At 41.9% G+C, this 72089-nt stretch overlaps 1 protein-coding gene, 3 long non-coding RNA genes and 1 other non-coding gene across 7 annotated transcripts in view; 4 read left to right on the forward strand and 1 right to left on the reverse strand.

The window, feature by feature from the left end:
* The first annotated feature begins 3291 nt into the window (after nt 1-3291).
* On the forward strand, nt 3292-7360 carry LOC147754331 (uncharacterized). Its single transcript, XR_015317031.1, has 3 exons — nt 3292-3411; nt 3612-4953; nt 5606-7360. It is a non-coding gene; the product is annotated as an uncharacterized LOC147754331 (long non-coding RNA).
* A 10528-nt stretch (nt 7361-17888) lies between these two features.
* Nucleotides 17889-20071, forward strand: LOC147754332 (uncharacterized). Its single transcript, XR_015317851.1, has 3 exons — nt 17889-18027; nt 18116-18195; nt 19220-20071. It is a non-coding gene; the product is annotated as an uncharacterized LOC147754332 (long non-coding RNA).
* A 7878-nt stretch (nt 20072-27949) lies between these two features.
* LOC111254738 (uncharacterized) lies at nt 27950-33708 on the reverse strand. Of its 3 annotated transcripts, none has more exons than XR_002675159.2 (3): nt 33214-33704; nt 31557-32617; nt 27950-30321 (listed from the first exon to the last, which is right to left on the reverse strand). It is a non-coding gene; the product is annotated as an uncharacterized LOC111254738 (long non-coding RNA). The 3 variants fall into 3 exon arrangements; XR_015317222.1 differs by having other exon boundaries at nt 31557-32451; nt 33214-33703; XR_015317221.1 differs by having other exon boundaries at nt 31557-33708.
* Nucleotides 33709-50264: 16556 nt separating this feature from the next.
* On the forward strand, nt 50265-50426 carry LOC147754333 (U1 spliceosomal RNA). Its single transcript, XR_015318105.1, has one exon. It is a non-coding gene; the product is annotated as a U1 spliceosomal RNA (small nuclear RNA).
* Nucleotides 50427-68807: 18381 nt separating this feature from the next.
* sli (slit guidance ligand) overlaps nt 68808-72089 on the forward strand; it is a 71420-nt gene continuing 68138 nt past the window's right edge. Inside the window, exon 1 of the mRNA XM_022814299.2 lies at nt 68808-69385. The gene's annotated coding sequence lies outside the window, so the exon portion shown is untranslated. The remainder of the gene's footprint in view (nt 69386-72089) is intronic.

Consider the following 72089-nt stretch of genomic DNA (forward strand, 5'->3'; position numbering starts at 1 on the left):
CATTTTTTCTTTCGTCAGTGCCTATCGTTCTACAACGTTCGCCTTCTTAAAGAGTTGCAGAACAAGCAAGAAAAGCGAAGAAAGGCGCTTCCATCTGAAAGGCACGAGCGACGAACTGGCGGAACGAATCAAACATAGGGCTCAATACAACAGCTGCAGTGGGGCCACTTGGTCTTGGCCTGCGTGCTGCCTGCTCAGGCTGGAAGTAAAAACTTGCCGTCTTTGGCCCAAGGCACATTTATCTGTAAAAATCGAATAGTAACAGTAATTATGGCCTCGAGGTCCATAAAGATTCGGATCTCGGATCGGACGCGGAGAAGGTGGCGCAGAAAGAGGCAAGACAGGTTGAACGACGACGACGACATAGAGATATAAGGGTCCTTGAAGTCTACTTCTACGCCGCCTATTTTCCATACATTGACAAGTCAAAGACAGCGGCACCAGAAAAACACACATACCTGCAGCAGCAGCAGCTACTGCCGCAAAGCAGAAAACTCGTTCCGAAACAATACCTGTTTTCATTCGCGAGCTATGAGAGAAGATAACCGCGAAAGAAAGAAAGAATAATTGAAACGGCACTGATCATCAACGTTACCACCTCATGGTCAGCTCGAAGTTACCATAGTCGACCCCAACATGGTCACGCGGAGAAACACTGATTAAAGGGCAATCTGCGCCCAAGAACTCGATCCTGGAATTACGCTTGTCGTAACAATGTCATATGTACCCTAGCAGGTTCACGTTTTTGGTACAATTAGACCTGAATGAAATTAATTTCTGTTGCGATTATTCATTGTAGTTGCTGATTTGTCAATCCCTGAAGACTTGCGACATGAAGATATTTGACAGTGAAACTCTTCAAATCTTATGATAATCATAGTTATGTAATGAATGAACGTTATTGAGGTTGAAGGTAACATAATGTTATATGTATTGTGCTTCAATCAACCAGCGTAGAAGCAGTGATTCATTTAAATTTGCTGAGCACTCGATGTGGCTATCGTTTTGTGCTTCTTTCACATGCAGGTGGCACAGCGAAAATTCAGTGAAAAATTTCATGTTGCTATCATATATTATGTCTACATCCTTCCAGAGAGATCTAGGTCTGACAGCGTTGCATGTTTTCCCGATAATTTTTTCCATGGCTGCTTGTTTGGTGGCAGGCCCCCGGTACTGGTAAGTAGCATCGTTCAGACAACCCGTCGATGTACAGTTTACGTTTTGGGCCCGATGGGTGTTTTGTGTGAAATACGGTGCGTTTGCAGCTTTTTAGAATTACGAGTTCAAAGTTCAAATAAAACCAGCCCGTTGCCTGCAGCTTAGCCTTAGAAAGCAGTCGAAATTCTTCTTATTCTACTGCTTATCGTTACGAGCCCTACGGCCGTAGGAAACTTTCTGTATTGACACATATTCATGCGTGTTAAACATTACGAAAAAATTAAGCGTTGAACTAGATTTGTGCGCTGTGATGGTACTGACTGATCTATGTACCCTTTTTTCCCCTGTCATTATAATAACGTGGTTAGTTGGTAGTAAGCAAAAATTGGGGCAGCTCCTGCCAAAGAGACCGGACTGATCTGGATATAATAACTCAATGATCAGTATAGATCTGCGTCTTGCTACTCAATGGTAAGGTCGACATCTATCAAAGTTCAGTCTTGATTGATGCCTGATACATCGGTGTCGAGAGCTAGAGTAAGCGTTACTAAAGAATTAAACTTGGCATTCCACCAGCTGGACGTCAAAAAAGAAGGTAAGGTGACGCTTCGCGATTTTCTAGAGCTTAGAAACGAGTCATAGGCAGATATGGGCGTAAATGTATTCATTCAGTCGCTGATTTCAAAGCAGATGTTTCAAGATAGTTTGCATTCGGTAGGGGGATCAAGTTTGTCTACTAACGTAGGCCCGAGTTAATAGCGACGTGAGATGCGAAGAGGCGTCAGAGACAGTCGAAGTTCTTCAAAAAGGATTATCATTAGAACGGATTCTATTTGGTAGTTTACGCTGCAAAAGTGTTGCTGGATGCTAAAAAATAGATATAGGAGACCCTTGTCTCTACATTCGTGTTACTTACCCAATATATGGCATAAATTGCAGGAAATGTAACACAATTATCTAATATTGAAACGTCGGTATGGATGAGAACGAGAGATTAGCACTACCGTACACTTTATATACACATTTTAATTATAGTGCCTTATTTTCCGTGTTAACAAAAGGATAATTAGAGCAAAGCTCTTGCTTTGATGTAGCTAGAACAAATATAGTCTACGTTCGAATTTGAACCGCAGATAGAAAGCTTGACAACGATGCTAGAACAAATGTGTGGGGCAATGAAGCATCCGCTACTGCATATTTGCTTGGAAAATTATTCCTCTTCTTTTTCAGCCGTTAGCTTATCGAAATCATCTTATCGAAAGTTAGACTATGTCTTTCTACAGAAAAGTGCGAAGCAGTCTTTATATAGATATACTCTATAACAGAGCCGTAATGGTAACCCATCAATCGTGGCTAGCCTTTAAATTGATCTACAGCTGTCCTAGCTAGATCGGTGCACCCAGCTATTCAACTGCGTTTATATCCAACAACTTTCGACACCGCGTCCTATAGTTTCGGTATCCTATTTTCCGCTATATTAATAGGCGACTCGGATACGCTACACAAATCATGTGTTCGATATAGAAGTGACAGCCATCTTGTCCTTTGTGGCCGCCCTCTTTTGGCTTCGTTACCTATGATGATAGCCATGATCATGATTGAGAACACGGTTATTATTCAGCTGCTATATTTGACAGGCGGTGATCTGCTCTGTCTTTAGATTTTTTGTTTGGAGGCGTGCTCTTGTTAAAGGCAGCAGGACAGCACATCCTATTAGCGCGGTCCCATCAATTCGTACAGACACATAGCTATGGCGTGTAGATATATACGTGTCTTATAGCTTGGCCCCCGTTTTCAAAGCAACAAACGTTAACAGACTGAAAGGTTCTTATGTAGCTCTTCGATTTCGAGCATTTACTCCGATAGTATACCGATTCTGTGCCCATTTTGAGGACGCCTCTCCTGCGTCATCTCGTCACACGTGTCGAATCTCATCGAAAGAAGAACAGTACGCATTTGACTGTGGAACGGTGTATCCAGCGTCGTTCGTCTGGCTGTCTCGAGCTAGTGGGTCTAAGACATGTTTCCAGAGAACGCTGCTAGCAACAGCCAACGATACCGCTACAGTCGACAGAAGCTGACCTGGTGTTTTCCCTAGGTCAGTAGATAGCTGGAAGCCTATCAGTGTGTAAGTAATCTCCGGGAAGGCTGCATTTCTAGAAAGTGCCTACGCCTGGTCGGACCTGTCTGCCTATATATGCTATCTGTCATGAATATATTGGCTCGTAACAGAGTCAATGCTAAGTAAGGAAGGTAAATATTTAAAAAATAAAAATTCGACTTGTGATAATATCATATGTGTCACATCCGGCTCCCGCCAACATGATAAATACTATTGTTGTTTTTGCGGCTGCGACAACTGTGACTTGTGACTTTGCCACAAATGCTTGCGAACAAGTTATTTTTACCTGGAAGTAGTCTCATCTACAAAACCGATGTCCTCATCATTTCAGATGCATCGACTGATGGCGGAAACAGATCGCTACTTCCAAGAAAATGCTCCTACTAGAGCGAAACAAGATCACTGCCTTGACTATAGTAAATCAATGAAGTGCAGCTAAAGTCACGCCGCCAAAAATATCCATAGAGTGTAAACAGCGAGCTGGAAAAAGGCGCCATTACCAAGCGTTGAGCTCTGATCGAAACACTCGAAAAGGTCGATGAAATCTGGTTACTGATGAGGGGAGGTCTCTGACAGGGAAGCTTCTTCACAGAAATTTTCCAGTTGATCTTCTCGTGTAGATGAAATAACAGTTAGTTATCCATATTATCTTTATAGAATACTTTGAAGTGTACCAATGGAATGGACGTAGTACGTGGACTATGGACCTCTAGCAGTCTTATTAATTCGTTATCTAAGGCGATCTAAATAGAACATTTTAAACTACATGAGCATCGGGATTAGAAAGTGCTCCCTAAGATCCTTAAAGGTTTTAATACACTTATTTATTGTATCCAATTGCTAAAGGCTGATGATCGGCTATACATAGTCTTTAGCATGAGTAACATACCAGGATTTCAGGACACCAATGAACTCATCAAGTTCTCACGCTCGATAACTACTCTTCCTAACTATTAGCAAGAGCAGCTATAGAATAACTGGGTATACAATCGTCTACGCAAACGGGCAGGTAAGGATCTAATCCTTATTTGGACTGCTAGCGAGTATTGCATAATAACCTAAACTAGTTTTAACCAGTTAGCTATATTACGTGGGAAATTTTTTTGTGAGGGACATTTTTCTTCGAATAGCCGTAAAAGCAAAACGAGCTGCACGGACAGTCACAAAACGTTCCTGTCAATCAGTCAATCAATCAGTCGACAACAAGATTATAATTTTTTCTCCTTATCGGCTGGAAACTTTTGAAAATATAGGTCACACGTTTCTATACGTGTCTCTCCGACGTGTCGTCGTGTCAACGTTTTTCCCGTTATGCATTTTTTATCTTAACACCGCGGCCGCCATTGCTCCGAACGGTTGCTGGCAGTCCAGGACCGAAAAACGACACAAGTCACGACAGATTCACAGATTCATGCAGAGACGAGCAGATGACAGCGACGCATTAAAGTTCGCATTAGCATTTGCAAATTGTGCAAGTCCCGGATGTCGACGGTAACGGTAATGACGACTTAAAAACACCATCATCTGTTTCAAAATGGTCCCTCTACCAGCCACAGCAGCGGCAAGCAGCCTCGACGTTTTTGTACATCGACTTTTTACTTAGTTTTCATAATGCAGCAGCCTTGCCGGTAATACGCAACGTTAAGAGATACATGCATCCGAAAGCCTTTTTGGTAAGTTCACTTAGCTTTTGCATATAATTTCCCGGAAATAACTTTCTTTACTTACACAGCTTTTGTACGTAGCATGTACTGCTAATAGGACTTCAGCAAGCGACCCCTGTATTCTGTCGATCTTTCTTTGGCAATATATATATATATATATAGTCAAAGATCGCGTATGCAAAAAGGCGTGTGCCTGATAGGCAAAGGTTATTTGTATTGCGTTGGTGTGACCATTTTAGAGGTGGGTAAAAAAAACATAAAGCTGCCAATTTGCAATACGATAGAGCGACCGCACGTAAATTAGTTAACTAATATATTTCTCTGTCTGCGCTTTCTGAATTTTGTTATGTTGACTGTTTGTATTGGGAACACAAATACGTTGGGGAATAATTTCATAAACAGATAGGAATTATTCTAGTTTTCTTCACTTTCTCTTCCTCTGATTCATGTTATATTGAAATCTGTGTATCCGGTTGCCGTTCTTATTGAAACGCATTCTCAGGGGTAGAACAGGACATTGTACCTGACAATAAATAAAATATGCCGTTTCCCTCTCTATTATTCAAAAAGTACCGCTTCTCATTCGAGAAGAAGATCGTGAAGGTTATCCCGAATCTCTTTTCACCTGCGGAAAAGCCTTTTCTTTCACCGCTCTTAACAGGACTCCGACTCATTGCGCGCTGATTTAGGCCGATTGACTGCGCAATTGGCCTCAATAATTTGGCCTCGTCACACAGCTACAGATGGTAAGGGCGCGCACGAGGAGCGCCATTGACTCCATCGCATTGCTTTGTGTTTGTAGATGATAGCGCTTCGAAGAAGTCGACTGCGCAGTAGTGGATAGAAAGGCAAGCGAGTCACGAGGTACAATGCCGCGTTTGCTGTGCTCTACCCGTTTCGACTTTGATACCGTCGACGTCATCGTCAGCGCTACGACCCACTGCAAGAACGCATTCGACGCTAGCTGAACAGAATGAAGTCACATTGCCGCCGTTGGACAAGTGGCACCAAGAAACTGCCTGAGTGAACTCACATCTTTCTGACCGGAAACTCATCGTGTGGCCATTGTAGGCAGTACACCGGAAGAGGGGTTTAGGGTATTGGTTGGCCAGTCTCGTAGGCACAAGCTACTACTGAAGGGTTACCACTACTTCGGAGGCTTCTACTTACCACTGTCATTTCATGTCCAGCCGTTCCTTGACACGTTATGTGACTCTATCGAAAACATCGACCCAATGTCTAGAACAGATGTGTTAAATTCGCTTGGTTTTTTAGCGTCAGACATGGTTTGGAATCTAGCAGCCTGTACTTGTATGATCATTGCACGCTGCGGTCCAGCAGTACTGAAAGAGCAGCGTAAAAACTTTTTATTTTCAATACTTGCCCACTGTTATTTAACCTTCCAACAGGAAGTTACTGTTCTTGGGTACTTCAGTGTTGTCCCGGCATAACGACTATCTATGTTCTTCTTTCCAAAGCGCTGCCATGGCGATGCGAGGGGTTTCATTTCTATTCAAACCAACACCCATTTCTTAATTATTTTTTTAAGATATATTTTTTTTTTACGAAGAATGTATTTATATCGAGATACGCTCCATGTACGGTACATGTACAACAGTTGTACATCGTTCACGTGTTGTGTCTACGATCTGGTGTGATGGTGGTACATTTAGTACCACATCGTTCATCATTGCTCTCGGCGGACTGCAAGTCAGTCAGGAATGCACTCGCCTATAAAAACGACTCCATATGCACCATATACAGATCTATATGTAGTAAATATGATGCACTATTTTTGAAAAAGAGAAACTATTTTTCACAGAGCTTATTGATGTCGAGCGCTATTCCAATTGAACGACACTTTCTATGGTGTCAAGGAAACAATAGGTGTGGATTGTTGCTGGTAGATGATTAAATGAAAAGGCCAAACATTTTTTGTGTGATTATTGCTATCGGCTAGGAAAAATACTTTTTACTTTAAAACGCTTTGATTCTAGTGTTCTATTTTTATAATTCATGAAATTATAGCATAATCAAAATAATTTATTGACCGTTATACTGTACAGATGTCTACATATATATATATTTGGCTACGCATATATATATATATATTTGGTGCGATGGCCTGGACGGTTAAACCTCTGACTCAAAAAAATGCTACAGATCGCTGGTTCAAGCCCGATTAGCGCCATATAAATGTACGAAAAGTGTGATTAAATAAAAAAAAAAACAGAATTTTTCCATACTCAATACGCTCTTCGCGTCTAAGTCACTAATCAGGCCTATGTTTGTAAGCCTAATAAAACTTATTCAATGTGGTCGTTGCCACAATCTCTAAAAATTCGAATTTAATTGACCTCGCCGTAAAAGTAACAAAAATTATCGAAGCTGTCTACAAGGCACAATTAAATGCATTATGAATAGGTTTGTATAAGGTAAATTGTATATAACAAACTTGCAATAAATAGTATTGGAAGTACCATTCTGATGCCTTTTCTGTATCTCCCACAACCTCGAGTGAGAAGTAACTCAATTGAATGATTCACAATGTTGTCTTTTTGTTTTTAACTGGGACTAACGGCAGTCGTAAACACGTTTAACCATGACAGGAAAAAAAAATTGAGAAAAATACCCTGATCCTCTATGAAGCACGAGGTTCATATTAATATCACTCTAATATGATATGATTGGTCTCGGAGGTTTATTTTTTTTTTTTTTTTTTTTTTTTTTAGGTCAATAAAAAAGAAATGCATCGTAGTGAATCGGTACCGCATTCTAATTGTTAAGGGGTCACACAATAGATTTAAGACTTGGAACAACTATTACCGTTTTCGTGTGGTTTATTACAACTATTACCGGTTTCGCTTGGTTGAATTTATTGAAGATCGATCTTTGCTGAAGACATAAAATTAGAACTGACATAAGATTGCGGAACTGCTTAACATGACGCCCGCGACGATTTTTAATTATCAACTGGGTTTCGCTCAGCCTCAAAAGGCTTTCATATCATAAACCTGCACGTTTCTAACTAGAATTTTATCTGAGTTGCCTACCCTCCCTCACCCCCCGCCCCAAACGGGGTATCCGACGGCATCGACTTTTCCGTTCAGATGTGCGATCTGTATTGGTTAAAAGCAAATCTTACTGGACAGTATGCGGAGAATCGGATTAACTTAGCAGATTGCCCAGTTGTTTGGGTTAGATACAAGTAAATTCAAATAAGATAGGCCATCTTGGAATGGCGATCACTTCCAAAGCGTTCTGCTCATGGACGGAAAGGTAATGGCTCTCTTGTCTGTGTCACAGTACTTCCGACACGTATATCGCATATGGATTATTTAGTTAGAAGAAATGGGTTGCTTCATCGTATTTGAATTAGTTCGATACTCCAGCAGTCGAAATTACGCAAACAAAATTAAAAAAAAAAAACAAATCGCACACTTTGTATTGTGACCGCTATCTCCTAATAGGACTCTTTTTATTTAATCACCGCCGCGTCATATGTATGACAAATATCTCGTATCTATACAGTTAAGAGGATCGTCGGCGAAATGGGAGCCAATTGCCGTCGTCTCGGTGACGATCATTCAATAACATCAGAATCAATCAAGCTAAACTTCGCGAGCTATCCATCTATCTCTCGCTTGCTGAGTTCAAGACTAAGCTTACAATCATGAGCTCAGTCAGTTGTTGACTCAAACTTATGTTTGTCACTATTGGCTAGTTATGCTGGCCATGTATATGTATAGGATTTACGGAATCAAAGTAACTGCTAACAAACAAGGCACTGAATGTTTTTTGGTGTTCGTATTTTAAGGCGCAGACAATTCCGGGACGCCTCAGAGGAACAAATAGGGGCTACCTGGGCAGTAGTTTAACGTGCGCTAAAGAGGCCCCGCCCCCTGCCCCTTTTTTATGAATCTCCTGTTTGACTCCCCAAACCTGGTAGCTTTGAAGCTGCTAAGAGGCGCTAAGACGACAAACGAGGCATGTCACAGCGTGACATAATCTGATCGAATGAAGGAAAGCGCTGGTGTCGTGACACAGTTGTGCTTTATCACGCGATCGATGGCACCCGCGAAAAGATCTCCGAAGTCGAAGTCAATGGATGGACCTCTCACTGTGTCGACTCACACGTCATAAAAAATGGCGCTTAAGTTGAGCGGCAAGTGAACATGGCTCAATGAGAGCGACATTTAAATGTGTAATTTTTTCGTCCGCTATCAGGGAGATCGTTATGAGGTAATGAAATTTCGTTGAAAAAACAAAAGTACAAAATCATGCCTAACCTGACTTCTTTCATATATTCAAAAAAAAATCCAGTCACTTGAGCTTGACATAAATAATAACAGTGATGCTAGGTATCTGCTCGGCAATTCCTAGTCGAATACGATACGTGTTACCAAATTCATGGAAAAAATGTTCTAATTTTTCAGCTTAGAATACATTCCAAGGTTTTGCTATTTAGCAGTAGATTACTTGTGAAATATACCTAATTTGAGGCCAAATCTCTTGCTTCTCTGTAAAGTTTTTTTTTGATCGTAAATAACGTTCCTTTTTGGTAATCGCTTTATGTGCGAGTAGCCCTTGTTGTATAATCACATTTAGAATTTTATCTAAATCGAAGTGCTACAGACGATACAGTTGTTAACCCGGCAAGCTTCATTTGCAAGCTTCAGCGATGCCTGAGCAAAACGCTACCGGCAGATAGCGTATGTCAATATTGAATTTCCTTTACTATCTGTAAAATCAAATTTCAGAGAGGGCTCATAAAACCACATCTGAGTAACGCTATGTCCATTTAGCTTTCCCTAACTTAGCCCCTATGTCAATGCCACAGGTGGGCCGCAATAAGGCTAGCGACCGACATCTGTCTCATGAGATCCCTGTTGCGAGCTCAGTCTCTAGCGATATTATATCGCTGTTTGTTTCATTCTTAAGGCAAATGTAAGGGGGCGGGGGTGGCTTGTTCCACATGAACGCCCTTCCGCCCCACGCCCCGCTGCTCCGCCCCCTGGCAATCGTGCTTCATCTTTTCCTCCCTTTGGATTCCAATATCCACAACCTGCATAAAGGCACAGGTCAGAGCTACGGCATCACCCTTAGATGTTGCTCGCACTGCAGGCCCCTTACTCACTTTACCAATACGCACACACACACGCGTCCCTTACCTTCCCTCATAGGAGAATAGTTGGAGGGGGCAACATTCTCCCTTCTGAAGACAACGGCTCCTTGCACTCATTTGATTTACCCAACTTGTGCTCGCTGTAGCCACTTCTCTATGCTAGAAGTCCACTTTCACTGTGCACTCTACCTGCTTCTAGCGAAGCCCCAACCCACATCACGCGCTGCTGGCTAGCGCCACAGTCTCAGTCCTTTACCGATTGACTGATTCTCTGCAAGATTCTTTTTCTTCGCTGGCGTTCGCCCCACTGTTGCACAGGATGTCCCCACTTCTCACCATTCGGCGACAAGGATATATGCTACAATATACGACGAATACTAGTCGAGCGCCAAGCATCGCATCTAGGGAGATGACTCACGCACCACCTGACTTTGTGCTTCCCTACACCTAGTCGTTGTTCTTCTTAAGGCTTTTCGTAGCACATATACTATACCTCGTTGGTGCTTCGTATCTCAAACACATTTTAGCCCCCGTTTCCGGCCCCACCTCCCGTAACCTCAACAAGGACTTCAGCTTGTATTTAGTGGAAATACAGCAGCCTAGTGGATCTAGGGGCCAAACTAATGCTTAGTTCAAACCTAAAGCTGTTGAGTCGTTGCCTAAACTACGCTCGAGTCTGTTGCGCTCTACGATAGATTCTCTGCTCAGCTCAGCTTTGCTCCGGCGTCCTTGTGCGCCCTTCTAGTGTACTCCCTAGGCAAAGTTACTATGGTGGTCGCCCCCACTCGTTTGGCACGCGACCCTTAATCTTCGAGTTTCCTCTGAAGCGGTGCCAACTGTTCGACCACTGCGGCATCCTCCTACGGCATTTTATGGTCGTCGACAATCCTCCATCGCTCCTGGTCGTATCCCTTGAAGATGGTACGACTCTCCTTAGCCCTCACAGCCAACGGTTAAAAGATACTGTAACGTTTGTGAGCTATGCACGCTGACCTAGGTTGTGGCTCATTACTTCAGACAGTAGCTTCACTCATACTAGATATAGCATGTTCAAGCGAACCATCCCAAGCCAGACCTAGGCGGGCAATGCAATCTGTAATAGTCATATAGATAAACGTCACACTTATACTGTATTTTGAAGCACAGGAAAACTCCAAACAGGATTGAAATATAGAATAAGCCTATCTTTTGTCTAGACCAGTAAGCTTACAAAATAGCTTGCTAGATGTGACGGGGTAATGAAGATTTCATAGGTTTGCCCAAGACGTGAAAATAAAGATCAAATAATGTCCAGAATGCCGTGTTACTGTTTGCATTGCCTTGAAGTAGAGAAAAAGTCAGGAAACACAGATTCAGCGCATTGCAACGCTTTGAGTTAGGACGTACCATTGTACTCGAATTGCTTCGTAGTTAAGATACAAAAAGCGCGCGCGTATCCGATCCAGATAGCGATCTGTCTCGGCAACTTCAAGCAAAACCGCGGCATTATTAATCCCAGCGTGTGTCCTTAATCTATGAAGGTTTGCGGGCCGACTTGTAATAGTTAAACTTATTGGACTGATCAACACTTGGAGTAGCCGCAGTACAAGAGTCCAACGAGAAACCATTCTTGTCACTTGAAAGCCCATCGGTAATCTTAGCTATTCGTATATTAGTATACCTCTCCGTTGTGCTCGAGATTTATTTGCATCTTGCAGGTAGATGCAAGTCCAAATAAAAAAAAAAGGGTCTAATGGGTCTTTCTTCGAAAGTAAGTATGGATAACGGTAAGTTGTGACTCATCGAATGTCTAGCGCTATGGTAATCAACGAGGAGGATGTACCTTAACCCGCTGTTGAACATAAAAAGCTAGCTTAAATGTTTGACTTAACTAAGATTTGTTTGTTATACATTCTCAAATGCCTTATGAACGTTGAAGGTTATATAGATCCATTTTAACTTCAATACTACTCCAACTCTTCGTATTTTGTTAGCCATAGGAAGATAATAGGCTGCTACAAGCCAATTCGGCGGGCTGTGGAGTTCAACAGCTTTTGAACTACGCGTCGCTAGTAAATGAAATTGGTAAATAAATATTAATCTTCTAAAAACCTTTGAACGGAACCGGTTGCCTTTACTTTACGTGAAATGAACGCAGACGGAAAAACATTTTTTGATCTCGAAAACTGACGCTTGCTGGTCAAGCTTGTGTTGGTCAAAAATCACAACGCTGCGAAAATCCATCCACGATCATTAAAGTGGTTAGGTGATAGGACATCGGAGATTTTTTCATGCAAGTAACGCTTAGAGTTTAAGGGCTCTGTCGGCCAACAATGGTCTGTTACTTGTAATGTGTTACGGAATTATAGACCAAATACTAAACATGTAAAAACTAAGTGAACAATGAGTCCTCCCGTGAATTGACTTCAAGCTAGTTAGGAATGCGTGTGGTGTACTCCATGTGTGATTTCTGAAACTTGAATGAATAAAAAACCCATCTGGGAAATATTTCGCTATCAACGAGACCCGGTTCAACCTTTATCGCCAGCCGGAGAAGAAACAAACAAAAGAATGGTGTCGCCTTGGAAGAAATGGGTTCGGTGGTCGAATAGCTTTGGACGTCGAATAGCAATGGATCTCAAAGACATCTGGTACTATGAAATATTCGCAAAAAATTAAACAATAAATCCCGAGTCCTATCTCGAGTTCTTTAAGAAACTAAAGAACCGTTGACAGGGCAATCAAAAGCAAATCTAATTACTTGAATGACAACTTGAACTACTCCTAGATTGAGCAAGGAACTATCCAATGTTGACTTCAACCTGCTCATTTTCCCGATCCTGGACCGGGTGACTATGGGGTTCTCAAAAGGGCAACTGGCGAACAAGCGTATTCCTCTATTGATTTTCCTCGAGAAACCATAGATAGAGAAACTATATACGAGAACGCGAATAGTAGGTATACGACTGCCAAAGCGTTAAGACCGTTAGGACAACCCGTACAAAATCAGGGAAAGTACCGTTAAGACATATTAAAAATCATCTTTCTAGCCTAACTGCTTCAAAAGTTCGCTGGATTTGTTCGTAGCAAAAGTAATTTTAATAACTAACCAATAAAGCACAGTTTTCAGTTACCACTAGACAACCCTAGTAAGCTCGCCATTCTACGCAGTTATTTACGACTCCGTCAGTGTATATGCCCAACGGCTTTTAGGTTAACGACACAAGCTCCCGCCGGCAAAAACAGCCATCGTGTAGCTTGACCTTTCGGTTGAGCGATTCGATCCGCGCAAGATGGAGCCGCTGTCTCTCTTGAAAGGAAAAACAAAAGCCAAGTAACTGTTTGCGGTATCATAGTCAAAGATTCAATACAGGTTTGGAGAACTACTTGTAAATTGAACGGCGGATGACAGGATATCCGTATATTGAAGGTGCTGGACACAGTGGCGCTGGAATGAGTTTATGTGGACTATAATGCCATCTGTAACAATAAGCTGTATGGCTAAACTAGATAGAGCAAGGATACCTATATATATATATATATATATATATATTGTTATACGGAATATAAAGCCGTAGAGAAGAGGGAGTTCTGCAAATAAATTTCCACCCGGGGTATCTGGGGGGTATGTGCTTGAATGTAACACGGCTGTAAGTGATGCTGTCTTGTAAATTCAGGTCTGTAACAATGAAAGAGCTTAAATAGTCAAGAGAATATGGCACGTTTCAATTTTTAGCCGAATCATAACAAATTCGATTTAGATCTTTTTAAAAACAGTATCCTTTCGTATGTTTCTGCTGCGACAGTTCTGCCTTACGTGAACTCGTCGTTATCACAAAGACTGTCCTGCCTCGTTGCTTCTTTGTAATAACGTAGTTACTTTGCTAAAATACAATAGCTTTATACTCAAGATGTCTAAGTCTGGTTGTTGACACATAAAACACTACCAGCATGGCGAAGTATAGGAAAAACAAATCGAAACGTGCAACCGTCAGATGCTCGTCAGTGATATCTTTAGCTTGGCTCCTTTGGGCTTTGTATTCTCCCTCCTTATTTTATGGCTATATTTAAATACAACTGCAGGCGTCAGAAGACGAGAAAAGACGAAGAGCTAAGAACCCGGATCTCTCCTAAAACAAAGAGATGTTTATTTCCTCCGAAAGCATCTCGCACCTTTTCATGTGGTCTGATGCCATGAAAAAAATGTTACCGAGATATTCTGAAGGTGAGCAGAATAAAGTACTAAACCGAAACACTGTCTCACATTTCTTCAGGCATTTCATTAAAAAACATATTGGTCATTGATGTTTAGCTAAGTGGTTATAGTTGCATCTCTTAATACAAGATTTCGTATTTTTCATTGTTGATGGAACAATTAATTGGCCAACGAAACATTTACAATTCCAGAAAAAGAAAAAACCCTAGCCAACTTAGTTGAACCGACAAGCACAATCTTCCGTCTAGGACGGATTTATATCTTCATGCTGGTAATATGCGTATATGATTTAGGAGTATTCCTTTTTTAATCCACCATTGAACCACAGGTTTTCTGGAGTGATATAATTTTTTGTAGGAACGTTTTCCAGACGCTTGAAAAGGAGGCGCATAGTAACCTATCATCCTCGATAAGCCGTATAGAGTCCCACGTACTCTACGATTCGCTGCATCACCATAGTTGATTAAACCGCGGTTATGTGTCCGGTCATATTGCAGCAGATACTTGTTCGACGATTGCCGTGCTATTGACACGAAGCGCGACGTTGTTTTTACGGTTATATATTTTTTCGATTCTTTCCTTCATTTTATGCTTGACAAAATGTTCGCGTGCTAGGCCTTCATTTACATATCCACTCAAGCCAGGATAAAGGCTCTCTGGTAGAGACTTAAAGACGGAGAAGTATTGAAGGAGATTTTTCAAGTGGATACATTTTTTTTGGTACTTGTACGAAATTTACCCATTGCCGAACTGCACTTCGCGTCATTTCGCTACTGCCATTCTCCGCTCTCAGAGGATTCGTTCTGCCGGTGGCAAGCTGAAAGGATCGACGGTGTTACAAGACGCCACCGCGTGCTTGTCGTCGTAACGGTGGAAAGATACGGGAAAGAATATGGAGGTAACCAACCATAACTGACATAGACAAGACCTACATAAACGAACAGGAGTGGCAATCCCAAAAATTCCCAACCGGAAACGCAGCAGCAGCAACAGATCCGGCATACGCCAACTACAGTTCGACGCCATGTATACACCCGCACAAACATTCACACGTACACACACGAGGATACACTTATTCATGGACGCAGATATACAAGCTCGGTATCGACGACTAGAACTATGCAAGTGAACAGGAGTCCGCGAGGAATGGGACGGCGGCTTTGGGCATGTCCTAGCTGGGTTCGTGGCTGTTGTCGCTTTTGGAAAGAGGCCAACGTAAACGTGAGCAGCAGCAAGGCGTAAAATAATGCACCCCCAGGAGCCATTCAGTATTCAAACACAATCCCAACGCTGTATGTTCGGCCTCTAGTTTTCTTTGGATAATTTCGTGTCTTATTGCTAGGGGTCGAAAGGGGGGGGGGGGGTCGAATAGGAAATGGATTGACACTATCGCGGTTTCAAGATCTAGGATTTATACCGGCGGAAAAAAGAGTAGTCAGAGTCTGCAAAACTGAAATGGCCATTTGTCATAGAGAGAAGAACAACGGAAGAAAGGACCGTGGGGTACCAGCGTACTACAGGCTAGTAGTAGAAATAATTTAAAAACAGTGGGGAGCTCAAATTGTAGTCGTGTGCTGATCTTCTTATGGCGACAAACTCGTAAAAGTCTTGGAATCACTATTTGCGAATATCGTAAACGGTTTTACTATTATTCTTTTAATAATTTTTATTTGAATATTATCAACTTTTCTTCATAAATTTTTAATATATTGCTGACCGATAAACTATACATCAGACATCATAGAATTACTTAGTAAGGACTTTCAAGTTTTGTTAAGTAAACGGTGAGATAAGAATAGCATATGGTGATCCTATATACATCACCTAACGTCATCAACAATATGAATGAAGTCAATGCCCGAATGTTCTAGGACAGGCGTTAAATAGCAAATTGTAAAGGACAAGGCATAAGAACATCTACTTTAACTAGGAGACACTCAGCACTGAGTCTGCTATACTTTCAAGGTAAACAAATAAGATTCACATTGAATAGTCGATAAACATGGCAACACTAAAATACAAATATCCACTTTTTACTTTGGTGTTGAATCGGTTCCAGAATCAGCTAGATGATAAATAAAAATCAGTTAAAAAAAAAAAACTAGCGAATAGAAAGTGATAGTGTTTACTTTCTCAGTATATTTATTAAAGTCGCTTACATTTAGTCGTACGTCCGCTTGAACGGTGCGGTGTTTTATGTATGCTAACGCAAACCTATTAACAGGCCGTGTTCACGTATAGAAACCATATGAACAGTGGACACGACTAGATGGCTTACTTCTTTTGTTACGGTCAAAAATAGTAAAATAAAATATATACATGCAGCAACCCTTCGTTTTCAGCGTCTTCGTATTAAACATGTAGTACTAGTACTACCGAAAGTGACTATCAGTCTGTTAATACTTGTATATATAGGACTATATGATCGGCATATGGGTCTGATGACGCTCCGAAACTTTCCAAGCGATATGTAGCACTGAGAGTTTGAAAGGCTTTTAACTATTCAGCTGGGAGCCTGAACAAATTTCGCCGTACCGCCGAATCCTTTTTTCGGGTTAGCCACTGCCAAGTAGGGTTCGGAAAAACACACTAAACGGTCAGACCAATCTCGAAGCATAGCTTATGAACCCCATTATTATTGTACCGTATCATAAACGTAATACAAGGTATGCTTGACAAGGTCTGCAGACCAGCTTCTACTGGAGGCCAGAGCAGAGGTACGAACAACAGTTTCGGTACGGCCTGCAAAACACTTTTTAACCTGTTGCGTCATTTTCACGTCTAATCCTAGAAGCAAACCAACGCGCCAGTGTGTCTAACATCTGGAAAATGTCATTTGTTCCCAAGTGAAGCAACGAAATGCCACTGTACCTTCCAGGATCACCAGATGTTGTATCGCATTGCCAAAAACCGTCCAGTATATTAATTGAAGCTACGTCGGGTCGAAGTGTCGTTGCTTACTTCTATCTGAACATGGAGCGAATCGAAAAATTATCGATCGCTTCTATTATTTTATATATATATATATATATATATATATATATATATATATATATATATATATTAAAATTGGTACATAGCAATGATGGTTCAGGCAAACCTCGAAGTTGAGTTTCGTCTATCTTTCGATGAAAATTGAAATCGGTCCATTTTTATTAACCGTAGGGTAAGGGTACAACTGACTCGGTCTAATAACTAGAAACACTAGGTACATAGACCTAATTCAAATTCGGGTCATCTGTATGTCACAAAACCATATTGGTCACAATCAAAAAGCATGTTCATGTTCTGTAGAGACAAAGTTTACAAAAACGAACGGAACCTGTAATTGTTTAAAAAATCCACTGACGTTACGAGTTTTGTGTCTACGATCAGCTTATCTAGGCTTAATTCCTACGATTAACCTTAATAACGTTATAATAAGCACGTCGATATTGTACGCAACAATTATAAGCCCCTACAAATACAAATATACCACTAGATTTCACATCATCTTGCCAAAGATGAAATCAATTGATAAGAGAGATACAAGCTCTAACGATAACGCCCCAGAACTGTGCCGTCCTGTACAAAATGGTCAGCGATAGCGTTTTACGTCCGCTGTCGCTTGCGCGCTCACGGAAACAACACACAGACTACCTGCGGATTCTCAAGCGACGCTCATAGACGAATTCTATTATACCACCCAGCGCACTGTCGCTAAAATAAAAGAGGCTAGCCACCAACATATAATGGCGACAATATTAACAATACGGACATCAAGGTACGTCTTTAGCGCCTCAGGCTTGCCATAGGGGTATCGTCCACCGATTTAGATGACAAGATATAACAAATCGATGTTTCATTAGCAGCTGCTCAATGTGGCCACTTGGAAAGACGGTGGGTCAAGACGACATAAGCGACGACCCAAAACGACTCGTCAAGAAGAAGCGTAAGTGATCAGACCATCTGAGCTAAGCGGTAGACGAGAGCACTGGTCGTGAAACGCAAGCAAAGCCGACAAAACAGCCGGAACAAAGTAATAACACGTAATGATAAGTGTGTGGCAGTAATAATGGTACTTCAAGGGACCACCGAACCAGATAATGCTGAAGCTTATGGCCCGATATTTAATTGACGAAAAACAAATATAACACATACATGGTATCTTTTGGTATTGGTAAATTTTCTGTCGCTTTAAATTATGATATGGTGTAACGCGTACGTTCCGACGAAACATAGACAGAGAGCAAACATTATTTGAAGTTCAATTTCGTATTGGCCAATTCGCGAAAAAACGAAAAGTTAGACTATCATTTGGCCAAGTATGGTATATCGTTTTAGCTGAAAACCAGTCCTACTTTTGGCCTTCCTCACGCATCAAGTACTACAGGCCTGGAAAAATTGACCTCACTCACACGATTCAATGTGCGCTTGTATAATTCAGCCAGTCACTCATCAACGTAGTACAATTAGATAATGACCAGCGTTTTTTTCCTGCGCTGTTTCTAATTAGTTGTCGAATATTTGGCAATAATCTTTGCCTACTAGAGGCGAACTGCAGGTTCAGTTACTTCGAAACAGATAATATATTATTCTCCGAATTATTTCTGTTCGTCAATACCAGAGAGATCGAACTTTGAGCGAGCAGTGTAATTAGCGTTAGATCTGGAGCATGAAACCACAATACAAAAAATATCTTTTTTCATATGACCCTCGAAACAAAAATTGAATACTGTTACAGTCTGAACAGGGTTTATATATATGCCCTCTTTGGTAATGTCCGAGTACGGACTAAGTACAACGAATCTGTGCCCTCGAGGCAATTGCTACCCTGACAAGGTTCGGGGTGTTGAATAAACTATGAAATGAAAATAATCCTCAAAAAATCTATTATTTTAGTTGCACGTGAGAGCTATTTGCTTTCAAATCGCTTTCTGTAAACTAATGATGTCTTCCCTACCCGCACTGCACAGGCACAGACGACAACAAGATGGCCTGAAAAAATCACCGGTCGGAGAGCTACCATAATTGTTTTTATTGTCGACATGACATGCGCATTATATAATGACGACTCGAGATGATATGCCTGATAAGATAAGACATCTTCACGCCATTCAGAGTCAATTAGTCTTTTATCTGCCATCTTCGACGGAAATCGGCGTACGTGATAACGTCAGCGACATTTGTTCCAACTTACGATCTGGATGATCCAACCTGACTCTGTAGTTATTAACAATTAATCAGCTTTGCTCCTACAAAGGCATGTGACCTAATATGTCTATGAATTCGCTGATATGTCAGATTGCGCCATGGCGTTTGTACCCGGATCGAAGCTTGCCATAGCTTGACGGATCTTGAGATCCTAAGCCATTTTGTAAACAACGTACAATTCAATACAATATATCAAGCAGCAAAATATGCACCACAAGCTGATCAATCTTTAATACATTTTCGGACCCCAATGTGTGCCCCCAACGTCTTTTATTATATTGAAGATAGCCATGCGGTCGGCATTCGACGTGTCCTTGGCATGGTCCATAGGCGGGCGCCTGACATCTGATGACGAATTCCTCAAGTTTGTGGGACTATTGTAGCAAAAAGTCTCGTACTCGAACGTAAACTTATTGCCAAGGATGTGTGTCGATTTTAATGAAAATATCCTTATTCTAGACCATAATGTTGAGTGTCACTAACATTGTTTATCATTGCTTTGTTTTGCCACGTTTACTAATGTTAAAACCCTTCGGAGCGATAAGCAACAAAAAAAGGCTCGCCTGGAATGGTACTAACCATTATTAATAAGCGTATAGAGGGGCCTTTTTAGTCGCCGATATATATATCACGATGGGATACGAAGGAACCCGAATTTCAAGTTTTTTAAAAGTGCTGTAAAATTATTTGACAGCTGTTAAATAAAGCTTAACATCTGAGTGTCGCTTTTACGTAATCGAAAATAAAATCTAAAGTTTTCTATAAAAATCCTATAAAAAACGATCAGTTATGTACTAAAGAGGTTTTTGTGATCCGTTTGTTCCTCGATAAAAGAAGAAGGTGTGTTTGAAAGTCCAATCCAAAAACGATCACAGCTTTCCTAAGCAAATACCACGCTTTTGTATTAAATCGATCTTAAATGCTGGTGTTTCTTGTTACCTCTTCTACATTTACCAGAATCCACCACCCCTGGGATTAATGCTGAGGTACTGTAATCCAACCAAAGTTAATTACCTCTTAGATAACGTCAAACTAGTATCTATTGGGCTCAATCAATTATCCTTTTAATATCCTACGAGAGCATAGGGAAACCTTACAACAGTCCAGAGCTATATTCACGAGCATTAGGACTAAATGTGCTGCTTTTTAAAACTTACTATGTAGTACCAATTTTCAAAAATGGTGACGCACAACGATTGCCGGCCAATCTTTATTTCCTACTCGTTCAGTAAGCTTTTCAAATAAATGCTTTTCAGCTTATTCGAAGAAAGACACGGCTTTCCAAAAGGTCATAGAACCTTTCCACTTACACGAGAATCATTTGATGAACGTAAACGGGAAATGAATCAGTGCTTGACAATTCCACATGCCCTTTTAGAGGCGTTCGACTCTAGGTCCCTGCAGGCAAAAGAAAAAGTGGGTCGCATATAGCTTTGATGATATCACCTGCACGCCAGGACGAACTCGATGTTTTGGCATTATAGACGATACATATATGCACATGCATGTTGGAGTCTAACAGGAGTCTAACTAGCCGGGCCTCTGACCTTCACTATTCATCAGGGACGCGAGATGATCCATGGATCTATCCGTTGTAATTCCTTAAAGCTAACTAACTGTACACGCCACCAATAGATCCGCTTTCATAAGGGGGTCGAACCTCGCGGATATCTGTTAACAGAGCAAACAATAACCCTCTAAGGCTTGGGAGGTGACTTAAGCCAACTGGCCAGCAATAAATAATATCCCCAGATCTGCATTCATGCGCTCTCATTCGTTAAACGCAGATTTGCTTATTAGCGGTCTAGCGTAAATGGCTAGCGTGTTTAATGTCCACTTAGATATTTGAAGAAGATAAATAAAATGTTTCCTTTTTGCCCTTTTGCCGGATAAATCTTTCAGGCTCCTCAAGCCCCACTTTTCTAGCTTTAATCATTCCACCCATTTCTTCCTACATCGTTTTCATTGTTAACATATCTTCGAGATCTTGCATAGCGTCGTTCCTGATGTTTGCGATTTCAGAGTACCAACAAATAATAGTGATAAGGCGGACGCATGGTTCATGCAGGGTCAACTACCGGTCTCTCTGTATTCAGAATTCCCAGGGACTTTTTACCAAGGTAAACCTGGGCCTGCAGCGAACGATATTTAGGCTCCTCGTAATAACAACCTATGTCATGGTAATGGTACTGTTCTTTTTTTAGTATGGTATCAATCAGTACTATGACCCCGGCCAGATGAATGTACAAACAAGAAAAGTATGTGTATAAACTTATTTATTCCTTTTGGCCCATTCAACTCTTGAATGAAAGAGAACTTCACCTTCAATCTATGTTCATCTTTGATCCTCCCAATCGTAACTGCCGTGATACTTTACATATAACTAAATATAGTCATATAGTAAGTGACATATTGTTATTATGCCTAAATTTTTCAAGAAATTCGCAGCTTTTCCTACTGCATGCCTAAAGCATGATTACGTTTCGTCATTGGTGTTGCGTAGACTACGTGAGCGTTTTAAAGAGTTATTTAGGCGGCAATGTTATCGTACAGATAGCTGCCTTTGTCTTTTGGTGTCTGAATGAAATTTCTGATCACCGTGTGAATGTGACCTTGATGCGCTTTCCCGCTGCACCCAATGACAACAATTGACATTTGTTTGGTCAGAACATTGGCAAGCGATGACTGCAGTTTGGAGATAAATTTTGCGTGCGTCTTTTTATACCTGAATATCCGATCTTGCACACCGTCATTCCAGAGCGAAGCGACTGCTTATCAATGTGAAGCTTTGTATTCATACATCTCGTTAATAAAGCGTGATAAAATTTAATGACTCAAAGATTACCTAACTAACGTACAGCATCTGCATAACTGATCACAGCAAACTGTTAAGAAGATCTAGCTGAAAACGGATCTTTTTCTATCTATATGCATAGACCCGCAGAACTTCATCTCTGGTTTACAGCGCGGTACATTGCGTGCGGTTAAATTTGTGTGTTTGGCATATCATTTTGGTGAGTTTGATTTTTTAATATTGGTCTTCACCTCACCTGATAGAGACAGACCCCTTCGGTTACCTCGACACTTCAAATTTTCCTCGACTTCTTTTTATCAGACCGGCCCCGTTTGGTACGATTCGTTTACAACTACTGAGATTACGAGATAAGGATGACACGGACCGCAAACCTCCCGCTGTTCCGAAGGGACCAAACACCCATCGGAGAGAAAGGCGGCGGTAAAGGGAAGTCAACTAACAACATTGGTCTCGATCACATTTCCGTGAAATTACCCCAGCCTTAGTCGATGTATATTATTACAGTCTTTTTCCTACTAAAAACTCACCATTAGCGACGTTCGATCTTGTCTATGAAGCGTTCGGTCACATTAATCTTTCACAAATCCGATTGTAATTGTTTGCTAGCAATCCCCCCAATGGCAGCATAAATGATTCACTTGATCATTTACCACTGTGACTTTTTTTTAGATGGATAGAATAGAATATGGCACGGTATTTCGGAGCAGTCGTTCTTTGTGGGTAAAAGTAATCTTGAAATAATATCATCGCGAGCTGAATAAGTTGTCCTTAGATTTGGTCTGTTCTATCTGGATCAATCCGACTGACTGATGTGTTGTCATATATCGATCGTTTGACGTAATACGGTATTACGATTTAAGCAATGACCGACAGGTGCACGCCTCATTCAAAATGCAAAAAGGTTCACCTGTGAGTCTTGTCGATAACACCTGTCGCAAAACATTGTGACATTCGACATTTTTATGTAACGAGGACCCGACGAACTAGACGGTGCCATAACGTAGCGATCAAGCTCACCTGCAGGTTTCTCCTCAGCTGTGTACACTAAGCGGACTTGAAAATAACATCGGCGGCAGATATGCCTGGCCCGTCGCTCGGACCTGACCGCTGAACGAAATCTGTAGATGGCAGAGCTGGAGATAGTTCATTCGGGCTCGCCTTCTAGGCATACTTTTGTCCAACGACCCGAGTCGCCGGTTGCTCATGGCTTTCTGTGTCTGCGGCTTTGCGAAAGGCTCCAAAACAAATTAAAGATCAACCAGGACCGATTATCGCGGATCCGCCAAGACGCGCAACTCTAAGCCGTCGTTTTATGGCTCGCTAAGCTGCGCAGAACAGGTCTATTTCAAGCAGTTGCATTATTAAAGCTTTCCGTGAAATCGGAGTTTGCAAGAAATAATCTATTTCTAGAATTCAGTTACTGCGTGTAGCGTTATGCCTTGAATTACCTACAAAGGCTGCGTGTCATACTTAGATAAAACCATTCTATCCAGGTCTCCGAGGAATTATTTTAACACAAACTTCGCTTTTTTTCTTCAGTTCTAGCAATGACATGTTAGTTTCTGTAGCGAAGAATAAAGCTCTATTTGCTCACACTACTACCCTCTTCGGTACGTGCAGGGACAGATCGAAGCTTCGTAGAAATAAATTCTTATTTAGACCTACACTGAAAATGGTAGTTCTAAATAATAAAAAAGTAGCGTGTCAGCGCACGTTCTATCGTTCGGAAGATGTTTGTTTACCGAAACAAACAACTATGACGCCCTGTATCGCGCCGGCGCGTCGCGCACACTCGACCACAAATTAGTCAATGTCTGCTTACGATGCCGCGAAAGATTACTACGCACATCAGTTGCAATAAAAACAGGTCCCCATCATGTCACGAGGCACCGCTCGTTTAATCCAGGTAAAAACGACAAAGAGCACAAAAGCGCTTGCTGTGGGAGCGAGACACCTTGCCGAATGACGGTGTTATCGGTCGCAGTTACCCATTTTCGAGCGGGCATTTTTGTCGCAGAAAATTAGCGAGGTTTTGACAAATACTGAAGTATCTCCGCTAGGGATGCGCAATTGATTTATCAGATTCTTCAAGAGCATTTAGAAGATGGAGGCTAAGGATGAACATCGAAACCGTTATTTCAGGACATACCATTGTGCCGTAACAAATTATGTAGGATTCAATATTGCTACTAGCACGGAAAAGAAAGAAGCTGTGATTTGAAAATGCTTAGTTATATAGTGTACCTACATAATGAAATACCGGCAAAACTTCGCGCCGCTGCGAATGCTAATACATCCCTCACCAGCGTCGTTTGATTCAGCGTGCTCTGTAACGTAATTCATATTTGTCAAACTCATCTAACCATCTCTGGCCAACTTTTCACTGTTCACTCCAGTCACCCGCTCTGCGGCTCGAGCTCCGACAGAGATAATCTGGGGAATATTCAGGTTTAGTGCCGGTGCTATTCCCACGACATTGGACTCGTGATGAGCGACCGCGTTTTGCGGTGTCGGTAGAACCTCAAATGCAGCGGCATCCAGCCCGCTATTGTAGACTGTTTCCGCAGCGATCTTCCTGTGTGCACAAAGCGTTGCCCAAATCGGAAAGTATAACACAGTGCTGCATGCAAGGTCAACGAAAAGTAAACAGAGGTACATGGACGAGAGGAGGACTAAGTAACTGTCACACAGGCCAAGCCTATTTTAAGTAATGATCCTCGTTCGTAGATCTGCTTGCGCAATCGTCACTCTAAGGCCTGCGTTACTCTAATATCCTGGCTGGCCGGCCATAGCTAACGCCTGCGAAGTACGTACCCGACATAACTGTACAGTATGAATCAACAAATTGATAGCGGCATGTTCGCACGTATGTCTTGCTTATTTATTGTCAAGAAATACTTACCGACTAAGTAGAAACGTCGATTTCGATTGGTTCGATTTCAGATCGATAATGTCCAATAACACGTTCTAAATGTGACGGCAAACCGTAACATGCGAAAGAGCCACTTCAGAAGCTTTTGACCGACGTTTTCAGATATACCTGCCTGACATTGGGCAATGTCGCCCTTTATATAACTAAATTATCATATCCCTCATGATTTCGCTCTGTGCATTATCAAGTTCAACCCTAACAATTTAAATAGTACTACTGCTTCTTCTTCATCAACGTCTGCATGAGTGACACGTAATATTATTGTTGTTTATGCTCACAAGCTGCATCATTCTGAAATGGGCACGCAGTAAAACTTCGTCCATTAAACATCGGTCCATACTAAGAGCTCTGTTTACGATTTTATGGCGATTTTATCGTAAAGAGCAGATTTACAGAGTCCATAGAGAAGGCTGGAGCATGGTAAAGGACTGTCTGGCACAGTACAATATAATATGCCCGTGTATTCAATATATACTAGTCAAATATTCTTTTATTTATGTTTTATGTCTTCTATTTAAACTGCTGGGCATTACTACAGATGGCTGACCCCTAGCACAAGACGAGGTGTGTCTATTAGTGGATTCGAACCCGGACTACTACGTGTTTTTTTACTCGTTGAGATTAGAAAGGTCATAAAAAGTTATAGGTTACCCACGGGAGCAATGTATGTTAATCGAGATCATGTTTGTGGCTTTTATTGATAACAAACGAGGGAGAGAGAGAGAGAGAGAGAGAGAGAAAGAGCGAAAAGATCTTTATACCAGAGAGATTTACCCCTATTTATTCGCCCCTATTGTCTATTAGGCCGTTTGAAGCAAGAGCTAAAAAATCAATACTAAATTTGTTCATCATTTCACCGAACTGGTCCAGGCAAACTACCTGAAGCATTATCCATATACAATGGCGATTGTATAACAGAATTTCCATAAAAAAAAATTTCCTATTTCCCTGAAAAATACTGTAAGCGTGAAACCTTGAACTCAAAAACCGGAAAGGTTTCCGGAGATAGCATTCTGCCGGAAAAGGAGTGACACCACAGATGTCTCTACCACTCACCTACCAAAAACACAAATCAGTCTTCCTTTTCAAGCCGCAATCAGGGTAATGCAAGCAGCGTGTGTCGATTTCCCTTAAAATTAAATAATTCCAGTGGCGAATAAACGTAGATGTATGGAAAAACGGCATTCTGTATAAAAACCCTGCGTAACTGTCGAACTTTCCAAGCCTACACAGGATTTCGCACATAGTTTCTATAAGCCAAACACGGGAGTTTCAGCGTACAAGACACAGAGATACATCTGTGGTTACACTAAAACAATCGTAAAGGTGAATAGTTTTTTTTCCGCTAGACAATGAAAACTGCTAGACAAATCGACTATTATTTGTCTTTATTCAGACCTACTCGAGCTAGCACCACGGACGAGATTGGCCGATCGATATATCGTATGGTATACAGCACATTGACGAGTGACGGAAAAACGTCTCAACGCTATGTTTTTATTTTTTCTATCCAGTCACCAACCTGCTCATTGAGAACCGCCGCCGCATCCATTATAATCAGAGTAATGTCTTAACGCGCTCAATTCCAAAGCAAGTGAAGTTTTAAAATACGGATTTCGATGTATTTGTCTTTGTTGTTTCTCGTACGTATATCGTCACAAGAAAAAAATGCGGGAAATAATCATCAATCGTATTTGTTGTTTGTTCGAATGGGCACGGTAAAGCCTTGTAAACGTCACCAGATACAATCGTTTTTGATGGATAGACATTTTTACTAGTGGGACGTTGTATCGTCCTTAAGGCCTACTGGATAGCTAGGACGTGGCATTCCTGACACGTTTCATCTGCCGATATGACTAATTGTGGCAAGTCGGCTGCCTCGAAGGCCGCTTTATCAATGAACTATGAAGCTCTGCGGTCGCTCCTACGCAAACGACACCTACACATAGTAATTGTCCCGTTACCGGTTCAAATAATCATAGACCAAATAATATGTCGGCAAAGGTAACTGTGTGCAAAGATCGGAAATCTTGTGCCGTATGCTGAAGCTAGTCATATGCCTTCGCTCGTGGCAGAAAGCATCGATGATTTTTTGTAACGAACGAAAATCACTGGACCATTGGCTGTTGGATATTTTTGATTTTGTGTTATATAATAGAACGTCTCCATTGGAAGGTTCCTATCTTAAGAACACAGTTCTTCTACCTGAACAGAGTTTTTCCAAGAGTCATAGTTCTATACCAGCTAATATATTAATCGTATTGGATGTTTTTCATCGAAAGATCAATGCTATTTTATAATTATTACGAGTTTTATAAGCTTAGAAGATCGATGTTTAACCAGCTACTGCTTATTAGGGGCCGCAGGGTAAACGTTTCATATTCTAAGCAAAAGGCAAAACATCCATAGAATAATCAGTTATTACGTACTATCTTCGTTAGCTAGAAGAAAGGGATCTTCTATCAAAGTGACTGAAAATCTTCTTAATTCTTTTAGAATACATTATCCATCGTCCAGTTTCGGTCCTGTATAAGGCGTATTCGACTCATTTGAGCTATTTCATTTATTTACTATTTAAGTGAATAATGTGATAAACGCAAAATGTCTAATAGAATCGGCTGAACTAGGTAAGAATCGGAGTGTCCATTATAAAATCAAATAGTTCAAAACTCTGCCGATCTACTAATCATTACTTGGACACCAGGATTACTAGGACTAAACAGAGGAGTCATTAATTACACTTACTCGATTTCTAATGTTTTATATTTGGTAATTGTTTACAATAAGCCAATAAGACCGCGTTAGACAATGCTGTCTAATCACCTTAATTAATGTTTGATAAACATTCGCCAAAACGTTCGTTTTGGTAGCGAAACAATGTAGCTACGGTTTTGTTGATCGCCTGATGGGGTTAGAACCTCGTGATTTCATACAGACCCTATATATCCAGTTAAAATTTTAATCTTTTCATTTGTGCCACCTATATTCTAAATTGTGTGGGCCAAGAATTCCCAACGTTCCTGGCTAGAAATTACAATATGTATAAAATTTGACGCCATTACGTTGCCCTGTAATTTCCTAGCTTAAATCGTCTACTTCATCGCTGTTGATACCTTTACGGCTACGCAACTTGCATGCCCGTCTCACCTGCCTTCTTTAATAGATCAACCAGACGCAGATACCTCATGCTCGCTTCTCCCAAGCAGAAAATCGTGTTACCGAGAAAATGCAATGCCCGCCTGAAACGAATTCTCGAAGAAGAAATATATCTATTCAAACAAAAAATATAGATAAGAAGTACGTAAGTAATACAATAAATTGACCACTTCCTGCAGTAAGCTCACTGTCCCGCAAAACATATACAGTGTAGAGACCCTCACAGCGAAGAGCAACTTGTTGCAGGATCACTGCTGATCGGTCGCGCCAATTTGAAATTTAGGACATTTTTTTGTTGAAGAATATCTCGCCCTTAGACAGACGGAGAATGCAGCCTATAAGTAGGAGCCAAAGCCACTCACTACGTGGAAATAATAATGAGAACAATCGGCTTAACTTTTCAGCCATACTGACGATGTCGCAAGTTGCATAACAGCTGCATTCGGAACAGGCCATTGATGGAAAAACAGGCTTTCTCCGAACATATCGACCCTTGCGGTCCGAAAAGAAGGCTCAGTGACTGCCGAATTTGCGGCGTTATCCTGAACTCATCGAGTATCGGGCGTTACGGAAACTTCAAGCGAGCTAACGAACGAGCCGTCGTCAGGGCCAAGACCGATGCTTACGTTAATACAGTGACGAAGATCGCACTAATGAGAAGTCGCTACTTGCGTTATTTGCCTGCGGACGACGACGACGGCGATGATGACGTTTTCGGCTTTGCGCTTCCGGTTATGTACAGTCGAATTTGGCACTGCAATCGGCAGAGAGCGAGCGAAGTAGATTTATATCGTGTGGATTAGATCGTGTGGATCTAGTCCAAGGTATCATGCAGCTGCGACCGTGCACGAAGAACGCTTTGAATAAAAACGTACTCCACGCGTGCGCTAGAGTTACCTTTTGTGGCTTGCTCGACTTTCCGTTGACTTGCAAATCTATAACCCACATATATATATAGATACGTGGATAATAGGTATATATATCTATAACCCACATATATATACATGTTGGTATTCCAAAAACATAAACAATCTTACCTACACGGACATTCACATATGGACAGCTGCATTTATTTAAAGCTAGTCGCTGGTCAAGAGATGGTCAACTGCTCGATGGATAGAAATTTCTTCATTTAGTTCGCATTAATATTTCAGTTAGTTTATGGTAATATGTAAGCAAAAGTAATTAATCTATATACGATATATACATTTCAGTTCTACACCAAACTACTTTGTACAGAAGGATTTTTTGACAGTTCCTGAGCATTATCGAGTTTGGCTTCATTTTGACTTTGCCTCTCGTTAGTTGCCCTATGCATTGGCGCCAATTACTATTATTAAATTATAAAGCTTTTTCAGAACAAGTTCGATACCCATTCTTTGTTCGAAGTTTCGGACTATGACAGCTGCCCGACTATCTGCTGATACATACGAAGATTTCGGCATGGCAGTACGAGCGTAATGGGTGACGGACGATAGTTGTTGTGAAATCTGCGCATATATAGCACTCGTCTTTACCTTTGCAACATGTACATATGCTACATGGGGTAGTAGTACGTATGAAGCCTTTGGTCCATAGCTGTTTTTATCAGGTGGCTTTCGATTACCTTAGAAGTGGTTACCTATCGTTACTGTATTTACAACTCCATTACAAGTCCATTCTCCTGCCTGCCTATATTGTTATATGTTGATGTTGCTTTTTCCTCCTTCCTTCCCCATTAACGAACGAAACGTATAACGCTACTTTTGACAAGTGTGTTCCTGCCACGGCTGAATAGACTCGTAGATACGTAAGGATTTACGGTGCGATGCAGCGGGTGGGGAGTGTAACAGGCAAGCCGGCTCATCTACAGGGGGTCAGAGTCGTGAACCTCAAACAATCGCAGTGTACCGCTGCTATGGTTGATCTGTGGCGTAATTTCTCCGTAAAACATCGATACACGAGCTCGACGGCCATCAAATCTGGAAGTCGTAGAGAGAAAGCTTTAGTCTGAGTATGCGTTTATTTCGGTCCTTTGGCTTTATCACGAAGGATCGATCCAGTATGCCGTGTTACCTAGGGCCCAGCACGTTCCCTAGTGGTAGGAAGGGGCAACCGAATTTTTTCGGTCTTCTTCTAGATTTGAAATATGTTGAAAAAGGTCACCTGCTATTAGTACTGTGCTATTTAGCTAATTCTTTATGGAAGAAGGTACCGGCAAAATGACGAAAATCGCTCATTTAGCAGATGATGCGTGAGACTGTGTTATCCAGTTCATTTCTGTATCCCGCAAGTTTCGATTATTAAGTATGTGCACATTGTCATGTATACCCAATATGAAGTTTGGCGGCTTTAGGATTTCGAAAACCTACCCTAAATCCAATCATCGAGTTGTTCAGATAACAACTCTTCTCCAGGCACGATATTTCGTTAATGACGAAAAATTAGGTCCTTTAAACTCGTCGAGGACGCACGTAACAAAACTACTTACAACGTGAGCTGCCAATGAGACTGGATGTTGATCAGGGTGAACTTCCTAATCCTACCGCGTAAACTAATAATACGCTATTTCTGCTTTCATTCGTCCCGACAAGCCTGAGCTTTAAATTGACGCCCCCTAAAAAGCGCCGTCAATATGAAGTTAGGAAAGCTAGCTAATGTATCGTAATATCACAATTATCCGTTTAACTCGTTTAAATCGAGTGTGTATCGATATGTACAAATAATAAAAAGGTATGTAAGTACTTATAAATATAAGTCACCATTAATGTGTAGCGGTGTTTTACCAATCATTGATCTATTGGCATTTGTTGTCAGGAATAAATCACACTTGATGCAAATACACTTCTTAAAAACTGCGGTATCGTATTTTCTGTGTTCTGCTTCGCACTAAAGAATTATCTCCCCTCTTCATTTCAAAGAGTAAAACGACGCCAAACGTAATACACACAGACAAATTTAAATGATTCTGACTGTTCTAGACATTGTGGGCAGTGTATGCTCAAACGGTACACTTAGCTCTTCTATAGGACGACAGAAGACATCTTAATTCGCTAACACTTCCTACTGCAAGAAGTTGCCAACGTAAACTCTGAATATAGACATCCTGTGAATAGAGCAAGCCCATTGGCCTTTTCTAACAATTTTTCTGGTCTGCAAAGATGGCTCCTGTCGTTCTTGGTTTTATTATTAATATTGGTGCTGCTTTTAGTTTTACCTGTTGAAATCGCTCCTGTCGTTCAGGTCAGGCACCTCTACCTTCTCCTACGGCTAACTGGTCTACACCAAATCCGTGTTTACGCGTACGTTTATACAGAGACAAATCCTAACGGAGGTAGAGACGGGAGGTGAATCGCCCTAAATATGTGTACACGTTTTATACGTTCAACACCCATCGACGCACGTTCACTGCTCGTCTGTTTTGTTGTATCTTCGAAGTCGCTGTCTCCACTGTTTTGGCATTGCTGTGATTGTTACGGTTTTGTGCTTGTGTACGATGTCCATTGGGAGCGCCAAGTAGAATCATCAGCCAGTGACGGATTATCGTTTTCCCGTCTTACGTTGCTTGGTTGTTTTATCAGTCATTGTTGGCTGCCGTTCCCGTTTGCTTTCTTGCCTACGACTGCGTCCATCCCGCCAACTCGTACTCTCAGCCGCAACATTACTACGGTTCACTTCTCATCTACGTCTTCACTTGATGAGAGCAGTCAGAGAATTAGCTGTCTGGGAGGCTTGGGAAAAGCAGATTCCGCCCGTTCGTAACTCTGTACGCGTGCATGCTTCTCATCTAGATGTGTACGCCATAACGTGGCCTTGCACAAACGCCAGCCGCCAGTCAACTACTAGCATACTCAGTGGCAACAGCTGTATGAGCTGAGAAAGGAACAATAACCAGGGTTGGGTCTAGCGGAGGCTGCACGAATTTCAATCGAGAAACAGCAGAGCTGGCCTGACAAACGGCAACAGCTAATTTGTGTGATGCGTCTATACGTGCCCACTGTGGATACGTTAACGAGTGTTATCGATCGATAATTATGATCAGCGAAGGCCTTAACCACACACAGGCCTCGAGAAAGATTTACACGGACGTTACAACCTCGTATCGGTTAGACCTGTAGGACAGAAGTAGAAGAATCTATTCTGTGTCCTTCACGCTCCTAACGCATAGTACTCCTTCGCGATCCGACTAGCAGCTTCAAAGGCTACGACAAATGTTTCCACTTATTTTCGTGTAAGCGCTGCGACTTCATCGACAACTTCTATTGTAACAAGCAACAGCTGTTATACACACATAGAGCAATTGCACCGTCAGAAGGTTGCGCCTACCGGAATTACCCACCGTTACAGTCAAAAAAAAAAAATCAAGCAGAGAATGGTACTGCAGGACACAAAAGACCTCACCTACGAAGCCGTTAAATACCGATTTAGAATTTTTCAATCGGTGAGACACATTTTTGTATTTGACGTTGTTCGATTCGTCCAACCTTATCACAGTAACTGTAAATATTTCGAATCGGTCACGTATTCGGCTAAAAGGCTCAGCGAGTCACAAAACGTTACGCGACGCCTACAACTTAAAAAGAGCAAAGACCCACCTCGTAAATAGAATGCTTTGATATAAAACCGTGAGTCTGGATTCTACATTGCGCGACGCTTTCTCACCATCCGTATGAATTGGTTCTCTATAACTAATAAGCATGACTAGCTATCTCCGTATGGGACGACTTGACAATAAATAGGGTAAAAAAAGAAAACGTCAAATTGCTGCGGCATACACTCGAACCAAAGTGTGTTGAAAACTGGCCATGTGGCAAAAATGTGGTTCCTATGAGTAGCCGGTTAGAATAACGTAAAAATAATTGAAGAAAGCTTACCATCAACGTATAACCAATGAATAAGCGTGGATTTACCATTACGCTTTCGTGGGCAAGCGACGTCCAACGAGTGGATTAAAGGCACGGACCCCCAGCTAACACTTGACCAAGAAGGGCCTCAGCTGGCAAAAAAAGTCTCAGCGACTGATTTTACAATGCACAAACGACATTTCGTATTGCTTAGATTGTTTTCATTTTCATATGAGTTAAGTATTCCACTCCGTTGTACATAAACATTCTGCTATTTCATAGCTTCATGAAGGCTGTGCTTCATCCCGATCACAGAAGTTAGTGGGTGGTAATAGGCAGTCGCAGATGATAATAGGACATATTATTCTACAAACGCACAAAAACGCTGCATATTCGTCGGAAGGAGCCCACTAATTTTTACTCATGATGGTCTCTATTGATGAACGTCCTGATGACGGAAATGCCCGTTAGGTCCGCGCCACACGAACGGGCATTGGAATTCATAGTAGAGGTCCCTTCGTTGCCCTTTCGTTGTTGGTAGCATTAGCAGTAGGCATGGTGATCCGATTTACGACCATGTTTACGACTGGGACGCGGGCAAGCAACGTTGGGGTCATTATAAATAGACATCTATATTTCGGGACTCAAGTGATCAACCCACGAACGTCCACAGATCGTTGGCAAAGCCATAAAACATGTTGAGCACTCGCGCAAGATGGCACAGAAGCCCCGTTGGTTCCAACGGGAAGACTGACACTGGCTATCTTGGATTTTTCGTGAATGCATTTCGAACAGCATCAACGAGAACATTCGGTTGCATAGGTTATTACGAAAATATTGCACAGTAAGAACCGAACGCCTAAAATAATGATTCAATAAATAAGAAAGTACCAGATTATAATAACAACAATATGATCTCTATTGCTAGATCCTTCGAAACACAATGACATCGTTTATATTGCAGTGTGAAGGGAAAAAGCAAGATGTTGGCAAGCGAGACCTCATGTCTCACTAATTGTTGTTGTAACTACTAATACGAGGAAAGGTATTGCACGCTAACCTGACGCTGTCCGAACTACACAAAAAAGACTGCCCATTATACCCCGAAAAATGTTATTTCTAAACCGTGCATATATCAATAGGGAGCCTGGGCTAATGTGTTTATTTTTTTTATAATAATAAGCTTAAAAACCTACGATTATCTTAGGATTCATAAACTGCTGGCTCATATTATAAGGCAGACCATTCCCTAAGAGGATAAAACCAATATACGCAACTTTTCTAATATGGTGTTCGATTAGTCGCCATAGGTCTTTCTTTTTCTGATGGCACTAATGGCTGCAACGGTACTGAATCAAGTAATCACTAATGCAAAACCTGGGAAAAAAGATTCTTCTGTGTGCTTAGAAAACGCTGACCGTTTAGGGATAAGGTGCCGAGTGTTCAACCAGGTCTTCAGCCGATCATCCTAAATAATTGTCACGCCTAGCGATTCGCATAGCAGCTATTAGGATTGTACACGGGGAAGAAAAGGCTAGCTCTTAAAGACCTATAATAATGGGGCTTCCCGTTCAGTTCGAGACATATTAGTATAATTGGGAGATTCGAAAGAAGATCTCATGCTTAACCTCATACGAGGCGTCTGTTCATCACGAAAGAGGCCAGATAAACGAATCCTAGTAAATTCCATGGGGAAGTCTTACATGCGAAATATCCAGTGAGAGCTTTACCTTTGCTAGCTTGCCTTTAGAGAAGAGCAGAACAATTATTATGAGGCACCCTATTGGTATATAAAGAAAATAAAGATAGCCGCCTTCAAATCGAAGCTAGATTTATCGTACGCTGATATACTGCGAGTAGAATTTGGTTCATGTGATGGTTTGAATTGTTTATCGCTGCTTGCGATTATAAGTATCGCAAGTTGTGCCTATGGTCCATCGCCGAACTTTCAAGTTCAATATCTAGGACTCAACCGTCTAATACGAGTGAATAATTGCCTCTTTAACGACCAGATATGTTAAACGTGTTTTCGCATGTTTAGGCCTCCTTCTGAAGACATACTCTAGCAATACATGTCCAACATATACCCTCAACGTTTGCATTTCTCGCTTGCATTGCGACTTGTGTTATATCCGCTTTTTACGGTAAACTACAACGAGTCATTTAGTCCTGCCTTCTCTGTCTGCAACAACATCGACGACGACAAGACGCTTGCGGCTGCAACGAAGCACATTCCTTCGCGGTCCTCGTCATCGTCGACGTCCTATTCGTTCGGGTATCGCCGCTGAGCGACTGTTTCCTAATCACGCACGTCTGCTACTGCCCACCCTACACCGCAATACCAGGAGTCGCATGGCACCGCGAGCAAGAGACGATGCCAACTCCTGGTGACGATGAATCGGTGCCTGCATTCCGACTGCTTAAGACCATCCTCTTGATGAGCTCTATCCTCAGGGCGGAATTGGTCAGTGTGAGAGCAGGCCAAGTTGAAGATTAGAAAGTGTGCCCCTATGGTATATGCGGACGGACCGAAGCAGCAGGAGTGAATGGATATCATCTTATTAATGCTGCCAATCACTATTAGGTTTATTATTAGGACGGTAACGTCTACTAGGGCTAGGGTGACGCAGTGTTTGCTACGCTGCTGTTGCTGCCAGTACTACTCTTGTTACTATCAGTAAGCATGAGCCCGCGTTGATACTTTGATATCGATGCAGAAGTCATAGAAACGAGTATGAAATTCCATTGGAGAAAGCCTCTGAGAAGGAGGATGCAACGCAACTGTCGACATCTTAGATGGTCGTCATGCTGGGGTACTTGTCGACGTTGATGGTGGGTACTAACCCATCGTGACGGCATCCACGCAAGAGCCAAATTATTGGTGCGCACTGATTGCTGGGCACTGGCTGAATCTGATGACTACTAGCCGTATAGCTTATGGAGTGATGAAGATTGCACTCGTAAGAGGCTGCCAAATACATAGATATAACGAAGAAATGTGCGCCAATATTATATTAGTATAGACGTAGGTGTCGAAAGCCTGAAGTCACAATCGAGTAACATTTATTGTCTAGCAGGGTAAAGTTGATAAACAAAGAAATATTGAATCAATGCAGTTTATTGATGACCGTATTTCGTTCGGGCACACACATCGTGCCGAATGATTTGTATTTTTTAAACTGTTTTAAAAATTTCAATTTTTTTAAAACGAATTTTAAACGTAATCTTGAGGAATAAGGCGTTTGATTTTTCAACTTAGTTCGTGCTACTTACGAAAAAAATCATTTTTACACACAGAAAATTACCCACAGCTGCTGACCCCCCAATAACTGTATCTGCGATTTCATTGCGGAAACAGACACGTATTGGTGTGCAAATGTCTCAGTTTGCTAATAAAAATGTGCCATCCATTAAATTCCGTATAAATGAGCGGTTTTACACTCCGAGACACCGAGGGATACCTGCTTCCGTCTATCCCTACGGCGAATTTAGCTAGCTCTCACTGTACAATTCTTAAACAATGCTTAGCTAATAGTTAACATCATTAAGCTATAATATAGAACGGTAACGGGTCATCTCACTATTTTAAGGTGATCCTCAGATAAGTACAATGAGCCAAGTAGTGAAGACTATCGCTCTCACACGTTCTTAATAGATGAGAACACCTTGAGCACTGCGTGACCTCTACTACTAGTGGCGCCATATTCATCGATAGCACGCTGAATACGTGTTTTCAGACACGGGCAAAGTATTATTTAAGGCTTAAACAGTACCTTCCATTTATTGTGCTTCACTGAATGCTAACTCCTCACGACAGCGATAGTTGGCCTCGATTACGCAGGTGAGCTTTTCTCCGTCCGTTTTGTTTGCGCGACAAGTGAAGAACGCTTGTGCGATTTAACGTTGCCACATTCGACTTCGTATACCAAGGAGGCAATTTCAGGCTTATCGTAGGTCGCTTGTTAGTACAGGCACTTTTTTCGGTCAATTTTAAAGGAAATAGGACTTTGTTCATTCTGATTAGCTTGTCTTTCGCTGGTAGAATGAAGCTGCGTTATACTCCATATACATTTTATTCGTGTCTTATTTAGGCCACTGCAGGGTGGGATGCCCATAGCTGAGACCTCGTTAGCCCTCCCGCCAATTATATTCGACCTTACACTTGGGCTATATGATTTATTTACTACTCTACTAGAAAAATTAACAGTAGAGTTATTAGTTAGTTATTCCGGATGCTAGATTATTCTATATTCTTTTCACAAAACGTTCCATTTAACTAATGTAGAAGTGACTTATACGCTGCACAATATTTATTATAATGAGCTTTCGTCAAATACTAAGCAGCACAATTACAAAACCTCATTTGCGCGTCCAATATGGCTAAATCGAATGTGATATAATATCACGATAACAAGACCCCGACAAAATTTCGCTGGATTCGTCCCATTTTCCGTGAAACGTGGGTTTATCAAACACTCCCATTAGAGATAAATTGGCACCTTACAGCCAGTTCTCAGTCAGCCGTAGAAGTATAGTAATAACAACAAGCTTACGCGAACCTGACAAACAATTTTCCAAGCGATCGTGTATAATGAAGCTCTCGATTCAACGTTAATTGAGGATTGTTCCTAATATAGGTCGGTGACTCAAAAAAAAAGACACGAGTACTAAAGATCGAAAAGGCTAAGATTAGCATGGATAGGTAGAGTCTTTGATGGTCCTATCTGTTGAGTATCATGCGCATTAAGGTAAGCAATCTAAAGGAATATATCACTGTGTATTAAGGCAAAAGTGGCCTACACCTCTAGCTAGCAATAGGCCGTCCGACGGACTCCGTAGTTTCAATTTTCAACTTACCGTGGAACACGTCGGATAAACGACTCCTGTAAGCCCGCACAACTAAATAGCATACATTTGTTCTTGATGGCCCTATTTGCTTATGTATTTTTGATATAGGAGCAGAAGCTTCAACAAACTTCAGTTAGGCGACGTCTAACCGCGCCTGAGGTTTGAATCTGTTAGATGTATAGATAGGCAAAATCTAAATCCTGAGTACATAGGTTTTTCATAACGAGTCCTTTTCTTAGATATTCCTACAGTGCTACATAACGCTAGGCAGTGCGTACTGACAAGAGATGCTTTTTTTAGTAGTAACATAGCAGGACAAAACCTTATCGTATCTCCTGTCAGTTGCTCAATAAAAACACTTGAATAGGGCTTGAATCAACAGCCGATTGAGCCTCAGGACTTGTGTGCATATATATGTATATACTATACTGGACAGGATGATATCTCTATATAATAAAGTATGGAACGCACCACCACATAACTAATCGCAATAAACACAGATCTCCCTCCTATCATCTATGTTCCACTCGTCTAATTTAGATATTCACACAAACACAACCACTCGGATTCTATAGGAATTAGACATACTGCTTCATGTCTAAATCTAGTGCTAGATCAATTTATCTAGAGATCTGTAGACGTTGTTGTCACCGAGATGTTATGCTCGACATAATAGAAACATAAAACATCTCGACCAAATTAGACAGCTCAGGATCCGCGTAGACCCATACGTTGGTGGTGTGCCTAACTCTGAACCTTTTCTTGTTACCCAGCAGTTAATTGGCCTGATGTGCGTTCACAGCGCTCGGTATAGCCCGAAACGCGATAGTTTTCAGGTTATAGAATAAATTATGAAGCGGCCATACCAGCCATTATAAAGAAGTTTGCTAAGACAGAATTACACAAGATCTCTCGATATTCTCAGAGTACTGTAATCTTTTTTTTTTTTTTTTTTTTTTTTGCTTTTAACTTAAACGTACTTTAGAACAACAAGAGAACATTTAACACATTTTTAGACGATTTATAGCTATATAGTTTACATTTGCAGCTAAATCATGATACGTATCATGATTTAGCTGCAAATGTAAACATAATCAAGTTAAGTTGCCTCAAACAGTAACAACTTACTTGAAAGACATGTTTTGAAGTTCTCAAACACCAACATTTTCCGACAGTCCGAGCATATTACTAGTATTTCTAATGAGTACTTCATTTTTCCAGCGTAACATTTATGCCAAATTCACTTTTTGCATTAAGCCGGTTGTGAATTAAATTTGAAAACAATTCTCTAGCCTCCGCACTATAATTATAGTGCGGAGGCTAGGGAGCACATTTAAAATTCAATTTTAATCCTGTAAGCAAATTAAAGTGAATAGTCCTGTGAAGCAATTTAGCTATAAATAGCCATAACGCCAAAGATCAACTGAATCAGGGATGCCTCGTTTCTTTTACATAGATGGCGAGCTTTTTTATGGCGGCAAAAATGCCAGACTCAGTAGTGAAATTAAGGGAAAGAAGTTTTGATGATACAGCTGTTTATAGAAAAAAAACCTCTATAAACATCATGTACATGCGGTAACCGATAAAGAGAAATATCCTGAAAGCAGTCAATAGTTATGATCTGCATTTCGTTTTTAATTAGATGAGGTTTTATTTACATTAGCGCAAGGTTAAGACTTACTGATGAATCCTCGCTATGCCAGCACACGCATCTTGAAAGAGTACGCATTTTTGTCTAGTTGTTCTGAAAAGTGCGGGGTCTACAACGGCGCCCTCTACGGCTTCACTAGAGACCTCTGATGGCCTTCGGGCGCAGTGAGGGAAAAACGTTTGGCGGGTATTGATTAAGCGCTTTAGTGGAGGGGAGAACCCACATCGAACAGCGAAAAATCATTCTAAGGAAAGAGAGTTGGTTTGGGTGTGTGTTAGATCAAAAAGAGCTATCGGAACAGAATGTCGATTGAGCATTGGGGTAGCGGTATGTATCGAATGTCAGCGCGCCGTCTACAAGCGAGTGAGGCAGACGAACAAATCGACTCTGAAGTGCTCAGGAGACAAAGCTGGGGGAACGAATGGGTGGTATCCGACGTTCTCGCCTTAATCGAGGCACAGCGTTCATGTATGTTTGATACGCTTGAGTACGTTTGCGCGCTGTTTGTTCTCAGGATACGCTTGATATACTGATCTGAGTTCACAATGTGCGAGGTTGTTCTACTCATCAAAAAAATTCTAAAGGTAGATTAATACTTTAAATCCGAATTAATACTATTCTGGATAGAAACTATTATAATCCTAATTAAAAGAGAATTGTCGGCTCCTGCACGAGACTATACAGAAAACTGACTACAATGGAAGATTTAAAAGTTATTGAAGTTTGCAAATCAATAGCTGCCCGTTATCAGCAGTATATTGGTCAAAACAATAATATACATGAATATCCGTGCTTTAGTTACTACGTTAAATGACACGTTTCCAGTAAGCTCTTTTGCAATTTGTACATTAATTATATATAGATAAAAATTTAATAATTTTACCTGAACCATCTTCATATATATACGAAACGCTATCTATAGCTTGCATGCATACCCGCTGCAAGACCCCTGATGTTTTCCGTTACACCGTACGTATAAATAGAATGTATTCAATCTTGTTGCGCGTCCTCATATTTCCATCGGAAAGAACAGGTCTAGTCCCATATGTGCATCCTAATCAAGTCCAATAAACCACAACGATCAATATCACTGAATCAGATATCATTTACGAACCCCATAATCCGCGAGCCATAGGCCAGCTTTCTTCCTTGAGAACTGCGGTCCAGTTGAGGCTTAGTATTATGAACGCAACCGTGTTGTTATTAATACGACCAGAGAAAACTCCTAACGTTAGATCACGCGAAGAGAATTCAAGTGGCCTTATTTGAAATCACACCTTCACGCTAATGCAAAAATCGTTTATATAGATTAATGTATATGAATATATATATATATGTATGGTTGTCGGTGGGTTTCTGCACAGTACTACGATAGTCTCTAGGTTGGGTTCCGCTTAGCATATGTAATAAACACCATATGAATCTGTGTATTTTTAAAAAAAGCCATGCTTAGTATTTAAGTTTAAGGAGTATGAACCATAGCGAGGATGCTAAGCGTGTCAGCTTGCTAGTTCAGAGGCAATAACATTTAGCGTCGTAGGTACGAATGTCTTCTTTCTTCTAGAACGCTACGATTTTCTGCAGGCTTGAACATATCCATTGTTGTTGTGAATTATTCGTTAGGAGCTTCTCGCGTTGGTGGGTGGAATGATCCGAGGGGGAGGAATTCTGAGGTGTGTCACGAGCGTGTGAAGTTTGAATAGGATCAAAGTGCGATCGTCGAGGAAAATCGCCTTGCACCGGAGGGACAGGCCGAACATTTGTTGGTTCCCAGCAACTGCCAGAATCGTAGTAATTGACTCGAACGAGAACACTGCTCGATCGTTTGTGGTGATCTGGAGCTGCTGGGAGGCGCTGTGTGCGATCCAACGACTGCTCGGCTTAGGCAGGGCCTTGCATGATGTGCGAATGATTGACTGGGATCGTAATCATATTAGAAAGCTCCCCAATAAGATACTCAATATGTGCAACCCACCGAGCACTTAACGCTATGCTACCTGCACTGTACGCAAAAAATGGTCATAGTACTTCTAAAGTAACTTCAGAGAGGCTATACGCCATCGGTGCGTAGCGCTTCCAATGTAACTCTGCGAATCAGATGGTAATGAAAAAACGAAAGGCCAATGGTGTTGATCATTCCTCTGACAGCTGGAAGACATTTTCGTCCACTAGAAATTGCTATTAAGGGAATTTTTCAGCTATTGTTACAACCACTTTGCTGTCGATCGCTTTTTTGTTCGAAGAGTCTATATACCAGAATATCATTTGGGATTCATATATTTCAGTGTCCTTTTTCTAGATAAGAGGAAAGGAAGAGATATACGTCTACCCTGCCTTTTGGGCATTAGCTTCAGCACTACCACGAGCTGCAAAGAGGAAATGATAAAAACATGGGGTATTTCCATTGTGAATATAGCGTTCAGTTTGTTGACATATCAGTTAGCAGGGATCAAGCCAGCCACCTCGACGGTGAGGTCCCGCGAATCGACCAAGCTTCTAGTGAGCTAACGGTTTCTTGTTTGGTGAAGCCTGGCGAGGGGTTGCTGCTGTAGTCCAGAGGCTGAAGCTGCTTCTGACAGGAGACTAAGGAGAACCACTGTGGAACTCAAACTCGGAGATTTGGTGAGTGAGTAAACGGCGTATTAGGTCAATATATGAAAGGGGTTAATTTGAGGACCGACTTGCACTATTTCTGTAGCCTCATCGAGGCATGCTTGCAATGTTTGATCCAGCAAACTGGACCGGTGAAAGCTCGACGAGACGCGATAATCGTGTACACGATCTATCTAGTTCTAAGGGTTTGCCGGCTCTACTCTCTCATGCCATATTTGAGAACCGTTGCTCCGACTCCGACCCCGACGCGTTAAAATCAAGAGTACAAAGAGTATGGTTAAAGCTTGCGCTCTATATAAGAAGTAAGATTTAGACTGAAACAGCGAGCTGGTTAAAATTCATTATCATTATTTAAATTATATTGTGGTACTTGAAAACGCAAGCCGTTAGCCGTCCACTGTGCAACTCGAGAATCTTACATGCAACGAATGAGCAGAGCTTCAGTGATCCGCAAAAGAAAACGCAAGCCGTTAGCCGTCCACTGTGCAACTCGAGAATCTTACATGCAACGAATGAGCAGAGCTTCAGTGATCCGCAAAATGGCATTGCGACCCCAACTGCTCCAAACGAGAACGCGAACGGTACATGGACAATTATGAGACTACGAGTTGCGTGAATGAAGATATTAGGGCACGTTAGCATTTACAATAGACCTACCAAAGATTCCGTTAAAGCTCCGCGCTGTCTACAGGTTTTGATAAATTCATGGCCCAACAACCTCCAGACTAACTCGCTAAGAGTCGTCGCTAAACTCTGACTTCCTTTGGAGATGGGAACATCCTAAGGTGTTTTGCTGCCGTTCAGAAGCTGCGCGCTGCTGTTTAACATCACACAAAAGCCATCTGCTCTATATTATAATGGTAGCACTTTTCGCGACCGGCTGCCGTTCAGCACCGTGAAGGCGTCCACTCAGTGAGTATAAAAGCGAGTTTCACTTGGGCTTCAAGCTGCCTACCGGAGGATTGCGCCAGGTCCCTATTTAAGCGCTTACAATATTTCTGCTTAGCTCGAAAACTTTGACAAAATAACTCGTCTAATTATATCAAAGTGTTCATAGCGCTCGTTGGGTGTCAAGCACAAAGGCAGAGCGGGGATGTGCGTTGTATTACGTTAATACTGCGTCAGGATGAAGAAATACAAAACGATGTAGTAGATAGGAGTGAAGTTATTGAAGTTGAGCGTCTTTCGAACTTTAACTTCAAAGGAAGTGGGTAAGATGAAGTGGTCAAGTTATCACCCACACGCAAGCATCAAGCACTCAAACAGCAAGCTTGTCGTCGACGCGAAGTTTTGTCATTCCGCAAAGCATGATATTGGAGGCACTCCCCTATAAATATAACAACGCTATTTACAGCCTTTGAACTAACGCAGTACTAGCGTATAATTTGAGATGAGAAAGCACTTGACACAGCGTCTTACAGAACGCAAATACTGTGAACGACTGATTGTTGACTTTGTTTCAGCTCAGACTATGGATTTGCGCTATGGCAAAGCGGTGAAGAGATCAAAGCGTGGCTATTTTTTGAGGATCCTCAATGAAACTATCGTTTCGTTCACTAGGAGATTACTGCCACTGTAGTTTTTATTAGGGTATAGTTGAGGAAATTGTTTGTAGGCATAAATATTACAGTACGGTTAGCAACGGAGTCATCAGCATTTAGCTGAGTGCTTATATTCAATGAATTAAATTCTGATTGTTGACGGATGGGGACGAGTCGTGAAAAAGGACCAACTGCATCTGTCATTATTTCGAAAAGCCGAGCATGCGTATGATCATTCGTCGACGTAGGAACACGAATATGGTTACGTCTTAAATGTGACAAAGATATAACAGTGACATATTTACTATAGGCAAAATAGCGTTGTTATAATATACATGCACATATCTGTCGCAAACCCAATGACGATTGTGCCCAACAAAGAAAGAACCGGTGTTTGTATGATTCAGCCCGGGAGAGAGTGACGCTGAAATGGGGCATCTGCCTATTAATTAAAGCAAAATAAACATCAGGGCTGTGGTCTGAGGACGGTTAAGTATCTGGATGAAAATCGTATGACCAATATGCTTTTGAGTAATGTAAATCGGCCAGCTTTGGCCTCTAACGGCATTGCGAGAAACCGCTTACGTGTTACACTGTAGAATGTATGCGTTATGTTATGTGATCGGTTTTAATCGGTCGCTGTTATTACGTTACGGTACTTCCTATAAATTTAGTGAATTGTAAACGCTGATTAACACATTAGTTAAAATTGCAATGAATAGCAATAGACAATTAGAAAACGTAGTTCCTCCATACAATATGTTTCAAAACCAAAACTATGTTCTAGCTTATCGGTCCAGATCTATATAGTTTAGGTATCTATGATACATTACATACATATTGATTTCGCACTGTAATGAGATAGTTCTCATGGGTCTATGTGGTTTACGCTACGCAGACATAAGTAAACAATGGAGAGCTATCAAGTCTTCGTGAGGGCGTAAAAGAGCGCCTTATTTGATGAGCGAATTAGTCGATGCTTAACAACCGACCGTATAAACAATGTCATCTCATTCTGTCGCTTAAGCCTAAAACGACGGACTGTAAGCGATCGTTCGCTGTTCGAGTGCATACGTGTTGAGCTTCAGCTGTGCCAAGTTGCCAGGCTTGACAGGACCTGTATATCCGAAATTCGGGAACGTTCGGACGGACCCAGCAGAATTCAAGCGACGATATAGCTCTTCACGGCCGAACTCGCAGCGATTAGCTGACTCATCCTGTGTGTGCTTCTACTTACTGGGGAGTTAATAACGTCGCGTAGTGCTGGTAATGCTTCCGATACGTGAGAACGCGATGGTTAGTAGAGGCTCTGCTGGGTGAGCTGCCGAGTGTGATAGCAGGTGACCTGTACTATCGGCCTACGAGCACAGACCTGTCTGAGAGGACCCAAGGGGATATTGCTTGACCGCTTGCCTGTTGGAAAGCCCATCCGATCAACGCCTGACCGCAGGGCGTCTTGAAAACAGTTGCCTCCACGACACATATTGACGATGTTTAATCTTATGACACCGCTATTAGCACAAATGGTATTACTTTCCCGCCCCAGAGCAACCCGTTGCCCGTTAGTCAGCGAGTCTCTATTATTGTCAACCCAGTTAGGTGTGGTCTAACAATGACCGACCCCTTTCTTCAGCACGCCTATTCTTCCAGGCACTGCGACTAGTGCCCTCACAGGAAACCATACGGCCGCAGTATTCTGTCCGCTTTCAGACAGTGTAAATTTGGCCGTGCATGCATTAACGTAGATAGTGTCAAAAATTGACTATGGCATATATACTGGATTACTAAAAGTAGCAAACTCAGTAAACAGAATGTGGATGAACTATAAAAACACGTTGAAATATTCTACGTTTATTTTGATCCACTTAAGACATCTGTAGTACAGTTTAGGAAACAAAAAGAAAAGAAATTTGTCCTACAGCCGAGACAGGCTTAAATTTTAGCCTGTGTTAACAAGTTGGCAAAAACCTGTTCCTAATACAAAAAATAGACGACTACGTGGCCACTAGAAAACTTCAATCGAATATATTTTATTGTGTAAGTTTAAGGATTTAGCCAATTTACTTATATCCAATGTACAAAATCATAATGACAATCAACGTTCAGGGAAATATGATGTCTTTTTCCAGGGCATCTGTTCCTTTTCTAGGCTGTTCGCGGCACACAACTGTTATAGAGTTTACGGAAAATGCGATACCAATAATAAGTTAAAGCAACTTATCGAGGTACAAACAAATCGGGACAGTAAACAATGTATGACGTTTTCCTTCTCCAAAAACAGAGGGATACCATTCAAAAATACGTAGGCCTTTATAGGTACGCGTAAAATTAAAATCATCAAACGCATTTTCTCTCTCAGCCTACCGCCTATTAATCTTTCGTATCAAAGAGCGTAATGTCACGGGCTTTCCCGCTCATACAGAACTATAACTATCTATTAATTCTCGTAGAATTTTTTTAAGAGCAGTGATTTATGCCAGCTGGTCGTTTTTTTCATCCAACCTTATGCACACTGTGCTTTAGTGCGATTGTATAGCCTAGCGTTATAATAGTCAAACTGCTCACACCAAATTTGTCGTCTTAGCAATGACAGTGCATCTAATCGCCCTGTGGTAATTCCAGCATTCGACCATCCGAACGGAGACCATGAATAGTGTCCGAAATAGAGGGAACAAACGAAAATGTTGCAACCTTTCTACTCGATCAAGCAAAATCGTCAGAGCTTCTGGGTGACACATTGGATGACAGCTTACCCGCTCTCTTCAAGCTCTCTCTTACCGACCGTCGATCATGCATACGACTGTCTATTCATACAGGTTAACTGGAACTTGCACAGTTGACGAAGTAAGGGTAACTGGCAAAATGAAGGTCACGAATGTTGCTGCTGCTTCAGCGAGTGCGCGTGACAAAAACCCAGTCGAGTTCATTGTTGTCTTTAGCGCAGGCCAAAAGGTAAGCGGATAGATGGACTGAAGCCCCTCAAGGACTGAAGAGGGCGATGTTGAAGAGTACTGATAGCGACCAGATAGATGCGACCTGACATGACGGCAATAAACAGTTTTGCAACAGTCGACAAATAAAGATGAGTTCTTAACGCGACCACTGTGACAACACGTGTGAACGGCCGTTCACCAAATAATAAAGTGCCAATTCAAACGGACTATCGATTGATAATGCTAAATACGAAAGATAACGAATGAACGATAGCGCGGCCAAATTAGTAATTATATCATAACAGAAAAAATGTCAAGCACCATTATATTTTCGTTACCTCTTTTTTTATTACTATTTATTTTGACATCTCTGAATTTCGATAGCTGCATTTGAACCAATGATCATTGTCTTCTTCAGCCACAGCTTTATACCAGAAAAACTGTACAAGTTTTTATTGCCGTAAATAGTAATAAATAAATAAAGGGAAGCCATGTATAGGGTAATTTCAAAGGCAGCCGCTTGTTTCAAAAAATAGGTTCGCATAAAATGCCAAAAATTTCCGACAGCAAAAAGGGTAAAAGATCTTTGCTCGATAGCATGATGCAGGCCCCTCTCGCTGTTCTTCTAGAGTTTTGTATTGGTCCATCAAGTCAGAGGTATTTATGCCGTTTAAGACAATGCGTGGATAAATGCTTTTTGGAAAAAAAGTAATTTTTAAGAATTTGTGGAAAAAATGGATAAACGTGATTCTTTCTTACACTCATATAACGACACGTCGTACAAGTAAAGCCAATTGAATACAAGAACCAGAACTCTGTTCTACATACGTCAATAAAAAGAGGTTGTTTTTCTGAAAGAAACGTGATGAACACACTTCTACACTTACTTTTCTTCTTGTTCAGCATTCCTTCGTGCAAAGTACCGTGCTCCCGAGTATACGGAAAACAGTGAGGCTGATTGTAGCATCTACGCTTACGGAAAAACATTTCCAAGAAAAACACGTCCTGTAGGTCACCTGTTCTTTAGCTGCTGACGAAATTACTTGCGAACACACCGGCAGTGATACCAAAGATCGATTTTGGAATATGTGTTTCCTTTACTTAAAAAAATCGCCAGTTGAACCATTTCTCTTTACTTCAGCGTCTTTTGCTAACAGTCCTCTATTGCAACACGGTTTCATGATCAGCATTACCATTATCGCTCTTGTTATGGACGGCGTCGTTGTCGGCAAGTCACGTATTAAAAGTTTCAGTTTTAGCCGACGTTGCCGTTCGCCTGTTATTTGCTCAACGCAACAGTGCCTGGAACGGAAGTCTTTTTCCTCTAAAGTTAGGTTTACTGTCGTCACAAGGGGCGTCGTAGAAGCGTTTGTACGTCTCTCCGATCCCATGGGACATCTATTTTGAACTTGCTGCGGTTGAACTCTTAAAGGCTGGCGTTTGGAAGCTACCCAAGGGGATCTTGCCCCAGGTTGGTAAGATTCTCTTTAGTTTCCCTTGCGACTTCTACCGTACCGAGGTCGTATCCCTAGGGTTTGAATTGCTCTTGTCCACGACTTTCGCCCTCTCTCGACTTTTACCCTAGAGGCAGTGTTCTGTTTTTCGTCTTCGCAGGACGTTTCACTTCCGGAGGCAGCTGAGGTGCTTCTATCTGTGTACCTCTGTCTTTTCCAGCATTGCCGCAACCACCTTACCGCCGCTGCCAATCACGTGCTCGCTCGGTCGACGGCGGTCCTTTCCTCTTGGCCGGTCAATTTGAAATTCAAACGCGTCTGCCGCCACGATCGCGACCGCTGGTGCTCGCTTCTACCAATGCGCCGTTCGGTCCGACGCCCTACAATTCTTCAAAATTCCACGGTACACCGTCACCATTTTCTCCCCTCGCCCGACGCTCAGCTCTCTCTCACCCCCCTATTATTCGTTGTTCGGCAGTAGTATTACTGCTGTAGCTGCCATGCATCGACTGAGATGCATTGCATTATCCACTGATCAGTTCTAGTCTACCCAATGCAGTACTAGTAGTAGTTTCTTGTCAGAATGAGGTGACGCTCTGCGACGCCTGTGACACTCGTATTACTGCAAGACACATTGTCTTGATGGAACAGCATTGTCTGTCCCATATAAAACTGGAAATGACACACACTTATCCTTCGCGAGCCATGTAATTCGCATCGCAGTGGCAAGGTGGATGTTTTTGCGCCGAAAATCACAGTTCCTAGGAATTGCAACAAAATTTCTATGATCAGCTTGCTTATCAAACTATATAAACACGGCATGCGACAAAAATTTAATCCAAAAGTGTCAGTGTACGAAAAGAAATTAGTAAGAAATAGGTTTGAGTCAATAATCGCAACTATTAACAACGATAGAAAAATACAGCGAAGCAATTCTTAACTGTGAAGACTATCAAAACCCTCACACAAGGGGAACGAAGCATCAGTGGAGGAGTAAATTGTACTACCGATATATGAAAGAGATGCTGGATATCAGGAACAAATTCATCAAAACTTAACCCAAATAAGCGAAGCATGCAAAGGCATGCCACGAGAAACAACAAGTCTATGGGGTGTGGAATTAATAGAATTAATATATAGTTTGCACGAAACACAGCAGGCTGATTCAGTTTTATCGAACATACAAAAAAAAAACGTTAGATACTCAATTGGTGATAATGAAAATTACCTCGTATCAATAAGGCTTTCGGTCAGAATTGGTGGTAACGAAATTTCCGACTGTTTGAACTTTCCTTGATCTTTAAATAACATTGGAAATGAATAGACATGTTTTGTGAGCATAAGCAGCATAGATGAGCTTGAAAGATCGGTTCGTTTTAGAAAAACGTTCAGCCGTCCATGCCATTAGGACGAGATGACACATTGGTTAATACCCTAATTGTTCCTAAAGTTGTGAAAACTAAAACCGACGCAAATCATGTGAAGTTACGTATCAGGCTAAGAACTAGGACCACTGTAACGTACGTAGCTTTTGAATGCAACGAACTTTTCAGTTTGATTATTGTACCAATACTTGCTTCTCTAATCATTAATGCACATTTCAGCCAAATATTTGCCCTACTAGGCAAACTTAGCCCCATTTCACAGCTCGTTGGTAATTGCACCGTTGTTTAAAGCTGAATCTCGTTGTTTCGATTTGAATAGATGGAAACAGTTATTCGTATAATTGTGCTCAGCTACCTATTTGAAGCGGCAACATTTTTCCTAGTCAACGGATCATAATAGCAGCTGCGCACCTGAAGTCAGGCCCTCGAGCCTGTGACTAGTCCAGGCCTGAATACGATTGTCTACGACACTAAGCGATCTCGCAGTTACAGATTTGTTATAAAACGCTCGTAGAATAATGGCAATAACATGGGAAACTAAGCAAGATTTTTGTTTTCGACATGTTCGATCCCCATTTCCGTTTGAAGTGTGCAGCGAGTTCGGCTTCAAACAAAAGGTATTTGTAGATGACTAGAATGGTAGCGCAAATTCAGTCATACTTACTTGGTGCCGGACCATCCGTGATCAAGAAGGCGGAGGTTCCAGGAGGAGGCCTACCCATTGCACTAAGGGTGGGCTGATCCCTGTCACGTTCCAAAGAGGGATAGATGGGGCATGTAATTTTTCGTCGAGGGGATTTGCGTTCGCGCAATCCCGCGCCGCTTTTCCGTGCAAAAAATATTATTCTGGGCTAACACATGTGTGAATCGCTAAATGTCTGCGGCGTTTGCGATGGACGTTTGCAATGTGTTTAGTAATTGTAAAACAGTATAGACAATTTTATTGTGAAATAGTAGGATTATAGAGTTTGTTACGTTGAACAGTTCGGCCACCTCCATTTCGTGTTACAAATTTAGCTGACATGTGTGTTCCCGGTAGATTGGAGCCTCACTAAAACTTTAATAAATGTACACTAGTAGCAATAAGCTACATAATAAATTTGCAGGCCGTATTCTTGTACAATTTTCACCTATTTTGTATTAGTTACGTAATTAATTTGTTTAGTTGCTGTTGCCTTCAAACCTGTCAAGAGACTGCTCTAGGACCCGTTTCACCTCTACCTTTAAAATATCTAATTAAAACCGTGACAGACATGCTGCAATTGTCCATTATGATGGCTTCGTAGGGGCTGGAAGACACGCCGCCTCTAACATGCGGCGTCACAGCTCCGACGCTGTGAAAACAGTTCGAAACATTGTTGTTAACAGGTGGATCAATAGTATTTAATAACATGCTAATCTTGACATGGAACAAAGTCCAGCACTTTGCGACGGTATCCTACAGCCGTTCGACAGAACAGATACGCTTACAAGTATAATGCCGCACGCTCGCTCACCGCTAAACAATAGCAAACCGTGGTATATGCGTCCAGTAACGATCACTAACGTAAACAATGCCGAGCGAAAATTGCAGGTTCTCTGACGACAAGCCCTCAAATATTCTTTTGTACGCGAAACATCTGTTGAAATTTGGTCGCCTCGCCATTCAGTGCGTATTGACGTGTATCGTCTACGTAAGAAGTAATATCGTTGATGTTTCTAGCAGTAGCTTTGCCTATAGATTATGTTCAATATTCGACTAAGAAAAGAGCTAATAAACTAATGGAGTCGTATACATGGTAAAACAGAGCAAAAGTTGGGGTTTGTTTTTGACGTTGTTTTACGGTGTAGATACACTTCGTTACGTGCCGGGAGCCAGCTGTCTGAAGCAATGCTCACCGATAGTAGCAGACGTCAAACGTGTATTGAACGTATATTTATTGGCATTGTTTATTGGAATTGACTTGAGTTTACGTATAAAATAAAATTGAAATAACATTTCAAAGAGTTCGGGACAAACAAACTGAAGTCACCATGTGCTCCAATTCTTACGATAATTATTACAGCCTAAGTGTCTAAGGGGTCTCTGTCATATCGTAAGCTCCCTTTATTTAACCATTACGATAAACCGAACGTTTGGCGTTATCATCTTTTTGTGAGAAGATAACGAACAACTTCAAGAAAGACTAGGAATGAAAGTTGTTAAATATAAAAGGATTTTGAATTATTGTTTTAATACTTAGTGGAAAAAGAACTTCACGGTCGGAATTAATATGTGAAAAGCTTTAATTATTATTATTAAAAGAGAAGAAAAACTGCAGACCGATCTTTCGGTATACCCTTTTTAGCATCTCTCACGACCCGTATACTTACAGATAGCCTTCGATTTTCGAGCCTGCTAAGCTAGGAGAAACTACTCGCTTAGCGGCGTTAGCTGTTTATGTTTCACGTTCTACCTCCAGTATTGCCGTTAGGCATTCCATCGCACGGCTGGCTCCCAGTATAAACAAAATGCATCTATGCTCGGATTCGAACGACGTACCTCTGAGATTCGCGGGCATATATGATTGTCACGGCGCTTTTAAACTAAGTCAATTTCGTTTGTGCTTTATTATGACATGATTATCGGGAGGTCACCAAAGAGCACACTGGACAGCACACCTGCACAGGATGTAGCAACCATTGCCAGGCCGTCGGAAGCACATGAAAAGAGGCATTTGGGTTAGCTGCCCTGTTGCCCTCTTAAAGTAGAGCAGGCTGGTTTTTTCCATCGTAGTTCACGCAGCTTGTCGCCTAAGCATCTCTCTCGCTCGTGTGGCATATACGGGGGTAATGATCACATAGAATCAGTAGATCAGTTCGCTCTACCATGCTCCCTTGGAGGTCCATCCAGATCAGCGAGGGGTTCCCGGGAGCCTAGCGGGAACGCTGCAGTTCTGTTATCAATGCCGTTAGCAGCACAGCGGTAGCGGCATCGTTGGCTGCTATCGAAGAAAAAAAAATTTAGCGTATAGAGGAGCCAAGCGAATACTGTGCGGCATCGCTTTTGTTATGGTTTACAGGCCCCAGTTGCCCTAGAGCAACATCAAACATATACGCACGCCCACACATATATGTGTATATACGCATACGTACTTACGCGAATAGCTGTTCCCAATTAGAGAGCTGGGATTGCTGTTTACAGGCGTTCTACAACTGAATATAGTAGTTCATTGGTGTACGGCTGCACGGGTACAAAAACGTGGCTAGGTACACGAGGTTCGAGGCATAACTTCGGCCAACATCCGTATCACTCTATCACTGATCCATTGGCATTTCGTGTATTTCTGCCACCGTCCACGTCAGTGTACAGTCTAGTCCCAAGCACAGAATCGAGTAGCTGGCTGGCATCTTCGCTCGAGAATTTATAGTTGTAACAAAGCAAGCTTCGACCGCCAATAGTGCAACGGTCACTGTTGCAATAAATGTATTTTAATAACTATTTAACTCTCAGTGACAGCATAGGATCTCAATGGTTATCCATGATAGGTAGAATAACTTAGTTTAAGGTCCCAGTATGAATGATTAACTGGCTCAGGATCCTCTAGGAACATGGAGAGTTTTATTTTTAGACAATCAGCCATATCTTATGAAGATGCCTTGCATTTTGCACATAAATATACTACTCATCTCAAATTGGCTATGACTTTTCCATGTGTTTCGTATACATTTATAACTGCGACACGTATCTGGTACAATTACTTGCAATGATAATATTTGCCCTTTTCATGAACTCGAGGGTACTGTGCATAGAAAAGTTCCATTGAATGTATGTGTTCATCGGGTGTGTAAAAGAGTTAAAATTCTTGCCGAGCAAAAGGACCCTGACGGAACGCCCGATTTTGCCTTCACGACTACTGATTCAGTCAACAACTGAAGCGCGGTTTTCAAGATCATCGACTGCTGGTCCGGCCCGTGAATCCCAGTGCACAATAACCCATTAATGTTATTTCAGCAAACCTATTCTCGTGCCTAGGTACGAACTAAAAGTTCAAGCTATAATGAAATAACTATCCTTCAAATCACCAGCTGATGAATATGTTCCAATTCAAGCATATGCGAAATTTTTCACGCTCATTTTGGTATAATCTAGCCACACTGACGAAGCCTCAAGGAAGTGAAAAGCTAGATACAATCGTTTGCAATGCTTATAGGTTTCGGGCATAAGCACGATTAGGGGGTGCTTTCGGGGGGTTCTTTTAGGGGGTGATCTCAATTAACCATGGTCTTATTGAAAAATTACGGCGGTTTCGTTGTCCTAATAAATTATTCGTGCGGGCCATAATTGTCATGGGACAATTATTTAGATTTAACCTATTGATTTTGATTAGACGATTTAGGGACCGAAAGCCCAGGAAGAAGTAAGAACTAGTGCGAGCTTCGTCGATAAAACAATATAACCCTAGATAAACTAAAATCCGAAAATTTGTTCGCAATCTTCTGTAAATGAATGCCTCTGTAGTTGCACTGCGAAACAGCCTAATGAATAGACGACCTGCGTTGAAACAGGGCAGGAACAACAATACAGGTTGTTCCTTTGAACATGCCTTTCGGCTTTACCTTAAGCTTTCTTCAGCTGTACTGATAATTAAGGTACGAATATTTATGAACTTAAAAGATTGACGCTTATTGCATGAAAGCTAGCAGCTGAATTAAACGTGAGCTACAAGGGTGAATTAAGAACTCAGACGGTAATATCGTGTCCGTAACGAACGCGGTGATAGCATTTTTGGATCTAAAAAAAAGCCCGACTGTTTAGGCGGATAACGATGCTGTAAAGAGTTTTTAACAAATGTGCTTCTTGTTTGATTTCGGTGACCGTCTTTTGTTACGTGGCTACCCATTACGGGATACATAAATGAATATTAAAAGCTCCCCGTAGCGAATTTTTGTGTTGAGTTAACTAGTGATTAATGTAATAATGAAAACTATTATATATTACTTATATATTACTGAAAATTTGGCCTGGATATTCTTTGCCATCTGATATTTTACATGTACATAACTTTGTTCCAGAATGAACCGGAAGTCGATGTTTATATTAAGGAGACTGAATGTGTCGGGGAGTTATTAGCATTAACCTATCTACATCCCTGTTAGGCTGCTGAGGTTCATATTCCTCTTAGAGGACGACGACTTTGTTGGCTGAGCACTTGGTCGCACGTGCGCCTTCTAGGGGCGTACAAGTCGAATGGCCTGAGTGCCTTCTAGTAGAAGGTTGTTCGAAGCGGCCTCAATAGGACGACGACTGGGGTGATAGCAAAGATCATAACAAAGGATAGAAGAAATAGAAGTCTGTGAGAGACACACAAAGACAGTCGGTATCAGAAGTCCAGCCAAAGGGTATACTCGCAGTTCGTTCGCGTCAAGCGAATGATATACCCCCTCTTCCGCTCGTAATTCTGAATCCATATACAATGATCTGAATAAGCCTCTTAACTGTGTTTCGGAAACGTTAGTCAATAGTAAAGAAAAGAAAGAAGAAAGTTTCTGGTTTCATTGTCATCCTATAATTTTACCTGGAACTTCGATTCGAACCACTTTCTGCTACATTTCTAAGATTTCTTCTAGCACGATACTATGACTGGTAACCAGTCTGTTAGCTCCGCTCCCAGAAAGACCCTCGCGACGTTGTCACCTCACTGTGCACGCTTCAAGCCCCCGCAGGCATTCGAAAGCCGATCGGAAAACTTCGTTGAATGTGGTGCAATCCTGTTTCTAACGGCCCCACCAGTCGCCAGCTGCAAATATGCAGATCAAGGACGACCGCGAACGTGACGCCTTTGGCGTGCTCTCAATAAATTGCGTCTATTATTATTGTGCCATATACGTTCCGGCTTCATCAATCCAGACTTTCTATTTAGTGCAAGTTATAGAAGTTCGTTAATTGTTGTATATTATTTTCGTGGCTTTGAGGTTAACAAAGAAGAAGGACAGAACCTAATACGGGCACTTAAACTGTTCTCGAACACAATGACCCTACTTGAGCAAAATGAGCACCATAAAAGCTAAAGAACATCTTAATAATTATTCATACAGTTTGTATTCATTTTCTATAGGCGATATGCTCGTGTGCCCACAGGTGTATAAATCATGGATTCAGCTGACTGAACATAACGTAATGATTCCGTTGTCAGATGAATGTATAACTGTTGACAGATTTTTGGCCTTAACCCGAAGGTCCGTTTGCGTCTGGACCGCATATTGGATCTCTTGAGATTTAACTTGTATCACATGCTTGGGAGGACGAAACGTTTCTGTCAACAGTATCTTTCAGAAATCGTTGGTGGTGGGTCTCATTTGGAAAAGAGACAAGCACCTTTTGTTTGCTTTAAGAGCAAATATTAGTCTGAGGGTCAGATTCTAACAGATCACACACAGACAGCGGAACAAACGAATTCCATATGCTGATCAGCTTCTACGCGAATGTAAAAAGGGTGCCATATTCAGTCCCAGTGGTCATCTGCTGGTTATAGTTCTAATCATAATTCGACATTCGAAGCTGTGAGGAAAAAAGGCCGATTTCTTATGTAGGTTCGTATTCATCGATCTAACTAGAATAGGCATTATCAAAATTGCAGAAGTATAAATAATGGATGAACGATGAACAAGCTTCAACTGCCGATCTGCCTGTGTATCGACACTGCGTATAATCCTGATCAACTATTTTTCCAGAGATAGAGCAGTACTAAATGCTTGCTATACTTCTTTGATACTCCGTTTGAAAGCTGGATTTTCGGAGAAACGGGCTTAGCTTGTAAATGCGTAAGCCCTGTTCTAGCACAACACGTAACCCAAATACCGAACTGAAAGAACTGAAGTTTGCCATACTCAAATAGCTACCCTGAATTTGCAGAAGTTCATCCTCTGTAACATCGTTCTCTGTAAGTTCCCACTAAATATTCACCTACAGTTCTATGCAAGTTTCATAGCCCCAGTTAATCGTTAATTCTACTAACGTAACGTGAATTCTATACTATAGATACCAAAAAAGTACAATAATTAGACTAATTAGGAAGCCTACATCGGTAGCGCTATTGGCCATTTCACATATTATGCATTCTAACACATCCTCAGGATGAAGTTTAAACAAATAGAGATAACATACATGTATTTATAAGCGGTTTTACATGAGGAACATATAGCCGTTTCTTAAAGGCTTAATTTGCAAACAAGCTGTTTGTAACTGCAAATCAAAGTACATAGTTCTATCTATAAAAATTGATTATCTAAAGCTGCAACGAGCTGATGCCTTCGGTTTCGCTCAAGTCACAAATTTAAAGTAGATTTCTAAAAATAACCGCTAGAAATAAAAACAAACGTTTCTAGTTTTGAACTTTTTAAGCCTATACATATTAGTATTATTTATGTGGGCCAATATGTGCGCGTGCGTGTGTCTACTCGTAATCGTTTTGCTAAGACGCGTTAGTATCGTGGGCAACATAAATTTCTTGTTCGTGTACTGATAGTAGTAACAGTTTAATATGAAGATCATTCTCATACGCTCGCGCCCTCGTTCTCTATTCCGGGTAGATTTACTTCCTCATGTTTCGTCATGAAGGTATACGGTTCACACACATCCCATAGGCTTATCCTACCTGCTAAGCCTAACTGTACGGGGTATATATCCTTTTTCCATTTCTTTGTTGATCGGCTGCCTCGATTTTCAAGGCCGATGCAGAGGAGCATACGCTGTAAGTCGCTATCGCACCACAGAATATTTTGATGGCTCCAAAAGATTCAGGTAAACTAATGAAATGGAAAACTGCAAATTTATACTCCAGACGCGGCGTCATGACCCGTCGCATGAACAGGCCATGAGTACAGAACTGCCCTGACCGCCGTTATAGCAGCAAGGCGGTACATGCGGAGCTTCGTCCATCGCTTTTTATCGCTAACATAAAGCTATATACAGAAACCCTGACGCTGTCCGTACATACACACTTTAGGCCTTTCGCCGTCTCTCTCTCACTCTCACTCTCTCTCTCTCTCTCTCTCCTGTCCCTTACCCCTACGTTCCTAACTCTTTTCTCTCGCCTTTTCCTATGTCATCAGTCCCGTGTTCCTGCTACATGGCCACCAGCTTTCACCGTTACCACGGTCAGCTATTCTACTTTTCTCCGATTTTCGTTCACGTTGCTCTCACCCCCTTGAGCTCTGCAACGGCTTTTTCTCTCTTTCCTGCGTTGATGTTCCCCAGTTCTCTCTCCTGGACTCTCCTAGAGGCAAATGAACATGGCGATAGAGGCAGCGACAGTAGTAGGGGTAATGGCGGCGATGGTGGTGGCAAAGTGTTCTCGTTTCTCCATCCGCTTCTATTTCGAGGGTTCGCCCTATCCCGCTCCCCTGGCCCTATACAGTCGACCCGCTGGTCGATGATCCTCCTAGCAGCCTTCCTCTTATTTGCCATAGACATAGCCAGCGTTACGAACTCGCCCCTTTTCTAGCTGCTCTTCTGTTATCCTTATCCGGAAACCGCTGAACATAAAACTAAACGCCGCCAATGGCAGAGTTGAAACACGTATAGAAGGAGCAGGACCGGAGAGGGTCTGAGGCTGATCGGTGGTGAAAAACGCACCCCAAGTAGGCTTAGCGAAAGAACGTCCGTCGTCGTTCGTTCGCTTGCTTTGTCGGCCGGTCGTCGTCCGGAACAGAACTCGGGGGGACGCCAAGGGTTGTAGGCAGTCAAATAGAGAACAGAAGGAAAACGCCATCGTGATGACGGCAGGAGAGGGTTGAAAACTCCCGAGAAAAAGCAAATTAAGAAAAATACAAAGTATGCTCGACAAAACAACATGCTATATACACAGACACGTGCGTAGGCCAAACTAAAAATGTCGTGGCAAAATGAGCCTGGTTGGTAAAACGGTACCTTACTAGTACTGAGCTAAACGGTACGCTTATGTTGCCTCTCAGTTCGACTTCTGTTAGAGCCGGGTTAGTTCGGTATCTGTCGGCAATTCCAGGTCTTGTTGTCCCTTGTTGCAGCTGATTACAGCCGGTTTACATCGTCGATGTTCATGGCCGTGCTGCTATGGATTGCCACTCAGTACCTCACCCTTTGCCTCTCTCTTCCCAATAAACTAACTTCAGTTGCTTTGCTATAGCAGCAGCAGCCGAAAAAGAAAAGACTAAGAACTGCAAAGAAAGCATGCGGAAGATAAGAAAGCCAGACGACTGAAAAACGCAATGAGAAAACGACGTAGACCGAGAAGGGCCTTTGGCCTTCTTTTTTGCCTTGATCTTCGTTCGTCGAAATGTGGAAGGCTCGTTTTATGTTTTCCATTCCAACCGAAAGCGAAAGAAACAAATGAATCTTTTTCTGTCGCCGTCAACAACCGACAACAGTTTACGACAGCCCACCATCTCAGCTTGCACTGACGCCATCCAAATACTGTTCCCCGGAAAACAGACCCTTGCGTCAGTCAACCGCTGGAAACACCGCCAAGCATCAGTCCCAATGACTCCGCTGAGTTGGCCTGCTCCTGTGTGAATTTTAGCTTTTAGATTGTCGCGTCACGGTGAAGTAGAGTGCTTCACAATGACTGTAGAAAATGACAAGATGGCGTGACAGAAATACGGAAAATCAGTGTGAGCAAGTGCTTGAATGTGTGACAAGGCGGTTGAGTATGAGATGGTCCCCAGGATCGTTGATGGGGAAAAGGACATCCGCCAACTGCCTGTAGCAATACACATAAATGACCATGTTCCCTTTTTCTAGGCACATGATGCTAGGAAACGCCACATAGTGGAAAGGAAGCGTTCATTTATAGTCGGACAATATGATGTGCATACTTTCTACTAGATATTACTTTTAGAATTGTTATCTGGCGTTTGCCTTACATCTAATTATCCAAAATGAGCGCTAAGACGACAAATTGTTCATTCGAACGTACGATTACATACACGAATTGAAATTTATGTACGCTTGACGTACGCTGTTACGGTACGCGGTATCGGTGCGTATCACTACTCAGTTACGTGCTAAAGACAACACCGTACGCAGGAACAACATCCCAGCCATACGTACCCGCGTTCCCCCATCAATTTGTTCCTCTTTGTACATAATCTGTACTACGTATACGTTCTGAGCTTTATCTGAAACCATCGTGTTACCCTTCTTAACCTCATGAAAATGAGTTTTGACCTTCCCAGCCTGAACATTAATTGTTAAAGATGAACTAGTTGCCATTGTTTTATCATGATGTTACATTGCTGTCCATTATCGTGCCGCTTGTCCTTGTTGTCTGATTTTTCTTAACAGCTTTCCCACAACCCTTTGTTACCAAATTTATTTCTTCGTTCGAGCCATTTGGTTCTGTCATTCCGTTATTCTATTTAATAGACTTAATTACTTTTCTCTTGCGATTCTGCTATAATCTCAGTAATCAATAGGTACTCTAAATCAGATGTTCCGCTAGAGTATTAGAATCACTTATAGTTTTAAGGGAGTCGTCCCACATCTCGTGTAAATTATAGTGCACTCTGGTATCTCAAAGTAAAATTGAACTCAATCTCAACTAAGGAAGTCAACATTGTAGAGATGCCGGTATTTTTCATAAACACTCAAGCGTTTCCTACATAATGCGCTACTCCATAGTAAACACTACGAGAAAAGGAGCCGTTTTCAAAAATTTCAGTCTTGAGCCTTTAAGGTAGCGCACAAATAGGTAAGCAATTTTAAATTTAAATATGTCACAGTTTTCTTCATGTTGTCGGGATGTCGAAAAACCGTATCCCACGCATGTTATCTTTGCCACAGTCTCGAAGCAAGCCTAAACGCAACATATTACAAGATTCGGTAAAGTCTGTTTGGAGATGGCCAATACACACATCTAAATTTGCATCTCTCTCTCTTACTCGTTTAAAGACTTAAACCTAGCTGCTGCGAATAGTACAATAACGGTAAGATTTTTGTCGTCGTCATCGTCGTTCTTTAGCTTCACCTGTTCCCTATTTCGTCTCACACGGATGGTTCGGATTCTGTAAACACGATGAAAGCTTCGCGTCGTCCTTCCTTCGTTATTGTTTTTTCATGCTCTTTCTTCGGCTATAGTGACTGTTATTTGTTGCTGCTGCTGCTGCTGCTGTTGCATCACGAGTGCAGGAATGAGTACAACTCTGAATGCGGCTCCCTGCAAACTGATAACGCTAGTTTTCCTCATCGGCACAGTAAACAGGTTCCGGGCTTTTGTTTCTCCTGCTCTTAGTTCCGGATGCTTGCCGCTCTTCCGGATCAGTCGGTCACAAAAAGATAGGAGACCAGCGACCGATCTCGCTGCAAAATTTTGCTTCCACTCTGCGCCATCATCGGGCCGCCCATGAACAGAAACCACCGGAGTGTAGCAGTGTCGTTTAATGCTAAAACCTTAAATCCCTTACAGTCAGCGAGCTATCCATCAGTTGTTGTTACTTGTAGTTTTTCCTTTTTGTTAACGAGCACAGGCCGACATGATCTAGTTCAAACAGTACGTGTCTCTAGATCTCAACCGTATACTTGATAATGCCCCATGTTACAATCCCGTCTGCTGCGTTTACTTTTCCCTTTCACGTCTATAAGCGGAAAGACGTTTTTACGCGGATATCGTGACGACGACACCCTTCGATTCCTTATCTTAGTAAACTACTCCTGCGGGAACCAATACACGACTGAACGGTTGACTGCTTTGCGTGCAAAGGTTAGCGCACTTGGCCGGCGTACTTTAGTTCTTCGTCGTATATATCAGCCAACATAAAAAGAAACAGACCAACTAAAAGTTAACTGTTAGTTATTTCTTTTCCCCTAACGAATTAACGGCTCGCTGTAGCCTGACCCCCGAAGTGGCCCGACGACAAAGCTGGTATACGATCTTTTCATTGGCTCTCTATTTAGCTTCCAGCTCGACGTTGGTACCTACCACTGTCCCTGCGATAGATACTTCACCCACCTCTTGACAGCACAACGGTCGACGTGAAAACCTTAAAAAAGGAATATAGCCAGTCAAGTAGGAATCATATAGCCTGCTTGCCACAGCGTACGCAGAGCCGCTCTGTAGCTAAGTTAGTTGTATAGTATAAGAATGTCCGTCCGTCGCAATGCAGCAGGGCCGTACGCGTACACCGAAGAAGCGGGGTATTCATCACTTCGACGGACGCAGGCTTTGGCTGAGGAAATTACCGGATGGGGAAAGCGAGCAAAAAGGAATACAGACTCTGTCTTTGAAAAAAACCACGTGGAGAGGTATAGGAAAAACCGTAAGCGAAAGAATGGTACAGAAACAACAGACTCCTACGTGGAGTTTCACCCAGCATTTCTTCGCGAGAGGCAAGTACTATAGGTGTCATAGCCACCTAGCGGTAACGTATGACTTCCTTATATTTGTCACTGCAGTTCTTATACATGTTATCGTCCGTTAACGGTGTTATCGCGCATCGTGTGATGTGACGCGCTGATCTATTGCTCTCCTTCACTGGGAAGCGGCCGGCCGACCGACGCAACGCCCCGACAGGTGTATGTGAACGACGACGTACCTATTGCAAGTTTTGTCGCTAGCAAGAGAGAACAAAAAGGGCAGAAAACTAGCAAGGTGAGAAGGTCGTCGCTTGGCAACCTGTTTCCGAAAATTCGTATGTATTTTCTGAAGACAGTAAATGTCAAAAGCTGAAATTCCAGCCTATTTGCAAGCGCGAAAATACCCTGTTTATATATATATATTCGTATGGGGATTATATTTGCAGCGGGGCTAGCTGGAGTTCGCTACAAAATACTTCCTGAAATGAATAATATGTAAATAGAGTGTTGGGGTAGCCGAGCTAATAGGAAACTAAATCTCTGACCGTGCGGACCTGGGTTCGATCCTCCATTCGGCTTAGTGATATGTTAAACCATTCAAGTACCTAGTAACAGCTAGTCGTACAATTACGCTCGACCAGTACGGCTGTATATATAATGCACTCTGCTTATTATATATCCTATTTGGTTGCTGTGACGTTACACGCCATAGACAACTAGCTTGGGCAAGAATACTAAAAGCTTTTAGACCAAAGCAAAAGACATGATTGGCTTACCGATAAGCATGGAGAATAATTTCAAAAGAAAAGGTTAATTTTTAAGTTTACATACATTACATTGTATTTAAACTTCAACTGTTCTAATTTGATTTTAAATTATATAGAAGACTGTAACTCTGTTAGGATCGTACAATGCACATGATTAAAACGGTGTATATTCGTTTTGGCCATCCAGCGTACGGAAAACCTAGTGAAAATAACACCAGGACAACAAACGACCTGCCTCTGACACTTCTTGGCCGTTCTTGGGTCAAATATGCGCGCTCATTGAAGAAGCCAAGAACGTCACCATGAGCCCCTCGAAGGCCGCCACCACCTCCATTTTTACTAGGCACAGCTGCGCGGTGAGTTTCGAATCCGACGATTACCAATCCGACAGCCAGGCCGATACTCGCGCACAGTTAACAAGCCAGGCCTTCAGAGATACATAAGATTCGACATGTAAACGCTGAAAGAATTACCCCTTCCCTAGTTCCTTTGGCTTGGTGCATGTTTCAACATTTTTGGCTTCGTTCGCCAGGCGTCGCTAGAAGCTGGAGCTTACAACTGTTTCTAGAACTAAAAGGAGTGCTGATTCTGATAGTGGTTCGAAGCGCACGCGCTAAACGGGCGGATTGTAGGCTATCAGTAAACAGTGTACCTGACTAACCAGAGAAAAAAACTTCCGAAAGATCGGTGTTTTCTAGATAATGCGGGAGATGGAACGTGAGTGGAGATTATTCTATTCTATTCTACTCGCATTATTTGAAATTAAAAAAGTATTTTTTTACTGAAAAATATTCTACTTCTAGGAACGGATGCTCATTTGACCGGTTCGATTATATCCGTTAGTGAGATCACGATAAGTGCTAGATTTATAAGACATTACATAGATAGTGAAGGTTTTGAGTATAATCACAGCAAAATATACATTGAATCCAGACTATTTAGACGCCGACAAGATCTGCGGTACGTTCTTCCGATTGTGAACTCTTTCGTACGCTCCTACAACTACTAGATTAGCGATCACGTCATGACCACTAACATTCCAACATGAAATAAATTTGAACTGACTAATTAGGCCGTTCCATTACTCTATATAGTAATACCTTTTAATTGTATAGAGCTCTTGTTCAACGAACAAGCATACATAATATAACTTAGATAAAACCACTTACCAGTGATAGGACGAGCTTATTCTAGCCCTATTGAAGGATGGGCGAATAACTACAGTGTAATATGTTCGGTGGGATAGCACACAATAAAAATGGGCGGACTAGTAACTTTGAAACATTTTGGGGTGCCCGTCACTTGTAATTTGGCGAATTGATTAAAGCGTTTCCCAGTCTGCCTCGAGGACTCCTCTGCATTTGCTTTCGTTGTCTGCTCCTCTTCAAGTTAAACTTGACCCTTGTCTATAGGAAACTCGGCCCACAGGCAAGTTCTTCCAGTTCGAGGCCAAGAACTGGTAAGGACAAACTGAACAAGGGACGACTCAGGGCTATCAAACTTCAAGTTCCCCTCAATCTAATCTTGTTTCTTGTAACTGCGTCCACGCTCACGCTAGTGGTGCCGCTGGTGTTGGGAGAATGGAGGAGGCAAACGCGGGCGGGAAGCGATAGCAGTCTACGACATCTAATCTATCCGTTCCCTGCACTTAGCAAAAGAACAACCTTCGAACTGGATTTTCCCTTACACTTTTATAGCTACACGCCGGTCTGGCTAGAGCTCTAGAAGCTAACGACACGCTACGAAGACGAAAGTCTTCCTACACAGAAATTAGTTATGGCTTATATGATAGATTATCGTCTGTAACGATGTTCACTTGATTGTTCTTCTATCTAACACAATTTATTTGCTCAAGCATATAATACTTGACTGTAATAAAATATTGATGACAAATTTTTACCAAACAAGTCTGTTACGGTAATAACGTTGTTCCCTAGTGCGAGGCTCCTGTGCCCAAGAAGGACTGTGCAAAATTGAATGGCATCATCGCCATTTATCCCATTATAATCTGTATGAGGCCGCGTAATGACGCCAGTGTACACATACATTGCCATCTTGTTACGCCTTTACCTCAGTATCTTTAAAGTTCTCACAAATGAAATCTCTAGAAAATTGGTCCTATGTTCAAAGTCGCACCGCCCTACTGCCCGTATAAACGCGCCCTGCATAGTCAATGAACGAAACTGATGTCCTTAGGCAGAAAAGTAGTTTATCTATCGGAAGACACGTGGCTGCAACGTCTGCAGAATTATGCCGGCAGGACCGTTCGAAGAAGGCAGCGTCTGTGCGCTCGACTGATAGCATTCTTTAGCTGGCGAGAATTCACTAGATAGATAAATTTAGTGCAGCGCCATTGAATCACGTATCATGGCTCCTTTAAGGAGCTTGTTCTGCAATTTGCTTTCGCCGTCTTTTTGCGTCACGTTCGCTATATGACGATCCTGAACGAGCCTTAAATGTACGGTCGAGAAAGGATTTGACGCAGAGTAATTTTTAATACACTTGGTTCTGCCAGCGTAGCGGCACGCGGTGCCGAAGACTGTACGACAAAAAACCACTACAATTGTCATCACAGTTTATTTAAAACCGTGTATCTGCTTCATGTAAATACTTTTTTTGTTTTTCTACATTCCAGATCGAACATGTCTAAAAGTCCAATGTATCCAATGTTCAAACAATACATCCTCAACAGAGCCTCTACAGTAAACATGAGCAAATAGACGTAAATGAAACGTTTTGACAGCGCAATATAAATAATCTCATAGGGCCTGCAATGAATGTAGACAATGTGGATCATACCGCATACGCATAAACAAAAACAACTCATGCGTCGTCTACTCATAGTAAACAAAGTCGTTATGCCGACGAATTTCGAAATTTTGACGTACTCATCATCTACGATAGGCGCACCATTCTGGGCTACTGTGCTTATTCGAGACTGTACTTATGATATACTGTATGTATGACTGAATAAACAAAGAAAGATTTCATTTTCAAGAGATAAATGTCCACACTTAGGCTACACTGAGTAAATTTTCTCTAACGTTTAAAAGTTATCCTAGACGTGAACGCCACACGTCAAATACCCGATAAATGCAAATTAAAAAGTCGATAAGGCGTAAGGATACGTAGTTGAAAATGGTACAATTAGTTATAAGCTTATCGGAACATGAACTAAAAACTACCCTAGACGGGATACTAGTCTTGTATCAATGTGCTGTGTAATGACAGCGTATCTACGTTTGACTCGTTCGGATTTATCACGCGGAAAAGCAATATAAATCGAATGTGGGAAATGATAATAAAACTTCAGTATGGCTAAGACTGAGTATTGTTTCGCATCCGAGAGGTGTCCATCCGCGATGCGTCGATAGAACCTGTTGGCGAGCAATGGATGAGCTAGATTTCTTTGATACGAGCCACAGTTCTTTAGGTAGTTAATCTTTTTTTTTTTTTTTTTTTTCGTTACGTAACGAATTGATGACAATATAGAGGCCCCGCTTTGTCGGCGCTAGTGGTTCGATTGTTGTTTTTCTAAGACGTTAAAGCTCAAAGTAATAATATTTTAGCGTTTGATGCTTCTCTCAGTAAGTAATCACTAGTAGAAATAGCAAGTTAAAGAACAGCAACGCAATGCGTGCCACAACACGCTCTAGGTTAGGTCATCTATGGAATGTGGGGTATCGCCACTAACCCTTACCTGCAATGACAACTACTTCATGTACTTGTCCTGCCATTGTTGTTCCCTTTGGCTATCCTGACACCTTTAAAAGATAAAACCTAGACAGAAATAGCAACTGTAGAATAAAAAATAAACCTCTAAAAGGAAGTGTTGGTCTGATCAAAAGTTCTCTGGCTTCTCTAGTGCCCACTGTAGCACGTTTTGCTCTCACGAATAATACTCTTAACAACTTCCGATCAAACTAAACGTTATCTATGCATTGAAGCTAAAAGGTAAGGGCCTTGCAATTTCTACAACCGTAGACTTGCCTAGTATTCATTACTGGCCGACCTTCGAGAAAGGTGTAGGACAGTTACATGTCTGTCCGTTTTAAGGAAGGCAGACCTAGCTCGACAGGCTCATTTAGGTCTGTCCATCCTTTAAGCAAGTACAACACATTCAATGAGGCAACATACATATTAGATAGTGATGAAGCATAGCGGTATAGCCTTGTTTACTTAGCTTCGTTTATGCTGTTTTTGATACAAACTAGGTCGAAGCTTTGTACGGGTGTTGTCTTTGCGCGTCCACAGCGACATGCTCGGAATCTGTTAATTGCCATAGGGTGTACACAAATGAGCATCTCTGTGAAAGACGTTTGTTGCCAGCTAACGAATATCGCTCAACAATGATACGATATGGTAATACCGACGGGGCTGCGTCGATGCCTACAAGCAATTTTTGCTTATTTGCAGATGCGTATCCACCTCCGCTTGTCTGACATCAATCACGGCTAGATCATATGGACATTGTCGTTTTTGACAGACACCATCGTCGCAGAAAGGGTCTTTTCAATTTATCAAAAAGACCCTTCGCCCTGGAGCTAGTACGTTTCACAACGTCGGTAGCTATACGGGCGCGAATCAGTAACTCACTCATAAAAGCAATGCTTCGCCCAGCCCCAGTTTGTTGTTGAACTGAGCCAGCCCTGCTACTGCTTTGAGTTCAAAGGTGCGCTTCGCACCGGAACAGCCCTCGCCCAATCCGTCGCTACCCTCTCCGAATCTGCCTGATCAGACCCTTTCCCCCTCCCCGATCGGGACAGTTCGGGGAGAGAAGTGTCAGTCGATAGAGCGTCGTTAGACAAGAGCGGTTTCACGGCTGTTTCCTTAGCGGGAAAAAAAAACACAGCGTGTGCAATCGATACGCATACAACGACTGATTGACCAGCATACACAAGTGCATGTGCATGTTACTGATAATTTCTCACGAGACTAGCGTGGGTATTATTGCTATTGACAGAGAACGATCGCTGATCCCCACGCCAACGTGTCGACCACTTATCTGTCGGCGTTTTGTTAGCCGATCGTAATCCGTCTCGGTGCCGGAGCCCGATAACTTGTTTACGTTCGTTTTGTTGTATCGTAAGAGTTTTTTCATAGCGAGAGCTCATAATTGAGAATATTTCGGCGTATCAAGTACAACCGCAATAACAGAGACAACGTTAACAACATGCGTTGTAGTGAGCTAAACAATTCTGATCAACAAGTGCACAAACGGTGTCCAAAAGCAACGATGTGCCGATGTTACGCGTTATAGTTTTTGCGGTAACATAACCAATCTCAATTGACAGCACGTGGCAGCTCGTTGACATTGGATTGTATTATATATTTTCAATATTGGATAGTCACTGGTCGCATCCGAGGATTATGCAGGTGACAATAGTAGTGTTAATGACCTTCTCAGCAACTGTGCATCTATCGCTCGACTAGTGTGTGAAGTGTCGTAAAGTTATCTCAGTCAAGTTCTCCGCCGTAACTTTACCGCCATTACCATTACGGTAATGTTAGCTTGTGTTGTTGTTGACGTAAGTTGTGCGTAACAGAGGGAGAACTGTATTCTATTGAAGACGGTGTGTTAATGCCGTAAGCTTGACCGAAATCGATGTGCGCAGTGAGTATGTGACATGTGCTTTAGTTAAATAGAAAAGCGGGAGTGAAAGAGACAGAAATATTGATTTGTAGAACGTAAAACAGTGAGAAATCTTACTCATCGAGGATAGCAGTGCTCTCTGATTGAAGGATTATTGCTATTACGAAAGGACGCTGTCACATTATTACGAAGCTCAACTGTTTTGTGTGTCTTTTTTTAGAGTAAGTGTGTAGAATTTTATAGTAACAAAGTGGACTCAAGAAGGAATAACGACGAGATATTTCAGCACCTATTGCAGTAAACCGACGATAATTAGGCGAGAATAAACGTGGGTTAATACAAATAGAGCCTCCAATACGAAATTTTTTCTAAACAAATCAATCAATCAGCCTGAAAACGAAGTGTAACTCGAACGATAATAATTTAGAGCTGTGCTCAAGCTCAGAGCAACAGCTGAAGCTGATTCGCTTTTATCATCAGCACTGTCCTTTTGCTGTTTGCGTTCCCTTGGTCCTGTCTTGTACAGGCTTCGTGCCTCGCGTGTGATGCCAACGGGAGCTGGTCCGTATCGGACCGGTCCTGGGAGCGCGCACTGGTCACTTTTCCACGGTGAAGTCTCAGGTGATCAAGGTGAAGCCGGAGGGGCGTCTCTTGCTCACCCCTCCACCAGCGACAACAAACCCCATCGACGATTCACGATGTCCCAGTGAAGTGTCGCCTGGAAGCGACGACCAACGAGCGTTGATCGTTGAGGGCGTCGAGCAGCAAGATCAAGAACTCCTCGGCCCCGCTGTCAACAATCACCACCGCCATTACCATTCCCATTGTCGTTACGACCGGCATCGACCGAATCGGGATCCAGATCACGAAATCAACGACGCCGCTGATTCGTTCTTGTTGTCAGCCACAGCAGCGGCAGCGGATCCGGACCTTTGTCGCCTAACAAGGGCGTTGCAAGAACTCGCCGCTCAAACGAATACTAACAGTGGTCGGCAAGGAAGACAGTCGACCAGATTCGGATTCGGTCGAGGCGGTTGTTTAGACGTAGCGGGCATCGACAGCGATACGAGCACTGGCTGCCGCTCAGAGCTCTCCAATCAACAGGTCTCTGACGAGGAAGCACAGCAGGTAAGTGGACTACTACCATTTGTCGTTAAATCGGATGTTCTGGCCGCATCTCTGTGTGCATAAGCCACTTCCGCTTGAATATGCTTACCCCTTAGGCTCTAGATATGTGGGCATAGTATAGCGAGTAACAAGTATATGTGTACGGGCAATTTATAATATCTTTACCTGCTTCTATAATAATGGATAAACGAATGAAGTGATTGATTGTGGCACCACTGTCGATCTTAAGGTGTTTTGCTTTGACCCAATCAGTGTTTAACAAATCTATAATGACGCATATGGCGTTCTATTTAGAATCACGTTAATGCTATTGCCGATTTCTCTAGTTTATTCATTCACAATACTCAAAGAATCTAGATGGAAAATGCCTGCCGAATCAAACACAGGTTATCCTTTGATCATGAAAAAATAAAGAAAAAAAAACTAGGTAAAAGAGCAATGAAAACGTTATCCCATCTAAAAAAAAAGACACCCTGATATCGAGCCTTCTGGTATAGCCAGATTAAATCGATCAATCAAAATATGTGAACGCTTCTACCTTTGTATCTATTGATAGTAATAGTTGAACATTTTCAACCCCTTTCCTAGTTTAATTGATTATTATGATATGATATATACGTTTAAAAAAGGCAGCTATTTCTTTTAACTTACTTTATTTTCGATATCGATCGACTTATCTATCAATAAACTTGTGTCATTAGCGTAGAAAGCTAGATGTCTCAGATTTTTGGCATTTTTTTGGCAGATTTTTGGATTGACGAGTTGGCGAACAGCTGAGTGAAATTCCTAAGAAATTAATTTTATATTCGCATAAAATCCAACTGCCCAAGGTACCCAGAATATTTGCTGATGTCTAGACTAGTGTTTGTTGAAAATCGCGTATGAAATTGGTTTAAATGTATAATAGTTTTAAGGAAGTTAATGAGACCTAAGTTATTACTACTGAGTTTGTCAATTGTAGTTATTTAGCAGATACAGACAACAAACATATTATAGAATAGATATGCAGCGTCGGAGAATTTTACTACGGGGCCGATGGATAGCGAGCCAAATATCACGCTTCAAGTCACGCCTTGTTTTCGTCGGTTCACACGCTGGGCTCAAGCAGGTTTCCATGTCTAATCCATCTTAATTCGTAGGCTTGAATTGAACGTTTTTACTCTTCTCGAACATCTGCCCAGGTACTTAGGTTGCCTCTGCAGGTACACGGAAGTCTCTGTCATCTATAATATTATTTGGCCAGAAAGGTCATCAGCTAACATCATCATGTTGGCCACTTACCGACTGTGACATCCACAAACGTATAGCCCTCAGGCCGGTGAAGCCTACTTCTATTCGTTTTTACGGACCAGGCTCAGGAATTGATTCACCAAGTGTTTTGATGTTACAGCGCACATCGTGCACCCGCGGATCATTGTTCCGTTACATTGGTAGATTCTTAGCCGGTGCACGTGCTTTCGTTTCAGTCGTCTCGAACGTGTTATGCGATAGATGCCACGGTGAACTGTTCGCTATACGTTGAAACGAAGTCGCTACGGAATGATGATCTCCAAATGACACGCACCTTTGTATCCTCGAAAAGAAGGATTATTCGACAAGTTGAAAAAGTGACAACGTGGCCTATTAGTATAGCACCGAAAGATGTGTTTGCTCAAGAAGAGTGGACCGATACAAAGGTGTCGCATTGAGCCTTTATTCGAATCTCTTGGAACTTTTAAACGACAAGGTGCGCACGCAAGTAGAGATGAATCGTTCACCATGTAAGCATTACAGCGAAGATTAATGCAAAGGTACCGGGGGTGTCTCCGGTTCTTTAAAACGCCCGCACGCAATCCGTCGACTACTAAAAATGTTTTTGTCCTTATCTGTGGTGGGTAAACGACCCGGGGAAGCCTGTATTTCACGGCTACGCAGAATGAATACTCAATAATAATTAAGTAGCTTCACTTTTTGATGTCACTGTAACTCTGCACGTACTCTATTGCCGAAGCTCTATAGGGATCCGGACGGCTGCCCCGCTTGTCAACGACGACACCGAGGTAGGGGATTTCCCATTTTTCAGGTGTATGTTTTGTGGATTCTCACGAAATCGTCTACCTAGTGATCTAAGCGAACAAAAGCGGTATCGTCAGTGGTTCCTTTCGTAATATTATAGCGACATCACAATTGAGCCCTAAACTGACGTCCACTGTCGTTTAGTGACGCAAACCGGCACGCAGATTATAAAGGACGTATACTTTTTAAAATTTTTACTAAGCCGAATACCCTCTTATCTGAGAGGCAAACTCAGGCTGTACAGTTGTCGTCTCGAAATGTGTATTTCGAAAAAAGATAATTATCCCCGACGAAAACAGTTGGAATGGTATCAATGTGAAACAGACTTATCTGTCGGTTCCTCTAGATCGAACTTGCACTCGAAAGGCCTCAAGCAACAAAGGGATCTTTTGTTGACTACTTGTTATCAGAATGCCACAGGTTTAAATGATAAAAGACTGACTTTTTGTCGCGCTGATCCTAGTGATACTAACGTTTGACTTAATATCTACGCGTATTTTGTTATACAATGCGTTCATTTGCGCCTATTAGTAAAAACGAGTGATCGCCTACTTGAGTGAGTGGACCAATGTGGGCTCGTCTAGGTTTACAGCTACACTGAAAGCCGGAATCTGCCACCTTTAAAAGTGAATCTGCTTTTCGATTCACG

This window comes from Varroa destructor, unplaced genomic scaffold (assembly GCF_002443255.2).
Source record: "Varroa destructor unplaced genomic scaffold, Vdes_3.0 BEIS01000007.1, whole genome shotgun sequence".
Classification (NCBI taxonomy): Eukaryota; Metazoa; Arthropoda; class Arachnida; order Mesostigmata; family Varroidae; genus Varroa; species Varroa destructor.